At 38.0% G+C, this 72,089-nt stretch overlaps 2 protein-coding genes across 3 annotated transcripts; both read left to right on the top strand.

The window, feature by feature from the left end:
- The first annotated feature begins 50,104 nt into the window (after window positions 1-50,104).
- LOC108987280 (vesicle-associated protein 4-2-like) lies at window positions 50,105-53,396 on the top strand. Its single transcript, XM_018960172.2, has 7 exons — window positions 50,105-50,662; window positions 51,423-51,493; window positions 51,711-51,792; window positions 51,937-52,049; window positions 52,696-52,773; window positions 52,879-52,998; window positions 53,094-53,396. Exons 1-7 carry the CDS (start codon window positions 50,362-50,364, stop codon window positions 53,151-53,153), a joined length of 825 nt encoding a protein of 274 aa, XP_018815717.1. The 5' UTR covers window positions 50,105-50,361; the 3' UTR covers window positions 53,154-53,396.
- Window positions 53,397-54,284: 888 nt separating this feature from the next.
- LOC108987277 lies at window positions 54,285-56,359 on the top strand. 2 transcript variants are annotated; one of them, XM_018960169.2, is made up of 2 exons: window positions 54,285-55,538; window positions 55,979-56,359. In XM_018960169.2, the coding sequence occupies exons 1-2, from the start codon at window positions 55,106-55,108 to the stop codon at window positions 56,020-56,022; spliced, it is 477 nt and encodes a 158-aa protein (XP_018815714.1). In that variant the 5' UTR covers window positions 54,285-55,105; the 3' UTR covers window positions 56,023-56,359. The 2 variants fall into 2 exon arrangements, with proteins under 2 accessions (XP_018815714.1, XP_018815713.1); XM_018960168.2 differs by having other exon boundaries at window positions 54,285-55,826; window positions 55,988-56,359.
- The last annotated feature ends 15,730 nt before the right edge of the window (window positions 56,360-72,089 follow it).

Below are 72,089 nucleotides of genomic sequence, written 5' to 3'. Positions count from 1 at the left end.
AGGAGAACCGAGAATCGACCAACTGGAAACGGCCAACTAAGCGAAGGTGCGACGTTGATGGTATTACAATAGTTACCTCAGATTACTACTTGTATTGGTGGAGTTCAATCTCCAGCACTCTTTTGATCACAACCTTATGAACTATTATTGTGATCTTAGTTGTTTAGTATATCGTTAAGTATGGAGCATGTTTTAAATATTTGGGATATTTTAGTTTGGTGCACAGTATTGCTAAAGAAAAAAATTATCCGCTGCGAATATTGCATAATGCTAGATTCATGTTAGGAATATTGCATCTTATATGTCATGAATGGGGGCAGGTAACCTTGTGTTGCATGTCGCGACACTTCAAATGTCCGTCCAATCCCAAGCGGAATTTGGGGGCGTCACAAATTTCCTCAATATAATTAACCTCCATAAATACCAAGTCATCATAACACAACAAGATTTTTCAACAAAAATGTCAATACTCAAAGAAACCTTCTGTGCTTAATCCACTATGATTAAAAATCATCTCACTTATGCTCCATAATATTGATCCTCAGCTGAAATATCCAAATCACCTGAAAAATATTAGTTATCAATAACTTAGTAAGCAGATGACATATACTAGCGTGCAAACATGATCATTTATAAAGTATAGTATACAGAACAAAATTTTTTCCAGAGTTATCATGCAAAATAAAATATGTTTTCAAACATAACAGAGCAATGGTTTTAAGACACATAAAACCCAGAGTACTTTGGCATAACATAACTTAAGCATCATCATCACATCAAAACAGAGTATCTCACAGAGCAGAGACCATGTTTTACCCTCGTGGTAGGGTTGTGCTATCCCCAGTGGCCAAATCAGGCCAAATCAGGCAAAGATAGAGGTGAAATATTTCTCTTATTCTTCTCGGAGCCCTGAGTGGGTGCACTCAGAGACAGAAAAGTTGGTACCAACCCAAACAGAGCAGAGCAGAGCATAACAGAGCATAGTAGATACAAATTCAGATATAAAATCAGTACACCATGCCAAAGGTTTTCAGATGCCATATCAAAACAAAACAGAGTATCGAAACATATTCAAATCGTTCACACATACTAAAAACAAAAGTTAGATCATCTTTCTAATCAATGCACAAATTTCCAGATTTTCAATATCACTCTTTTTCACATTTCAAAGTCGGCATGAAAAAATAAAACTCATGTCTACACAATGCATATCAAAAAATATTTTCCCGTTTTCATATAGATTTCATGAGTTATGCAAATAAGCGATCAATGTTGTTTTCCCAAGTTCTCATTTCATAACAAAACATGCAAAATTTTCAGAAAGTCAATATCAGTCTAAAAAATTCGTATAAAGCCTAGTATAGAAACTCCGCTTACTTGGACTTTTTAGCTTTTCAGAAATTCTCCACAACAGTATTGAACAAAAATTGATCTTCACCGATAAAAATAATCACGTAATTTCCATAAATATCCGAAATTAACACATTTTTCAATACTTAAACCTGAGACGCTAAGTAACCTATTTTCTTAAAAATCTAAATTCCTCAAAAACCTAAAATATCATAAATTCTCAAATACCTCAATATTCACTTAATGTAATAATATAGCCAAATCGATTAAAGTAATCAAAAAAAATTATGTTTACTAAAAATAAAACTTAACCAAATTTAAGTACTCAAAAATAAAATTGCGTACTTATTATTTATTTTTAAAATTAAACTTTAAAAATAATTTAATACTAAATAATACAATTTAAATCTCATTTAATTTATTTATGAAAACATGTATTTAAAATAAAGTCCATACAACAGTTTAATATTTAAAGGAAAGACATGCTACGTAAAATCAGTGATATTTCTGGAAATTTTTCAAAGCATGTGCTCTAAAAGAAATATAAATAGATAAATAAAACAAACAAACAAACTTATGAAGCTACCTCTAGCCAACTTGTGGGCAAAAGGTAGGGTTGTTTCATACCAACAAGAAGGAGGCGCGTGACGGAGGTAAGGTGTTAACACGGCGGCAAGGATACGGCAGTCAGCAACACGGAGGGCACTAAGAGAGAGAGAGAGAGAGAGAGAGAGAGAAACCAGAGAGAGGAAACATGGTGAGAGGAATACCATGCGAGATACTTACCGAGGTAGGAAGAGACGGCGACAGGGTGGTTGGGGAGGCAGTAGATCAAGAAGTGGTTGGGGCGGCATTAGCCTCAGATGGTGGTTGTCATGGGGGTTGGCATGGTGCCGAGAGAAGTAAGTGTTGTCCACTTCGTGTTGCACGTCTGTGGAGGAGAGGAGCACAACAACCGAGCGGTGGGGGCTGCAGTCCAAACGTCAACTAGTCTTGCTTTCCAGCATCTTCTGTTGCCGATGAAGGTGCATGAGGGTGGTGGATGATCATGCGGAAAGTATCAGGGCTTAGAGCACTTGAATTGCTCTTTTTTCTTGCTTAAAATAGAGGCTTTGCTTTAGTTGGATCACAGTGTCACCGTGCGGGCTGGTGGTGCAGAGGTAGCTGTGCACGAAAGGGCTGGGTAGAGGCTCATGGTGTTGCAACGGGGCTAGTGGTCTACCGGCATGCATGGAGGCTTACTGGTTGATGGTAACCATGGGAGGTGAGGCTGGGTTTGCGTGGTTTTTTGTAAGTTGGTGGTTCTTCTGGGTGGTTCCCTCTTGCGACTGAGCAAAGGGTGATGGTGTTTTCCTGGACGATGAGGCTTTGTGGTTGTACTGATGGCTTCCATCGAGAAGGTTGGTGGGTATCTTGGGTTCATGTCGGCAACAACTAGTTCATGGTGGTTGGATGGTGGCGTTTCCAGGTGCCTTACGACTTGGTGTAGAGAAGATAGATAAATAGAGAGAGATAGCATGAAGTGTATTGAGAAACCGAAATGCCTGGCATCGAAGGAGCACATGGAAAAGAAAAAAAATAAAAGAAAGGTGGTTACGTGCATGGGGGCAGCGGCTACCATGCAGTTGCCATGCTTGATGCGGGGAACTTCTTGTACGTGGGGAGGAACGGATGAGGTGGAAAGAGAAACAATTGGGAGAAAAAAAAAATATATATATATATATATTGAATACAAGCTTCGTGCTGGGACCGAGTGTTACATCCTCCCCCTCTTAGAAAAATTTTGTCCTAGAAATTTGTTACGCCTAGCGTAAACTATTTCCACACCTAATTTAATCCTAAAAATTTATGTCGAAACAACATCGCTTAAAAATTATGCACATCCTTTGAACCTAAACCTCAAGAATGTAATTAAAAACCTAATAATAAATATCAAGTGCTCCACATAATATAATACCTTCATACTAAATTAAAACATTAAACTCCCAAACCATCATATTACCAAAAATCCCTCTTCCGCTGCGCACTCTGATAACTTATAGTCCTAAACACATTGTATTTCAAACAATTACATGTAAAAAGAACTAACCTCCACAATTAACACGTCCGTACATTTTTAAAACACCAGATCTAATTTCACAAATTCTAACAACATGTTTGCAGCCTTTAACACATCAATGTCACAAGTATAAACTTCAAATTCCTAACACCCAATGGAAGGCCCAAACCACATGGCCTATACTCTAAAGTGACTAGTCAATGATACAATTGGAGCCTCATTGGAACCTTATAAAGAGCAAGAACTTCTCCTTCCCAAACAATGTGAGATCTCATACACCACCTACCCTTATCTTTATCATATGGGCCTTCCATTGGGGCGTTACAAAAGTCGTTCTCTTCTATACATTGTTGGGTGTTGGTTGAGTAATATGTGTAAATGACGTGTTTCACACCATCAACCATACGGATGACCTGCAACGAACAAAGGGGCGGCACTGGTTACCCTGTGGAGTCTCTGATGCTTAAGTCAGTAACACAATATGAGAATAAATGTATGTAATGTCCAATTTGTAAGCTATTTATAGAGGTTATTTCCTTGGAGTGAAAGAGTCCAATTTGTCTTGTGAAGCCTTTTCCTTTTAGGAGTCTAAGTCTGAGTCATCATTAGGAGTCTGAGTCATCTCCCTCTTAGGAGTCTGAGTCCCTTATTGACTTTATCTCTTAGGTAAAATTGTGAGGGCTCAAATATCCCATCCAGTTACTCCGCTAATTTTCTTTGTGCTAGCACATGGAAAATTAAATATTTTGCATTCCCTGTACCTGCCTTTTACCCCGCTGGCTCATGGGCGCCTGCTTGCTTTTGTTTTCCCCTATCCGGCTGAGGGTCCATACTAGTTAGTGTATGGGTGTCTCCATGCCCTTACGAAGCCTTGGAATGCATTGAGAATCTTCAAGTCAATAATCTGCAAAATAAATTTATAAATATGGTCACTAGTTTCCCATTCGGTCCTTGGTTTTATATTTATTTCGCGCTAAGCAGTGAGGGGCTTAGCTTGGAGAGATAGGCGGGAAATGTGCTCGACCACATTAGGTATGAGAGCGGAGCTCGATTTTGAGTTTGTTTATTTTTGCGAATGTTTTCCAGAGAGATTTTTTTATTGTTGACGAAGAGTGAATATTTCCATGATTGGTTTCTTGTGTGTATTTTGTGATAATTTTTTCTTTGGTTGGTAGTGGTGGATTTTCTGCCCCTTGGTGTAAATTGTTGTTGGTGTTCTCGTTTTGTTGTTTGTTTGTTTGTAGTAACCCGTGCTTAAGTGGTCAGGATGTCCGTCAACCCCCTGGATCCATCTTAGGCAGTTGTTGTGCTCGTCGACCCATTCTCGAAGGTAACCCGATCGAGGAGATTGTAGAGCCTGGTGGCTCCTAGTGTAAATTTATGTTAGTGTTCTCGTTTTCGAAGGTAACTAGCTCGAGGCGATTGTGATGCAAAATATAAACACTCGGCGTTTGCTAGAGAATATGATGTGCTTGTACTGCTGTCCAAGAGAGAGGTCTGGCCGTCTAGAGAGTTGCCCGCCTGTTAGGCGCTTGGGAGGTCGGGCTGTCCTTGACCTTTCTTGCATGTTGACTTGCACTGCGAGTGTGTCACTCGGCTTTTGGTGACAAACTTTGGAAAGTGTCGTGTGGTTTTTCTGACCTCCACACTTGTTCATTTGCACCACGAGTATGTCACTCGGCTTTTGGTGGCTAGCTTTGGAGAGGGTTGTATGGTCTTCTGACCTCCACGCCTGTTCAATGGCGATATTTGGAAAAGGTCATGTGGTCTTCTGACCACCACGCCCGTTCCTTGGCGAACTTTGGAGTTATGGCTTCGATCTGTTGGATGCAGTGGATCTCCCGAAAGTCCATGGGTACACAGCTCCAATGTGTAACTGTTACCAACTTTGTGCATTCCATGCAGATTGCAGGTTTTACGTGGGACATGCATGTACATGCATTTTGGCCGGTAGGGCATGCATGTACGTGTAGTGTACTTCATGTATCTGCTCAACTCTTCTCATATTTCTCCATTATTTCACATTTGTTAGTAAAATAAGTATAAAAGGTAAGAAGTAGAAAAATTTATCTAAACTTTAGTAGATGATCCAATGAGTCAGAGAATATCTTTCTCCCCATTCCAGTGTACCGATCTGTGGCGGGAACGTTTTAAGTAGGTGGAGTTTCCGTGGGCTAGTACTGGCGAGGAGTTGTATCTTTAGTGGCGAGCATTGGTGGCTAGCACTGGTGGCGAGGAAGTTTAGTGTTGAGCGCTTGCACTTGGGTAGCTAAGGATCTTCACGCCGACAACAGAAACATCTGGCGAGCTGGGGTGGTTGAGTTTGTTCCCTTAGGATGCTCACCATCGGGCTCCCCGTGTTTGCGCAGTGCACAACCTTTAGGGTGTGCTGCGAAGACGAGGGTCATGGTGACTGCGACAGAGGCATTGGGTGGCCCCACGAGCTCACAGTTGGGTGCACAAATGAACATATTGTGGTACTGGCTTCGAGCGACTTTGCGTGGTGTGTACTGGCGAGAATGGTCGAGAGGGATGGTGGTGAGGAGTGCGACGGTAGTGGTGGACAGCGCCGCCTGATATTTATAAGCACCTTGCCGGTGGTGGATCTAAACCTTCGATGTCACCGTTGCATTTGCCAGGGGCTGGCAGTGAGGAAGCTTTACGGTCGAACTCGTAGCAGGTACAATCGCCGGTGTTGGGTAGGAGTTTACCGCTAGTTTTGCCCAGATATTCGGCCGTCGTGACAAGGATGTGGTGTGGCCGCACCGCCCGTCACGAGGGTCACCGAGTGCATGGTGGCATGCGCTCGTGGTCTATGTGCCCACTATGCACCTACATGGGCGTGCCTTGCGTGCATGGTATTTGCCTCCTTTCGTCGAATCCGAGTGTGCCAATGGCAGGGAGCCACCTCTATGGCAACAGAGCATGCCGATGAGCTAGGAGCATGGCGAGGAGCTCCAGGGGGTCGGGAACCACCACGCTAACGACAGTCAATGCTAGCGAGCAAGGTGGTGGTTTGCGATGGGCAGCGCCGTGCACAACAATGGCAATGGGCAGCAACCCATGCACATGGAAGAACTGGGTGCACCACCAATGTAAAGGGCCCAAGCAGCTTCTGTGATGGAGGAACTACCCTGTTGGTGGTTCTGGTAGCGACTAGTGTTCATGCACCTCTTACATCTGCAGTGCACAATGAGACTGTTACATTGCGGGCATCCTCTGTCTGCTCCATGCCTAACGCAAGAGGCTTATGTGATGGAGGAACTGCCCTGCCGGCGACATAAAGCGTCGGCGGTTCTGGTGGCTGTAGCGTTGGACCATGCAACTCACAGGCGCTTGTGTTGGGCCTACGAAAGCTTATTTCTTCTCTAAGGCCACACTGTGCACAGTGCTCGTATCTGGTCAGTTACCAGTGGAAGTCTCTGTCGTCGTCGTATCTCCACCGTCTCTGTACCATCGGTTGGTCACCAGTGGCTACAGCTTTCACATGGTGGAGGAAGTGGGTGCACGCCGTGCACCACTTCCTACGTACGCTGTGCATGGTGCACGTGCGCAATGCGTCCGTTTCTTGTGTTTTTCCTCCATGTATATATTTTTTATTCGCTGCAATGTTAGTTTGTAAAAAAGAGAAATAACGAAATTGAAGAGATCTTATCTAGTTTTTTGAAGATGTTCTCATGAGTTGGAGAATATGCTTCTCTCAATTATGGTGTTCAGAAATTGCGATTTACACGTGATCGCATAGTAGTTGGCATGTGAAAATCACATTGAAGTCTGTAAAGATCCCACATGCGGCACCACTGTAAAAGGACGTGTTTCACACCACCAACCATACAGATGACCTGTAATGAACAAAGGGGTGGAATTTGTTGCCCAATGGAGTATCCGATGCTTAAGTCAGTAACACACTATGAGAATAAATGTATGTAAAGAAAAAGTGAATCAAGTTCCATTTTTGTTACCTATTATAGGCTATTTATAGAGGTTATTTCCATGGAGTGATAGAGTCTAATTTTCCTTCTGAAACCTTTTTCCTTTTAGGAGTCTGAGTCTATCTCCCATTAGGAGTCTAAGTCATCATTACGAGTCTCTGAGTCATCTCCCTCTTAGGAGTCTGAGTCTCATCTTGACTTAATCTCTTAGCTAAAATTGTGGGGGCTCAAATCTCCCTTCCAATATGCATGTTGAAGCAATTTCTAATGATGTCTGCAATGTACTCAGAGCCAACTTGTAATTAACAATATCGGGGAGTCCGATGGGGATGCATCTGATAGTTAAGTCAGAGAGGGATTAACTTCTCTTAAGAGGAAGGAATTTCAGAGAGTCATCTTTATAGAAATTGAGGAGCTCAGCATGTCATGACCCCTCCGGGGACGCTTTAGGGGGGTCCGGTATAGGTTCATCTAGGAGTACAATTACGATGTCGTTAGCGCCCTTCGGTTGCGAGCATCTTGTCCGAATTTTTCTTTGCAAATCCTAGGCTTCATCCATGGCACCGTACGATGCGTTTTATTAAATTTTATCCTTTAGTTGCCTTACCTCACATCGATTCCTTGTGACTACGTCTTTGGCCACCTGTTATCTTTTCCTCACTTGCTATGTACTCACTACTCAAGTCTTATCATTAGTTGCATGCAATTCTTTTCCTGCCTATGGCATGTATTTAGACCCAACAATAATGCACATACCTCTCATACCATTGTCTATGTTAGGTATGTTTGGATGTTGGGTTGATCAGTGAATAATAATGTTTTGTAAGTCCTATTGAGATGTGCTTGAATGTAAATATGTTGATATATGTATTTAAATGTAAGAAGTAGGTTGAGAGATGTTTAAGTTTTTTATATGAAGCTGAAAAAGTAGTGGGTGCCATCAATGATTGGTTTAAGATGGATTGAGATTACTTTAACAACTAAACATAACCTAAATGCACAAAGATTGCCAATTCTGATGCAATTAAGGGCATTAAAGAGTAACTTAGGCCTAAGAAGATCTACTACTTTAAGGTCCTTATAAGGCTCAAAAACTGCAACAAGTGTATGTAAAAATACCTGATAGATGATGATGGCAGTGGGTTTCACATGGACAATCAATATCTTCATACAGAACCCACTGTCTATTTGATAAATGGCAATCAATATTCAAGACACTTAAATATTAAATTAGTTAATGATTTCAATTCTATTTCTGCACATATTTTTCACTCTAGCAGTTTAATTATTAGATCACTTTTCTTACCTTATATGTGATGTAGGAAATTGTCAAATGCACAACGGACTTACCTCAATCACACATTCAAGATAAAGAGGATCCTCTCGCAAGTCAAGATGGAATGGGGGTGGAGAAGTTGTTCAATAACCCAGAGTGGGAATGATGTTTTCTTTTGAAGAAGAAGTCTGGGATTACTATATCAAGTATGCGAAGCAAATGAATTTTGTGATCTCGAAAAGCTCACGTGTTGGGACATTGAGAAGTTAAGATACTTTACCTTGGCATATGTCAGAGAAGGTAAATCTAAAAGTAAGCATCCTATATTCTCAAGTCAAGAGTATTGATGGAGAAAATGTGCCGCAAGACAAAGATAATTGTATCCTTAATTCTTGATTGAAGTATTCATTGCTTGCAGTCATACTTGAACACACACATTTCCTAGGTCTTGGGAAAGCTCAATTCTAGATGCCATAAGAAAATGGATTCAGTTACAAAAAGAAAACTTCAAGTTCGCGACAAGGCTAGAATTAGCGTGGCCAAGAATTTCAAATCAATTATCGTAGATGCTGGGGGATATGAGAATCTGGAGTTTGGTGAGAGGGATTTTCGTAACTACGTAGATAAGGCAAGACAACTTCGATTGGGGGTAGTAGTTGTTGAAGCCCTACGAAATCATTTTGTCAAAATGAATAAGAGAAATGATTGATTCTTCTATGTAATAGATATGGATGATGAATGCCGACTTCGAAATGTCTTTCGGGTGGATGCTCATAGCAGAGCTGCATACGAATATGTCGAGGATGTCATAACATTTGATACGACATATCTAACCAATGCATATAAGATGTCATTTGCACCATTTGTGAGTGTTAATCATTATAGTCAGTCAATTTTGTTTGGATGAGGTTTGATATCAAACGAAGACACCGATACCTTTGTATGGTTGTTTGAGTCCTGGCTACAATATATGAATGAAAAAGCCCCAAATAGCACAATCACGGACCAAGATAGGGCCATGCAAAATGCCATTTATATAGTTTTCCCAACATCACGCCACAGGTTTTGTTTGTGGCACATAATAAAACAACTACTTGAAATAATTGGATCAAGCATTGAATATCAGGCCATTAAGCATGGTATATAGAGTTGTATATATAAGTCTCTAAGTTATGAAGACTGATAAAAAAATGGGGACTTCTCTTTGACGACTACAATCTACATGAAAATGAATGGTTGACATGGATGTACATAGAGCGGCGTCATTTGGTACTAATTTATGTCAAAAACTCATTTGGGGTTGGGACGTCCACTACTCTGTGTAGTAAAAGTATGAATGTTTTCTTCAACGATTAAGTCAACTCAAAGACCACGCTGAAACAGTTTGTGGAGCAGTATGATAATGCCTTCAGAAGGAAAGTGGAGAATAAAAATGCAACTAACTTTAGTTCCTTCAATGCTAAGTTCCCATGTATCAATGCCAAGTTTAAAGAAGTGCAACATGAGCTTAGAGGATTCATGTATTGTGATGCTACACTCATTACTTTTGATGCTATCACATACAGGTATGATGTCTTGAATGAGGTGAAGATTTGAGATGTTTTTATCAAGCAGGCAAAGTTTTGTCTGATTTTTAACGAGAAGACATCTTATGTGAGCTGCAATTGTATGTTATTTGATTTTAGGGGAATGCTATTCAGACATACCCTACGTGTGCTTACCCTCCTAGGGAAGGAAGAAGTGCCACCAAAATTCATTTTGGGCAAGCAGCATAAGGACTTGAAAGATTATAAACTTCTCAAAAGTAGTTATGATGATTTAAGTGGCAATCATGTGGCCCAAAGACTTGATACATTGATTCTATTTTTCTGATATAGCATCTCAATTAGTAGATAGTATGGACATGTGCAGAGTTAATGACTTGCCTACAATTGTTTAATAGATAATTCTAACAAAATGGGAAAATGGATAGCTTCATCAAATTGCCTCGACTAGTGCAATAAAGGAACAAGTAAACCTAATTTGTATTCCACCGGTTATGAAAAGTGAGGGCAGACCACCGAGTCACCATTGAGAAGGTTGTAAAGAGATTCAAAACCAAGAAAGCAGCAAAGAAGTGTGGCACACATGTATTGTTGTATTGTATTAGTTTAGAACTTATTGCATCTTTACGTACTTGGATTTTCTTTTATTTATTGTAGAAATGATAAGCATCACAATCTTCGAAAACATGTAGACAACTATCAGATGACTTCAATGCATCGCAACATGATATTCTCCTGACTCGGGTATGAGCATCTAAGACCCTCGACCATGTACATTAATTGTGATATTGAAGCTATGTATTTTTCTTACCATTAGGATGAGCCACCTCTTCTTTGGAGTCAAGGGATGACATATATCAGTACTCCCATTGAATCACAGTCAAGTAGGTATTGTGCATGACTTTTTTGTCATATTTGTGCTTCATGATCTCTATGCCTATCGTTCATGGCTTCGTCCAATGTGCATGATTTTTCTAATGGTATATATAGCTAGCATAACATTGGTGATATGATCAGTTCTTTATTTAACCATGTCTTCCATGGTACAGTAGCACATGATTATGAAATCAAGAAAATTCTTGATGACCCTTTCATGAAACAAGTTGTAACGCCCAGTTCCCGGAGGTCCGGAGAGTTAACTCTTGTAACCTAAATCCAACTTCCATAACATATTTAAATACTACAATATTCTCAAAAAGTACAAATCCATTTATTCAAACCAAAATTATATGTTCCTCTACTAGGACATCAAATAAATACCTCAATGAGATGATTTAAAAACTCCATAAACATTTAGAAATATCTAGGACTCCAACTATCAAATAATAAAATCATAAACATACTAAAAAAAATTCTCCAATAAACTTGTACCCTTAGGCACTTATTCCACTACAATCATTCCACCTTGCTAAAACTTCCTATTCTTGTTCTCCAGCTGAAACATCAAAATTATCTGAAAAATATTTGGAGATAAGGGGTGAGTTATCAACAACTCAGTAAGCAGAGAATATATACCAGTGTGTAAACATGAGCATTTACAGAGATCAGAATGCAGAACAAAACATTTTCATTTTCAGAATACAGAAGCAGAACATGTTATCAAAATATCAGAGCGAAGATTTAGAAATAATTTCAAAAAATATCCTTTGGCATAGCATAAATGATCATATCATCATCAGAACATCATATCAGAAAAGAAGCCACGTATAACCTCCGTGGTAAGGTTATGCATCTGCGGATAGCCAAGCAGAACATAAATCACTCTGTCACCAAGGTGTGCACTCAAAACAGAGATCACTACTATAACTCGTGGTAGGGCCGTATCCACTAATATAACCCGTGATTGGGCCGTATCCACTATTATTACCCGTGGTTGGGTCGTATCCACTATTATAACCCGTGGTTGGGCCGTATCTACTATTATCACCCGTGGTAGGGCCCTAACTGAACAGAGCAGAAACAGAATCAAATTCAGAATCAGAGAGTCATGCCAAAGGTTTTCAGAAATCACATCTTATCCAAACAGAGTACTAATCAAAATCATATCATCTTCGTAATCAAAGCAGATCCAAAGCATATTTACATAATTATGCACAAATTTTTATATTCGCTCTTTTTGCATAGGTCAAAAATAAAATGTAAAAAATAAGCTCATGTCTGTACCAGTCATGACAAAATGCTTTCTCTTTCATCAGAGTTCAATGAGTAATGACGAATAAATAACTGAGGTTATTTTCACATTTCTTTTCAAAACACATAATGCACATTTTCATAAATCAACCCCAGTTCATTTTATTTTATACAAAGTCTAGCATAAGAACACCGCTTACCTGGACTTCTTTTCAGAATTTTTCTCAAATCAATGTCGAGTCAACTATAAATCGTCATCTATAAAATAATCATGTAATTCCGTAAATTTTCAATCAATCACAAATTTACACCATTTAAGCCTAAGCTTCTACTATATCTATTTTAATCCTTCAATACCTAAAAATCTCATCACCTTAAAATATCCTCATTCTCTAAATTTCCTTGATATCAATCAACACTTAAGATAAGCACTAGTAAGAATTTCATTAAAAAATAAATAAAAAAATAGCTTTAATCATAATTTAAATGTTCAAAATAAAATTACACACTTACTATAAAAATAATTTGCTACAAATAGTACAAAATAAACATCATATTTATTTTCTGTAAAATTTCTTATACTTCCCACAAAGACCATGTAAAAACAGGTTTACTATAAACATAATACCAAATTGAAACCATCCAATAATAAGGGTAATATTGTAATTCCATATCCAAATAGTATGTAAAAGTAGTTTACGTAGACTCTAAAGAAAATGTTGAATGCATTTACGATGCAACAGTCGGCTAGGCAGGGGCGCGAGATACTCACCAAGAAGAGAACGAGAGACGCAATGACAGTGCTGGATGGAGGTCGAAGGTGGTCCGCGGTGGCATAGCACTGAGATTGAGAGAGACGGAGAGAGATGAGTGAGACGGAGAGGGACGGAGAGGAGAGTTGAGTTCGGGGGTAGCTTACCGAGAGGAGAGTGACGAACTTGGATGGCGTGCAAGGCCCAATGATACTCTATGTGCGGTGGCGATGACATGGAGAAGGTTGGCGGCGGCGTTGCTCGGCTAGGCTGCGTCGAATGGTGGCAAGCAGAAAAGAAATTTGCTCTGTTTTCGAGGACTAAAATAGAGGTATCTTCCGTGTTTGTTTGACCGTGGAGGAGGCAGGGTGGCTGGGCAGTGGGAGTTGTACCACGATGGCTGAGAAGGGGTGCAACAGTGGTGGTGTAGGGATGGCGCTAAGGGGGTGGTAACGCAAAGGCAGCAGCAGGGTGGAGCTGCAATCCGTGGAGATGCATTGCATGCACGGGTTGCATTGATTCTGTATGGAGAGGCGGCCTGAGTTTTGGATGGTGTAGCGGCACTCTAGTCTAGGTTAGAGATCACTTCTGTCTTCCACGTACGAGTTCTATCTATATATGGGGACGGTTGTCGTGAAAATAGAATGGAAACGTGCGTGAACTGAAGTTAACGTGTAAATACGTGGGTGATTGGAAACACAAAAAAAAAAATACAAAACCCTAAAGCTAAGGAGAGGAGAAGCGTACATCCATGGGAGTCCTAGAGATGTGTGTGTGAGAACTACTCATAAACTGATAGGTTTTATCCAAGGTTTAAACAAACGGCCAAAAGCTCAAATAAAAAATCACTACTTGATCCATAACATATACACTAAAGAAAAATAACCTAAATATCAAGCTCGAATAAATGAATAAAAAAATATCCATAGTCCAACCATACAATTTCTAGGTCCGGGTGTTACACAAGTAATGTTGGCTCCATCACAATGCTTTAAACCCAACTTCAAATTTATGAAAAGTTAGAAACATTGCAATGTCCGACATGCAGCTATTGATGGATTTTCAAGAAAATCCCCATGCAGCTCAAGAGCCAGGAAATCCCATGGTGATGATGAAGATACAAAACTTGTTAGTGCAAGATCGAGAGTAATATAATTCATATGAGGAAAGGAACAATTTCGAGGTCTATACGAAGTTGCCACGCATGAATCTTCAACCTCAACATGGGTAGAATAGCGGTCCCTCTCGCCTTGGAAGTGACCCTTATCCCCTCTTCCAATTTGGATGGCTGCTCACCATTGAGTTGACGCTCGGCATCCAACTCATCCTCCAGAAATAATGCCACTTGGGCGGCCTTCTACTTGTAGCCCAAAACCCTATCCAAGTCACCTTGGGTCTTCGCCCACGAAGACCTTTCTGTGGCCCAAGTGTGCCATAGGCTCCATAACTCAGCCTTTAGCATGCAATCTCCACCTCCTGCACATATATGGGAGTGGTCGCCCAAGCAGGAGTAAGCCTCCTCCCATAGTTTCCGCTCCTCAACTGCCTTGGACACAACCTTAAGGGCCCTTTACATGAATGAGCAAGAAGATTGCACTTCTTCTTCTATGCCACACAGATGGAGAGCGACCCATTGAACCAAAGAAAATAGACCCTACAAGGAATGACTTAGGCCTACTATAAAGCAAATGAAGGATTACAATAAGCTAGCAATAGAGTTACCATACTGGGCAAGGAACTAGTCAATCTCTTTGGCTATTCTGGCAACTAACGGCAGGTTTGGGGGGTGAGATGAGAATTTTGTGTTTTGTTTTAGTGTTTAAAATATTATGTTTTAGTATTATTATTGTTTTGGGATTTGAAAAAGGTGAATTGGGATTTGAAAAAATTGAATTGTTTATTATATTTTGTATGAGGATTTGAAAAAGATGTAATGATGAGATGAGATGAGATGAGAATTTTGTGTCTCATCCCACCCCCCAAACCTGCTCTTGGGGTTAGAAGACTCCCCATTTTTGGGATGCCAAAAGTAGGCAAAACCTGGAAAATTCGGAAGCCTCCGAATGAGGACTAGACCCCTAAGAAACAACCTCAAGGGAAATAGGGTCCACCTGGTTGATGGAGACCATCATCCCCACCAACCCTTGAGGCATTGGCCGAGTCAATAACTTTAGCAACCATGGGAACTTCCTCCATAAAGACAACGACAAGTGTGGGTGCACCCTCTAGGAAGGTCGCCACCTTGGCAATAGTCTCACCAACGGCAAAACTATGGCACCCCCAACCTTTGATTGGGATGGAACATAGACTTTAAGTATTGGGACATGCAACACATGATTACATACTCTTGTTCATGAAATATAATATGCAAAGCATCCTAATATGCAACTAGCAGTATGAAATAATCGCAGCGGAATAAGGGTGACTTATAAAAATTTCATGCCAGAATGAACTAAACATACCAATAGATCAAATTAACTATAAATAGATGCTGCCTTACTTAAAGAGGTTCACATAGTAAGGCATAAGTTCAGACATAAAGTAGGATATGGAATCTCCTTATTACAGATATACTGCATCAAAGTTTCATAACTAAATCAATTCAAATCAACTCTCTCATTCGCTCTATGGTGTACAGAGCCATCGCTATAATCATCAATATCAAATACAGTCTTCAATCATGGTCAAGCTAATTCGCAACCATCTGAAGCCAAGGGTTGGAGTTCATTACCATCTTGTTCGTCATAAGCCGATCCTGATACAACTTCTACCATTCTAGGGGAATGGTAGTGGATTTACCACAGTTATATTCGGTAAAATCTTAGTAAGTTAAAAAAGAAACTTGCACATAGATAAGATATGCATGATTAATGCTAAACATGTGATGCATGCTTGTTATGCGAAAATCCATATATGTCTCCCATCCAGATTCCTCAACATCTGTAAAAAAAAATTTTAATGTCACGTTTTCTTACAAAGAACATTTTTCACTTCATCTTTTAAAAAAGATAACATTTCTTAGTTATTATAGTCATCATTAACATAACATATCACATGATATCATCACAGATTTGCACTGTGAGTACCTGTTCGTGACCGTAGTACAACTCATGTTGAAACTACATCATTGTATCCAGCAGACTCATAGCTCAATACATTGGTATCATAACATTTCATCATCATTACATATCATCATAACATATGCAGCCACCAGCATTAGGTGTCATATACAACTTCACTCCGATATTCTTTAAAAATAATCCATTTGAAGCCCGTTGACGATTCTTTGTCAACCTAGGGGTTACCACTCAATTTTACTCACTCTAGAGTGGAAAAAAGAGTTCCATTAGGATAATTTCTCATCCTAACATTTGGGAACATGACAAAAATTATTTTCATGCTATGCTTGAAAAATGTATTTCATGACACGTGCATATGTAGTAAGTTTCATGTGAAAGTAACATTTACATATAATATGCTAAAACGGTGAGAACTTCACATGTCATGTAAGCTAGTAATCAAATGCTTAATGATGTATCATATGATGTTTCATGCTCAAAATAATATTTAATATGAATGTGGCGTTTATACAAGAATCATAAATAAATTATCTAAGAGTAAGTTAGAAGCTAACTTACAAACTTCTCGTGGCATGCATTTGTGGGCCTTTTTGTGATTTCAAGCCTATAGCCCATTTGGATGCATGAGTGACTAAATTTTATTAAGTAGCAAACAATACAATTGTTCCTAATGGACAAGCTAGCAACTTAGATTCATGTCACATGAGTTCTCATTATCGTCCATGCATCATTTTGCACCAAAATGTCATGAAACCTTCAAACTGGGGTATAAGCATGATGCTTTTAGTTTCTTTTAACATGTAAACCCTTAAGGCCTAAATAAATCATGTACTTCAACCCCTAACATTATGATAATAAATTTCTAAAGGTTTATGACACAAATTTTGGGAAATTAATTCATGATATGACAAGATCATCTTCATGCAAATGGAAACTAAATACTTTTTTTTTTTTTAAAAAAAAAAAAGAGCAGGAAGTCACATGTCCAATAGTGACCCCTCCCAAAGTTTATTAATAAAGCCCTCACTTATGGCAGAGGAATACCGTGGTTACAAGAAAGGACCATGGAAAAACAAGCCCATAATCAAGAAAAAATCTAGAACAAAAATAATAGACCACTATTTAAACAAAACCCACCACAACCCAAAACCAAGGCTTACAAATAGCCCCAACTTTCACAATCTAACATCTCAAAGAAGGAAAACCCAAAGAATCCAAACGGATCAGGCCTCTAAGAACCCGAGGCAAATTATAACTACTCGAAAAATCCCACTCCGATCCTAAGGCCCCTGCCTTTGCTAACCAATCCGCCACCCTATTACCTTCACGAAAAACATGCTGAAACCGACAATGAACCATGCAAGCTAACTCAACAATTTCCTCCCAAAAATCCTCAAAGTACCATACTCCACATCTCCCTCTACTCCACCAAGAAATAACTACCATAGAATCCATTTCAACTATCACATTTGACAGATTCAACGTTTTGTATCTTCTCAACCCATAAAGGAGAGCCATAAGCTCCGCCTTATTATTAGAACCAAACCCAATATAAGAAGCATAAGCCTGAACCATCCCACCAGAAGCATCCCGAATAACCCCACCAATACCACAAGAGCCCGGATTACCCATACTACTACCGCCCGTATTCAGTTTAAACCATCCCAGCGGCGGTTTATCCCACCTCACCACTTTACAACTTGAAACTTTCGGAACCACCGAAACTATCCGCAAAGCTTCCAGAATCATACCATCTCGACGAGACAGATTTTTATTTTGCTTAGCCGCCTGTGAGATGGACCCTAACCACACACATATAGAATGAACAACAGAATTATGCGATTCCAAAATACCTTCCATTCGAGCAAGACACCTCCTTCTCCATAGGCGCCAAGTAATAATAATGGGAATAATGCCAACAATAAAGCCCACCTGTGAGGAAGAGCTAGCCCTCCTAAACCAAATCTCAATATTCTGTTTCCAAGTTCTACCAAGAGGTATGCCAATAAGATTTCCAAAAAAAGACCACACTTTGAATGGAAATTCTCCCTCAAAAAGCACATGATTAATATCTTCAATATGACCATGATTACAGCAATTACATTTAGATACCAGAGGAATACCAATACGGCGTAATCTGTCATCCACACTCAAGGCCATAAACCATGTCCTCCAAAAATGGATAGACATTTTTAAAGGAAGATTCTTATGCCAAATCCATGCATGCCAAACCATAGAATTACCTCTAATACGAATACAATTCCATGCAGATTTTGTAGAGAAAATACCTGTATCCGTAGGAGTCCAAACTAGAACATCCTTTCCATTCTTTAGTCCAACTAAATCAGTTATTATCTCATCCACCTTATCATGCCCTACTAACTCCTCCAATAACTCCACATCCCAACTATTCGACAACCTACAATCTTTAACTTTCAAAAGAGGAGACCCATAATATTCATTTCATTAATCAATGGACCATTATCCCTCCATTTGTCATACCAGAAAAAAAGATCTCTCTAATTTTCCATTTTGAATTATTTAACAACAACGGAATACAATTAGCAACCATTCTCCAAAATCGAGATCCTTTATTATTATCTATAAGATACCACGGCCGGGTTCCAACATATTTGGTTTTGAAAAAATTTGCCCATAAAGAATTACCTTGAAAAGGTTCCAAGCGAAGCGCATATGCAAGGCTTTCTGAACATCCTCAAGGCTTCGTAACCCAATTCCTCCTTCTTCCACCGGCTTACACATCTTATTCCAAGCCAACCATTTCTTTTTGTTCCGTCCATCAGCTTCTCCCCAAAAAAAAGAACTCATCAATCTATGAATCTTGGCAATAGTAACATGAGGTACCTGTAAAACAGCAAGTAGATGGATATTCATACTAGATAGGACATGCCTCAAAAGAACAAGTTTTCCTCCCCAAGAAAGAAGCCTCATCTTCCATCCACTAATCTTTTGCCTCACTTTATTCACCATTTCTTCTAAATGAGCCTGTTTCAAATGCCCTCAAATTATTGGCACACCTAGATATTTGAAAGGGAAGGTTCCTTCCATAAAGCCCGTCTGCCTTAAAATCCATTGCTTACGCCGGATTGAAATTTTATTAGAACAATACAAAGCAGATTTCTGAACATTAATAGTTTGTCCTGACCACCTCTCATATTGAATCAAAATTTTTTGAAGAACCTGCACCGATCTTTGACTTCCATTAGAAAAAACCATAACATCATCAGCATACATCAAATGAGAGATAATAGGAGTACCTCGGGTCTGAGAGAATAGTCCAAACTGATTCTCTTGCACACTCCTATGAATCAAACGGGAAAGAACCTCTTGTTGGATGATGAACAAATAAGGAGATAGAGGATCACCTTGACGGAGCCCTCGACCACCCGGAAAAAAACCCTTAACCGTTCCATTCATCATGACTGAATACCAAGGGCTAGAGATACATGAATAAATCAACTCACAAAATTGAGAAGAGAAACCAAACCTTCTCAAAACCATTATCAAGAATCCCCAATCCACCCGATCATAAGCTTTCGCCATATCCACTTTTAACAAGATATTCCCCCCATGTATTTTTTTATTAATAGACTGCACCAACTCCTGAGTGAGGCTAATGTTCTCAAAAATACTCCTTCCAGGAATAAAGGCTCCTTGCTCCAAAGAAATCAAGCGAGGTAAAATACCAGTTAAACGAGAAACAATAATCTTGGAGCAAATTTTATAAAATACAGAATAAAGACTAATAGGGCGGAACTTATCAAAACCTGTGGGTGACTCCATCTTTGGTATAAGAACCAAATATGAGGCCGTGAAAAATCTTGGAAGATCCTTGATCATAAAAAATTCCACTACTGCCTTCCAAACATCAACCTTAACCACTTCCCAACAATTTTTATAAAAACCCGCTCCAAACCCATCAGGACCCGGAGTGCTTTGATTTGGGATGGATGATACTGTCTCAAACACTTCCTCTAAAGTAGCCGGCCTAATCAAAGAAGCATTTTCCTCCTCTAGTATGACTGTCTCAATAAGGCCTTCCAGTTTAGATTGCTCTGTAGGCAGTTCTGCTCGAAGTGCATCTTGAAAAAATTCCACCGCCCCTTGATGAATACTCTCCGGGCTCTCATAAGTTATTCCATTCGATATCATCTCCAGCACTCTCTTCCTTCTTTTATTGATAAGACAAGCATGAAAAAATTTTGAATTACTATCTCCCTCCAACTTCCATTTAAGCTTAGCCATTTGTGCCAATCTCATCTCTTCCCGATGCCTCCAACCAGCTAGATTTGAGACTGCCTCATGTAGCTCTCTCTCCAAATTTACCTCCCAATTTGATTGAAGCTGTATCTCAATCTCCTCAATCTGTTTTTCAAGGGCATCAATACGCCCTATTGTGTGACCAAATACTCTTTTATTCCATTCCCGAAGCACTACCTTCGTATGTTTTAATTTCATACTTAAACACAGGATCGGAGAACCTACCATCTGTAAATTCCAAGCAGTTCTAACACAATCCAGGAAACCAGGATGATCCACCCACATTTGTTGAAACCGAAATGAAGACGGCCCATAGGAGAAAGGATCTTTCTTGAACTCAATGATCATGGGGGCATGGTCTGGAGTAGATCTAGACAAGTAAGAACAAATAGTATTAGGAAACAAATTACTGAATGAATTATCCATTAGAGCACGATCAAGCCGAGCCCACGAACGGGCCAATCCTGACTGCCCATTACACCATGAGAAACAACTCCCTTTCGTAGCCATTTCCATAAGACCCCTTTGATGAATCCAATCATTAAAATCATCCATAGCCACATTTGGCCGAGGTCTTCCTCTTCTCCTTTCCGAATCATTCATGATAATATTAAAATCCCCCACAAAAACACAAGGATCTACACCCACATGATTACTACTGAGCTCTTGCCATAGATAGCGCCTCTCCACCCAGGAACATTTAGCATAAATCACATGAATCAAAATTTTATCCGCACCATTCTCTACAACAACGGAAATAAATTGCATACCCAACTTATCAACTTGCACCTTATAAAAACTATCCCACAAAAGCCATATTTTTCCCCCTTCCACCTCATTAGAAATAACCATATCAAAATTTAGACTTCTAGCCAATTTACGAGCACCCTCTAAATTTTGAAACGGTTCTAAAAGTGCAACAATTTTCGGTTTATATCTTCCCACCAATGTCTTTAGTCTGGTTCTAGATGTTCCCACCCCTCTAATATTCCATACCAAGATGGAATCAATCATTAAGCAATGTTATTTCGGGCAAGAACCCGAGAAGAACTACGCATTTTAATAAACTTTTTTTTATTATACCTCTTTTTACCATCATTCAACTCAGATTCAGTAAAGTAGTCTTCAGTTTGTGAAAAAACCTCTGGATGCTGTTCCGGTTCTGGTTCTGAAGAACAGTTCTCTTCCATCATGATTTCTTCATCAACTTCTTCATCAACGTCCTCATCTATTTCCTCTTCCACCACTGGTTGCGTCTGCTCCATAATCGGACCATTATCTTCCGCACGCAAACTCTGATTTACGTCCATATTAGACACCACATAACCCGCATCCGTGACAATCCCTACACCATCTGCGTCCCCAACGTGTAACATTAAATCTGTTTCATCCTCTGTTTCAACAAGAGGCGTCAACTGCACCACCTTATTAATCACAGGAGGAATTACTTCGCCCATCTGCTCCGGTTGTTCATCATTCTCAGAACCCAACTGCACCATTTGGTCTGCCACCTGCACTGGCAATTCTTCCTTCTCGGCATCCAACTGCACATGAACTGCAACTGCTACTTCCGTCGCCTTCTCCACCCCAGCCTCCTCTGTTTCTTTATCCATCCGCATAGAATGTTCACCCACAGCATTATTTTCCACAAGAAACAGCAGAGGAGTTTCAACCTTATCATCATTCTGCTCTACACCTTGATCATCCGAAAGGCCTTTCCTACTCCCTTTTCTCCCCCCTTTCTTACCAGCTTTACCAGGATTACAAGTACGTGCATTATGACCCTGCATCTTACATGACGAACAGAAAGCCGGGAGCGTTTCATAAAATATTTCTTGCTTTCGGCTAGAAGACAGTCTAGGCGCTCCAATCCAGAAATGAGACAATGGCGGTTTTGCAGCATCCACTTCCACACAGAGCCGTGCACCATCCGTTCTTGTTGCGCACCGTGTCGGATTATCACGGCGAATGAAAGTTCCAATCGGTGCCATCAAAATCTTCAAGAAAGATTCTTGATAAAAGTTTGGAGGAAGACCCGGCAAAGAAACCCATACCGGGACCCTTGATGGCTCGGCATCCTCATTGAATTCTGGTGACCATCTGAAAGCACGGTAGAATATCCCATTTATTTCACAAACCTCCCGTGATAATGCTTTGGTGAAATCAACTTCATTAGCCATGCGAACGAAGACATTACGCGGTCTCCTCATGGCAGAAACTACTGGACTGGCCGTAAGGCCCCATCGACTGTGAATGAAAGCCCTCATAGCATCCAACGACGGACGGTTCTTCAAGAACTTGAGGACTACAGAGTAGCGGAAAGGTTCCGCTGATCTTGCTATTTCTTCTTTAGTAAACTGAAAATATACCTCACCTTCCAACATCTTTGGAAGCTTGGGTGCAAGAAGCATCTCCGGTATAGGTTGAGGGACTGCACCCACTAGATCGGCAAAGGAAGGCCGATCGGTGCCACCCTCTATGGCTGCCATGTAGCCTCACATAAAGCCCAGACCCCGTGCAGCAGCAAGAACCCTATTCTTTAGAGAGAAAAAGGGTATAAACGGAAACGAGTCCAAGAGAGACGCCTATCAATAATAAAAATGAGTACTTGTATGTTGGAAACTAAATACTTAGATGATCAACACAAGATACAAACTTATAAAACTATCATGACATGCTTTTTTCCTCAAATCTGAATAAAAAACAAATTATTCAAGAAAGACTCCAAATTTAAACCGAAAATGCATGTCTCAAGTTAAACCTCACATAACTCAATCAAATCTTCATTCTCATGTCATAATTCAAAGCCTAACATGTAAATTTAACACCCAAAAAAAGATAGGGTAGGATTACTCACCAAACTGTGGCTTTTGATGCTCTAAAAACAACTCACTCCAAGAACTCACTCTCACACTACTCGGTTTTATCCTTCTCTCTCACTAAGAGTATTTTGCACTCAAGAACACTAAGAGAAAGCTTGAGGAAGTTGTGTGATGAAGTGAGGGGTGAAGGGGGGTATTTATATGACTCAATGGAGGGGTGGGGTGATGGAGTGACAACTTGGCTGCAAGGTGAGGGTTGTGAGTGGTGGATGTGGGCGGTGGAGGTGTTAAGTGTATTTTCATATGTGTCATTGCATTGGTTAGTTGAATAGTGACCTTAAATACTTGATTACCTCATGTTCAAGTGCTAGAGGAAGGCCATAGGTGTAGGGGTGAATGGTTTTAGAAGTTTGAACAAAAATGACAAGGGAAAACAAGTTGATGGTTGATAGTTTTGGGGTTTCAAGGCTGTCCAGTTTTTTATCATCTTTTGTCTCCATTCCTTTGGTCTATTTTGTTGGCATAATTACTACTATTGAGTGGACTTCCCAGGTGGAAAATGAGGTATGAGTGATGGCCATGTGATTTGATTTGAGAAGAAAATGAAGGAAAGGTTTGAGTGCATAGGTTTCAGCCGAGTGATCCATCTTCACCATCCCACTTGCCAATCGGTTTTGATGCTCATGGAAGGAAATTGGCCAAGCATGTAATGGAGTGCTTTGAAGCACTTCCTTAGGGTGATTTGGCTGAGTTGGTGGCATGTGGAGGTGGTTAATTTTGGTGCAGAAAAAATGTGAAGAGGCAAAGGTGGTTTGGTCAGATTTTCGTTTCCTAAGTGAATAGTTGTGTTTTTGGCTTTGTCTTTGGAACTGTTTTTGGCCACCTCTTAGGTCTGATTTTAGGTGACATAATGGGGTTTGAGTGGTGCAGAAAAGCTTCATGAAAGCTTGTGGAAGGGGCGTGGTTTTAGTGGCTTGTTTAAGGGGTTGCTCGATTTTGTACAAAAGGTGCCGATTGGTGGATTTTTGTGGCATTGACATGCATTTTCTTCAAGTGACATGGGTTGGGTTTGTTCTAACATTTCAAGGGTTGCTCGGTTTTGCACCAAAGGTGCTGATTAGTGAGTTTTTGTGGCATTGGCATGCCTTTTGTTTAAGTGACATGGGTTGGATTTGTTCTAACATTCAAGAGTTGTCTAAGAGTGATGCAAAACAAGGGTAAAAGATAAAAAAGTTCATATCTAAAATTATGAGAAAAAGAACTTGAAGAAAACTATGCAAAGCATGATGCTTGGGTTATTATTCATGGTTATGATCAGGGTTTTGAAATGGTAACCTTAACTCAAGTTAGAGGTCTTACTATTGTTGAAAAGAATCTGTAGGTGCGTGTGGGATGGGCTTGGGAACAAATGAAACTAATGATATGGTGTATGTGAGTCTCATTTGGAAGTGTGATATGAAATACTAAGCTTGAGTTTTAAATGTTGAGTTCTCATTGGGCCATATGATCAAGCCTTTTGTGTGGGCATAGAAGTAGACTTATCCATGGCCCCCATGTCCAGATTTTATTGGGCATTTCCTTGGTCTCAAAAGTTCACTAACTTAGGTCCTAGTCTTGGATTTCACCAAGTTGGGCTTATAGCCTTGGGTCTTACTAAATTGGGCCCATAGTCTTATGTCTATTAAGTTAGGTCTAATTTCTTGTGTCCATCAAGTTGGGCTTAATAGTCTTATATCTACTAAGTTGGGCCTAAGGTCTTGATATATACCATTAGCCCTCTCATCTTAGTAAGCTAGGGCCCTTATTAAACCACTCTTTGACCTTCTTTAAATTCATCTAGTATTTTAACTAAGTCACTTAGCCCACCAAGGTGACAAGTCTTCCATGTGCTATGTGTCATCTAAAATGATCCGCGGCTCGAGGACGTTCTTGTTGTGAAGCTTCATGTAGAATCCATGGCACTTTATGAGCCACAATACGAAGATTCTATGGCCCTCAGATCGCCCGAGGTAAGCCAACAATAGAGCGTTTACAGGCAAGCCCAGAGGCTATGGAGAATTGTTTCCCTTTGATCTTTTTGGAAAAGCTCGAGTAAACCGTCAGCAAGCAAACCCATAGGCCATGGAGAATCTAGAAGCCGATGCGGGGCTCAACGGTGACCCCACCGTGGAGCTTTGTGAATAATACGAAATGCCCGAGCATGGAGAATCTGTTACTCTTTATGAAGAAACAATGGTACTGCTTTATGGAGAGATTCACATGAGTCCAAGTTTGGTAGTGTAAATAGTAGATCGCATGATCCACACTTTAGAGTGACGATGGCTATGCTTGTGGTAAACATCCACAGCTTGAATAGTGAAATATATATAGAAAATGAATAATGCTACTGTAACACCTCATTTTAACACTTCATATATTTTAATTTTTTTTTAATTTTTTTATTTACTTAATAGTTAAAAAAGTGACTATTAGTATATTGATATTTTTTTAAAAGAAAAAACTTTTTCAAATGATAAAAAAAATATAAATAAAAAAATTAAAAGCTAATGTTGGCTTAGCGGTAACTTGTAGTAGTCAGATATGAGCAGCAGAGTAGCACCGCTCGTAGAAAATAAAGATAAAAATAGAAATAAGATCTTAATTCAAATAATCTAATTATTAGAACTTTCTCAAATTTTTACACAAAATAAAATCAACAATTCAATTTTTTCAAATATCAAAATAATAATAATATTAAAAAATAATATTTTATTAAATTTTCAATTTTCATCTCAATTCAACATCCATATATACTTTAGTCATTTCTTTCATGTGATGTCTGTCTTATACCCTTAACCCAACACAAGTTATGGGCCTCTTTTCCTCTATCGTAGTAGGGTCCGCAGTCCGGCTAACTTTATCAATTATCCCTAGCAACTTTCAGATAAGAACACATTTTATCCGAAATTTATTATTTAAAAGTGGGAGGAAGATAGACTTCAGTGAATATTTCGAACAACAGTAATGAATGCTCAGTAAATATGGGGAATTTGACTTTATCTTTAAAAATATATTAGTTTATGAATAGAATTTAATGTTCAGAGCTTAGTAAAAAAGCGTAAGTTTCTGTTTTAGTTGAGATAATCAATAGTGATCAAGGGAGTTAGAGGAAAGAGATAGCCATGGTATGCATCTTGGATAAATATTAATCCCTTTTCAGTAAAATATAAAAAAAAATGATATTAATTTGTTTTTAAAAAGAAAATAATGATATGGTCAAGGGAAAAAGACGAGGTAACTTAGGGCAGGTTTGGAGGTGAGATGAGAATTTTATGTTTTGTTTTAAAGTTTAAAATATTATATTTTAATATTATTATTGCTTTAGGATTTGAAAAAAATGTATTGGAATTTAAAAAAGTTGAATTATTTATTATATTTTGTATGAAGATTTGAAAAATGTGTAATGATGAAATGAGATGAGATGAAAATTTTGTGTTTTGTTATGATTACCAAACCTGCCCTTAGTAAACAAAAATAAAGATATTTTTTTCTAACTCTATATTCCAATTGATTTTATTTTAAAGCAAGATGTTGAGTAAATGATAATTTTATACCTTTTAATTAAAAGTTGATATATCAACTTTTTTATGATGAATAAAATAGACTCATCAACACTGAATCAAATTAAAAAAAAAAAAAAAAAAAAGAAGAAGGTTAAACTAAAAAGACATAGGGGTGGTTGCCCATTCAAGTGGTGATTCAGCCACCAAAGAAAAGATGGTGGTCGGCCGAGTAACTTGGGAATGGTGGTGGTTGAGCACCTCAAGAGTGGTTCTCACCTTCCCAAAATTGCTAGAACCACCTAAGTTCTACCACCAACCAATAGTGTGCTAGATCTAGCAGCTCTAGTATTGAGTGGTTTGGAGTGGCAAGATCTATCAAGGTTGATGTCAAGTCGCCATCATCAGGGTGGCTAGACCCACCTGAGATGGGTGGATCGACGTTATGCAGGAATATACTTTGGTTGTCATTAAGAGGGACGACCAAAGTGGTGGCTCTTGGCGATCCTTAAATGAGTTAGGGATTGGGTTTAGGGGATTTGGATTTAGGGTTTAGATTTTAAGGGTTAAGTTTAGATTTTAGGGATTATGATTTAGAATTTTAGGAGTAGGGATTTTAAATATAGGTAAAATGTGAGAAATAATCCTATGTGGTGTGGCTTTTCTAAAATCAGGGAGACCCATACGTGGCAACTTAGGATTACATGATGTAAAACTTGATTTTAGACCAGATCAGATCAGAAAGAACGCCGAATCAAATTTGAACTTGAGAAGTGCTCAATTTTTCAAAGAAGCATTTGATTGCTGGCGGCAGTTCAGTTTCCACGCTTACCAAACCGACCAGCCACTTGTCATTCAGTTGAAAGCTTGTTAGATAATATGTCTTTCTAAGTTGATTTGGACTTTGGACTGAATTTAAAAAAAAAAAAAAAAAGTTACAACCACCAACTCAATTGTCATGCAGTTTGATTAAGAAAAAATTGTCATGATAAAGGAAAAAAATATCTATTTATAGGTTTTTTTTTTTTTTTAACATTCTAACACATCAATAACATATCTAAAATGAAGCTTTTATTTGGATATAAAAAATATTTCATCTCATATTATTCTATTATTATAATTTTTTTAAATTTTTAAATAAAATATAATATATAATTCAATTTTTTCAAATCACAAAATAATAATAATATTAAAAAAATAATATTCTAATAATATTTTATTTAAGTTTGACTAGAATTTTGTATTTTTTTTTTTGGTAAAAGATTTTTGGGTGTTTGATGAAGATAGGAATGGTATGTTTGGAAAGATCAAAATTTTACAAGTTTTCGTATTTTGTGAAGGTGGTTTTGATCATTTTAGTTTTTTCTCCAAAGCTATTGATTAGAAGATTTTGGTGTTTAAAAACACGTCTGGAATGAAAATAAATAAATAAATAAATAAATCTTGAAATCACATTTTCTTTTTTGTATTTTACCCGAATCCAAATATTTATGCGTCTAATAGTTATCTTTTGTAAACCCAGTCAAGCCCTATTTATTATTAAATCTTGTTTTCTTGAATAGTTAATTTTGTTATGTAATTTGTAGTTGATTTATATAAACTAATATACAAAGTTCGAGCTCGATAATGAAACTTGAATTATTTGTAATAATTTTAAAAATTAATTTTATTCGCGTGCAAATTTGCTCAACTTGTTTAATAATTACGCTTAGTTCAAACAAGATTTCTAATATGGAGTTGAATTTATAGTCAAGCTCGAATAATTATAGGATAGTGATAGGCTAACAACTCATTCATAATTTATAGATAATATTAAATATAATAATATTTTTATTATATTTAAACACATAAAATCAAAAGTAAAAGTCAAAATCAAATTTAAAATAATATTATTTTATTATATAGTTGTATACAAATTGTAACTTTATCATTTTCCAACAATCATACATATTAGTCAAGTCAAGCTCAAATATCCGATACATAGTTCAGCTTTATTATATTTCTGACCATCTAGTTATGCTAAATAAAGGCTTCAACAATTTATAGTTCTTTTTCTCGCATGTCATATATATATATATATATATATATATATATAATTTTGGAAAAAGAAGGGGTGAAAGAGTTCTAACAACTGTGAAATCAGCATTTGTCTTAAAAGTTTAAACTATTAAGAAGAGGTAGATTTCATCATATATTTTATATCTTACCATTCCCCTTCACGTGTGGGCCAGACTTTCCGTCAATAAGTGAGTTCAACACGTGAAATATGTAATTGAATGAGATAGGGGGTAGAGTCAAAGTTTGAACTCAAGACATCTACTCTGATATCATGTGAAATCATCACTTATACCAAAATGTTAAGCTGATGGGAAGAAGTAGATTTTATTATTTATTTTATATCTTAACACTCTCCCTCATGTATGAGCCAAATTCCCTCTCAATGGATAGTCTAACATGTCAAATATTTAATTAAATAGTGTAGAGTATAGACTCAGGGCTCGAACTCAGGGCCTTTGCTCTGATACCATGTGAAATCATCACTTATCCTAAAATTTTAAGCTGATAGGAAGATGTAAATTTTATCATACATTTTATATCTTAACACTTCATCTACGTATGGTCTAGATTTTCTCTCAATGAGTGAATTCAACACGTGAAATATTTAACTAAATGAGATAGAGTTATAAATATAATTTATAGGCTAGGATTAGAAGAGCTGCATTTAAATTCGAATTATGGATGAATGTAATTTTAAATATGACTCTAGGACTGCATCCGAGTCTACATCCGATAAGGATGAGTATTTGAATAGAAGTTATCCAATAAGGATAAGTGTTTGAATTGTAACTCGTATCAAATCTTGTTTATATTATAATATAAGAGTTTACAATAGTCATATGTATGCTTGGAGTTTAAGAGTCAGTTGAAGAGATAAATATGCAAGCTTTATTGAAGAAACTGAAGCTGATTTGAACTTGATGCAATCTAGAAGAAATGATCTAGTCCGAGATGTTCGCAAATAGTTAGCAACATATATGACTGAGATCCAAGATAAACCTGTCAGCAGTGTCATTCTCCAAATCAATCACAACATTGCCTATTTATAGAGGAGTCAACTGAGGGTTTTAAATAACACTTGAACAACACATATTCACAAGTATTAAGAGCTTGAAGATCTAGGTAGAACTTCAAAAGATCGTGCAAGAGAAATTTCTTCAGAGAAGAATTTTCCAATAAGCTCAATCCATGGGTGTAACACCCCGCTCTCCTTCTTTCTAACATAAGCAAATTCCAAGGACAAAACTTATTACAAGGAGGAGAGGATGTAACAGTTCGCCCTTTCTCTCTAGCGACGCCACCACAAGCTCCACCGCACCTCCCTCAGCTTCTCCATGGCCAGCCAAGCGCCCCCTCCATTTCCATGCCTTGAGACCTACGGATTCCCCGTGAAAACCCACAGCTCTACCTTGTTCCGCCACCCTAGCCACTATGAGACCACCCTCAGCCTCCCTTGACCTCCCCTAGCCTAGCCCTAAGCCCAAACTACCACTTTACATGGTGCACAACCATTGTACATGGCTACGGGCTCCCCACCATGTCGACCACCCTCGCACAACCTAGATCCAATAGCCAAAATCCTAGATCCAATCCTCAAGATAGTCTTGTTGTAAGGTCACGGTGGTGACCGCTACTGCCCAAGCTAGTAGCTTCCGACGCCATTGGCCATGCCAGCAATGAGCAACGAATGGGTTAACCCTGACGATGGTATAACCCTCTCTCCCTCATTATTTATGTTATATGTTAATTGGTTGGTTAGGTTGTAGACTGTGCTATTAGTAATTGTGGAGTTTGCTGTGTAGTGAAGTGTAGGGCGTATATGTGTAGTGTGTTGTGTAGTGTTGTGGAGTGTTGTGGACTGTGTTGTTAGTAATTGTGGAGTGTGTGTTGTAGTGGTGGCATGGCGTTGCGTGGATGGGGAGAGTACAAGTGGAGTGTAGTCTGTGTGGCGTAGCATAATGTGAATGGAGTACACGTGGAGTGTACTCCATGTGGTGGGGTGATGCACTATATGGCATGTATGCTGTAGTTGTGATGTGGCATAACGTGTGTGAAGGGAGTACATGTGAAATGTACTCTATGAGGTGAACCGATACACTGTGTGGCGTGTTGCAAGGATAAGGATGGTTGCTTAGTTTATGAGCATAGAGCATGATGAGTAGTGTAGAGAACTGTGGAACAGTATCTCAAAGTAGTTGTGATGTGGCCTGTAGTCTGAGGTGACAAGTGTCACCGTGTAGTTGACTTGTGGCTGACAGTATGTGTGTAGTGACAGAATAGTGTAAGAGTTGCGTAGGGGAAGCATGACGGGGGAATGTCATGAAGTGACATGGTTAAACAAGAAGTCGTGCTTGTGATGGGTGATTAGTTAGTATAAGAATGATGCAGCGGGAATGCAATGAGATGTCACGATGTGACAGGAGTACGTGAGGGACCGTACTCATGATGAGTTAGGAGTTAGCGTAAAAATAATGTAACGGGATGTCAGATGAAGTGGCAAGGTCACGATGCAGTTTGGAAGTAGTCACGAGCTATATGATGTGACGGAAAATGTAGTTATGAATGGAGTCTTGTCATGTTAAGTGTTGGGATGAACTATCAAAAGGGACGGGTAGCATGAAGAGTCATGCTAGCCGGGTTAAGAGAAAGTTGGTATCGAATTATGGGCTTGTCTGTACAAACAAGTGATCAACGTGTTATATGTTGATCTTAGGTGCTAAAGGGGTAAGGTACGTGTGTAATCTGGTTAGACACATGTGCTGAACGGATTTACCATATGTAATGGGTAATCTGTCATAAGCATGGTTACACGGTAGTTAAGCCTTAGAGTTGGCTTAAAGCCGTATGGCGTGTATGGATGTGAATGAGGACTTAGTGTGAGCTAAGATGCATGAAAGTAGTGACCGGTGTATTGCCCAAGATTGGGATGCATAACTTCATGGGTCGGAATCATGGGTCGGAATGTTGTCAGTAGGAAGAGTAAGATAAAGGTCTTGGTGTCTTAACCCTAAGGTGAATCGAGGAGGTTCACTTTAGTGGATGAGCACTCAAGGTAAGACCTTGAGTTTGGAAGAGGTAGTGACCGTAAATAGATCCCGAAAGTTTTAATATAGTAAGGGAAACGTAAGAGCACGGGATAGAATGAGAGTATTTCCAAGTGAAGTGTAGTTCTACTTCTAGTTTAGTTGCCATGCATTATATAAAAAATGATGCTAAGATTATGTGTATGCATGTAGGTTTCCATTTGACACACACATGAATGGATTGCATGAAATGAGTTTGGCATGGAGTCCAAGTAAGTATTATGTTCATACTCTTCTAAAGTTTTCTAAACGATATGAAAATGAAGAAAATAAAAAGTTTTTCCTCTTTACGATGCTTTACGAAACAAAATGAAACGATGTTTTATGAAAGCATGCTAAGTATAAATGTTCAAAGGTATATGTATGTATGGCCCTTCTTGCCAGGCCCTTTTTATGCAACCAAAGTATTAATTCTATCAATGTGAATGGATGACTATACGCAGTATGTATTGTTTGTATTTTCATGAAAAAGATGTGAGGTTTACGCCTCGTACTTTAAGCGATACTTTAAACGACGCGAAGAAAGTGTTTTAAAATGTCTCTATGAATTGATGTTTTATGGATGCCATGAAAGATGATGTTTAACCTCATGTTTTTAAATGACATTTTTTCATGACTGAACTGTGAGAATGAAAGGATTGAAATGAAAGGACTAAAAGGAAATGAACGTTTCAATGCATGAAAATACGTAATGACCATGACTGAATGAATGATGGTACCAAAGAATTAGGCAGATTGTCATGCCAGGTAAGTAGTACTAGTAGTGCACCTAGTGCTACCCCTGATAGTGCACCTAGTGCTACCCCTGACTGAAAGGGATTCCCTACCTCTAGCCACGAGCAGAATCCAAGTCCAAAGGAAGACCGCTAACCCCAACACACGAGGCGTAACAGTATGTACCATCCAAAGAAAGTGATAAGAAAGAATGTATGAATGCATCAAACTCTTTGAGAAATGAAGGCACTGATGGGAGAAACGTTTTATGAAAAGAAAACTCATTTTCGAAGAAAAATCCGGCGTAGTGATGTTTTCAAAACGAATGCATGTCTCATGTACGTATAGTATGTGTGGAATGATGAATGCACGAATGAAAACTTATGTTAATATATTTTAATTGTATGAAATAATGCTTACGAGTTATCGACTCATTTTAGTTTTTATGTATGCCCCTCCCCCCCACAAGAACTAAATGAGCAGTACGCGTCAGGATGGACACGGCCCAAGGGAAAGCGCACGGAAGTCTAGGCATGAGAGTTTTAAATATATGAGAGACCTTTTATTCTATGATTGATGTTTTCCGTTGTAAACCTCTTTTATTCTCAAACTACATTTTATTTTATAACGTAGAGTCTTGTACTCTAGGTATTGAAGTAAAAAGTTTTAAAACGAACTATAATTCATGTCGTCTTTTCTAAAATACTATAAAAAGTCCCACCACAAGGATGGGATCAGTGGGACTGAGTGAGAGCATACCCCAAGGGGGAGTTGTCGTGTTTGAGTTCAACCACTGGAGGTTCTTGTAGGAAAGACACAAATTGGAGAGTGTCAGAGGTTCTGACTACCTACTGCGGTAACAGACAAGCGAATCGTGTGTCTTGGGTAAACGTGTCTAGTTACAAAGGTTTTGTAAATGTTTTACTTGTAATACTCTGAATCGATAAAATTGACTTTCTTGAGTTTGGTTGCCCTGTCAAGTTTTACCTTTGAGGAGTTCATCAAATGGTTTCCCTTCGTAACAAAAATTATTATGTTAATACTTTCAATATTTTATATTGGTTACTAACCCATGCTAGTAGCTTTTGTTTAGCATTAACATGCATAATCAGGGGTACTTGGATAATTTCAATTGGTATTAGAGTATGGTTCACTCAATTTGAGTGTGGTCCATTCCCCTAGAAGATCATGACAACATTATTATCACCACCACATTTCGATGGTGATAACTATGCCTACTAGAAGGTAACGATGAGAGCGTTTCTAAAGTCGCTTGATGAGAAAGTCTGGCTAACCGTGGAGTCAGGATGGACAAGGCCCACAACACTTATAGAAGAGTGGACCAAAGAACAATCAAGTAGTTGTAATTGGAACAACAAAGGTCTAAATGTCATTTTCATGGCAGTTTCTCGTGATGAATTCAAAAGAATTTCCATGTGTGAGACATCCAAGGATGCTTGGTATATTTTGGAAATCACATTTGAAGGGTCTAAAATGGTGAAAAATTCCAAATTACAAATGTTGACCTCAAAGTTTGAGGAGATAAAAATGCTGGAAGATGCGACTTTTAATGAGTTTTATGCTAAACTAAATGACATTATTAATTCTAGGTACAATCTTAGTGAGAAGGTGGAGGAGGCATGAGTTCTGAGAAAAATCTTGAGATCCCTTCCTGAAAGGTTTTAACCAAAGGTGACAGCCATAGAAAAGAGCAAGGATTTAGACACAATTTGGGTAGAAGAACTGATAGATTCTTTGCAAACTTATGAATCTACTCTTCCACAACAAAAGAAAGGTAAGTCCATTGCATTCAAAACTATTAAAGAAGAAAATCAGTCTGATGATGAAAATTTGTGTAATGATGACTTAGCTCTTGTGGCCATAAAATTAAGAAAATTCATGTTTAATAAAAAGAAATTAGATGAAAAAATGTAAGAATTTTACTAAAAAGAATGAATCTAAAAAGTGGAATAAAGACAAAACTTAGTTTAATGATAAAGTTCAATGCCATGAATACTATGGTTTTGGTCACATAAGAATGGAATGTCCAAATTTTAAAAGAAATGCAAAAGTTTTGAATACTACTCTGAGTGATGATTTTGACTCTGAAAGTTCATATACATCCTTTAATAATGAAACTGCATTTATTGCTTTCTTTGTCTCTGTTACTGATTGTGCTGACATGAGCAAACAATGTGCTGACAACAGCCTGGTTGTTTGTGATACTGATTATGATGTTTCCATAGAAGTTGTTGATCATGAATTAAGTGTATACGAAGCATATGAGAACTTATGTGAAGAGTTTGTGAAAATCTAGAAGGTAAATAAAAAGCTGTACAAAAACCTAACCACTATAGAGAATGAAAAGAACAATTTGGTGGAGGCATTGAAAATGACAAAAGTAGAAGTAACAAAGCTACGCGCATAGAAAGAGGTGCTGGAAAATAAGTTGGCAGCTTGTCAGCAAGTCAAAGAAAAGACTCTCACTCAAAACCGCAATGAACTACTGAAAGTTCAAAGAGATAGTTTCAATCGAATTGGGTTGGGATACAATACTTTCAAATATTCACATCATAAAGTATCCGCTGCCTCTACATCCAAAGGTATCACCTTTGTAAAAGGAATTAATGTAGAAAATGTCTCAAAGAAACCTATGAACAAAGGCAAGTCAACAATAACTTCTCCAGGTAAGTCCAAAGGTATGTTTGCCCCTACTTGTCATTATTGTAGGATAATTGGACACACTAGAATAAATTGCTTTAGTCTTAGAAAAGAGAAAGAAAAAAGAAATAGAAATCAGTTTTCGAGCAAGGATATAAACCTAGAAATTAAGGTGGACAAATTGAGCAATCAAATAAACACCCTAGGTAAGAAACTTGGTGAACTATCCAAATTGTGTTTCCCTAAAAACATGAATAAAATGAATATCAAGACTAAGTGGGTAGTGTCGTATGTCTAGTAGCACAGACAGCACTCAAAACTATGAACACTAGCATATGGTACCTAGATAGTACTTGTTCTAGACATATGACAGGAGACAAATGGTTGTTTAAGAAGATTGAGTCCATCAGTGGAGGATCTGTAACTTTCGATGATGGAAGTACAACAATAGTGGAAGGAAAGGGAAGTGTAGATGTTATTGGTTTACCTACTCTTCATAATATTCTTTTTGTTAATGGCCTCAAGGCCAATCTGTTAAGTATTAGTCTGTTTTATGATGATCATCTTTCTGTACAGTTCTCAAAGAATGAATGCAAAGTCTACAATAGTGATGGAAAATGGATCTTGAAGGGCACCAGGATTGCTAACAACTGCTATGGAGTTTCTCATATGAATACGATGCATTGTCACAAAGTAGAAATGGATGAAACTGAGTTGTGGCACTACCGTCTAGGCCATATCAACTATAGGGACATGTAGAAAATCTCTAAGAATGAAACTGTGCATGGACTGTCCCAAATTTTGAAAAACAAGAAGATGGTGTGCGAAGCCTGTTAGGAAGAGAAGCAGACCAAGGCATAGCACAAGAATATAGTTGATATTTTGACCTCAAGACCACTTAAGCTGTTACACAAGGATTTGATGGGTCCTACTCAGACTGAGAGCCTCGGCGGAAAGATGTATATAATGGTCATCATGGATGACTACTCAAGATATACATGGGTCATTCTGTTGAAAGACAAAATAGAAACGTTCGATTGTGCAAAGAAACTGTTTAGACGACTACAAACAGAGAAGAATTACTCTATCTCTCGTATTTGCAGTGATCATGGGAGATAATTTAAAAATACTAATTTCTCCTCTTTTTGTGATGAACAGGGGATACATCAAGAGTTTTCAACCCCAATCCCACAACAAAATGAAATTGTGGAGAGGAAAAATAAGGCAATACAAGAGATGGTCCGCACTATGCTGAGTAACAAAAAGTTGGCATTATACTTTTGGGGAGAAGCTATCAACACTGCTAGACGCATCTTGAACCTTGTAGTCGTTCGTCCAGGCACTAAACTCACTCCCTATGAGTTATGGAATGGAAAGAAACTCACAGTAAAGTACTTTAAGGTGTTCAAGAGTACTTGCTACATTCTAAGATACAGAGATAATGCCCACAAATTCAATAGCAAGAGTGATAAAAGAATATTTCTTGGATATTCAAGAAATTGCAAAGCCACAGACTAAAATAGTGATGGTGTCAGTCAACATAGTTGTGGACGACAACTCTAAGGAGATGACCAAGATGGAACTTGACAAACCTTATCGGGAAGGTTGAAGAAAACTAAACCGATCAAGAGGACATAGATCTAGTGGAATGGGCTACACCATGCTCAATTTCACACCATGAAAAAGATTCCTCTACAAGAATCAGTCACAATCATCCAAAGGAGAACATCCTTGGAGAATTGGATGAAGGTATGAGATTAAGAAAACGTGCTTTAAATCAAGTCTTATACGTTTGCTATTTGTCTCAAGTTGAATCTTAAAAGGTGGAAGAAGCCTTACAAGATGAAAGGTCAACGCCATGCATGAGGAATTGCACCAGTTCACTCGAAATCAAGTATGGGAGCTAGTTACAAGACCTAATGATCACAACATCATTGGAACAAAGTGGATCTTCAAAAACAAATCAGATGAACACGGAACCATTGTTCGAAATAAGGCCAGACTGGTAGCACAAGGATACACCCAAATTGACGGAACTGACTTTGACCAGACCTTCGCACCAGTAGCTCGTTTGGAATCTATTCGCATATTGCTAGCAATTGCAAGCCATTTAAATTTTAAGTTTTATCAAATGGATGTTAGAGGTGCCTTTTTAAATGGCATACTCAATGAAGAAGTATATGTAGAATAACCAAAGAGATTTTCTAATCACTTGTTTCTTGACCTTGTTTTCAAGTTGAAGAAAGCTCTTTATGGATTGAAGCAAGCACCTCGAGTATGGTATGAGAGACTAAAGAAATACTTGCTTGAAAATAACTTCGTAAGAGGTTAACCTGATCGAACACTTTTTAAAAAAAAATCTGGTAAGCAACTACTTATTACTCAAATTTATGTAGATGACATTGTGTTCGGTTCTACTATTGACAAACTCTCACATGACTTTTCCAAAGAAATGAAAAATGAGTTTGAAATGAATTGGGGAATTAAATTTCTTCCTTGGGATTCAAATTAAACAAGCTGAAGGAGAGATTTTTATTTCACAATCTAAATATGCTAAAGATCTTGTTAAGAGATTTGGCATGGAAGGGAAGATACATGCTCGCACTCCGATGAGCACCTCGGTTAAAATATATTCAGATTCTACAGGTAAAAGCGTTGATCCTACTCTATATAGAAGCATGATAAGAAGTCTTCTTTACATTACTACTAGCAAACCTGACACTGCTTTTAGTGTAGGTGTTTGTGCATGATTTCAGGCTAATCCTAAGGAAACACACCTCATAGCAGTAAAAAGAATCTTGAAATACCCAAGTGCTATTTTAACTACGGCATATGGTATTCAAAAGATTCAAATTTGGATCTGGTTGGCTATTCTGATGCTGACTGGGCTGGTAATGCTGACATAACAAAAAGCACAACAGGTGGTTGTTTTTATGTTGGTAGCAATATGGTAGCATGGATGAGCAAGAAGCAAAACTTCATCTCCTTGTCCACTGCTGAAGCCGAATACATTGTGGCTGACAGTTGTTGCACTCAACTTCTTTGGATGAAAAATATGCTTGAGGACTATGGGTTCTCTCAAGATATTATGACTGTCTATTGTGACAATTCAAGTGCAATTAATATCTCGAAGAACCCTGTGCAATACTCAAGATCCAAGCACATAGATATAAGACATCAGTTTGTAAAAGACTTGGTTGAAACAAAGGTAGTGTCTCTGGAACACGTTAATACCGAACACCAACTGACCGATTTATTCACTAAACCTTTAGATGGTTTAAGGTTTGAATTTCTAAGGAGTTCCATTGGTGTGTGTGACATTCCCTAATTTTTGTTTTGTTTTTAGAATAATAATAAAAAGAAAGAAAGGTGTTTGCTTTGCTTGTTTCTTCAAAAATTTTATGTTGCTATCATTCTGCAAGGTACAAGCTTTATGAGAGTACTAGGTCTTTGAGTTTTGTGACTCCACCAATTCATTTTGCTAGCATAGAGGTAGATCTTGTTTGATATGTGTTTTTCACTTGTCATGCACAACTCTTAAGGAAGACCACACAAAGATTCTATTATCTGTACTGTGAGGAACTTAAATCTGACATCCTAACAATTTGGTGACAACATGCGTATACTCATGCAATGCCCAAAGAAAGGGGGAGTCTAGGCCTTGAATAGACTAAAACGAGTTGAACCTAGTACCAAATCGAAAAAGGTCTCCACTTGCCATGCATTAAGGTCGATCTTTATAGAAAAAGTAGGGTGTTCAAAAGTCATTGTGGGAAAAGACGAAAACTCATACATGGATCTAAACTCTAAAAGTCCTTGTAGAAAAAATCGTTGGCTCAATCATTGTGGAAAAAGATGAGCAATACAAAATGGACAAATAGTGTAACGTCCGTCCTTGTGGTGGGACTTTTCATAAAATAATTTTAAGAAAGGACGACGGGAATTATAATTCGTTGTAAAACTTTTTACTTCCATACCTAGGGTGCAAGACTCTACGTTATAAAATAAAATGTGCATTGAGAATAAAAGAGGTTTAAGGCGAAAAACATTGATCTTAAAATAAAAACGTCTCTCTTACAATTAAAACTCTCATGTCTAAACTTTTGTGCTCTTCCACATGGGTCGTGTCTATCCTGACATGTATTGCTCATTTAGTTCCTATGGGGGGAAGGGCGCACATAAAAACTAAAATAAGTCGAATACTCAGTAAGTATTACTTCATACAGTTAAGATATGCTAACATAGGTTTTCAGTCATGCATTCATCACTCCATACATACTATACGTATATGAGACATGTATTCCTTTTGAAAACATCACTAGGCGGGGTTTTTCTTTAAAAAATATTTTCTTTTCGTAAAATATTTCCCGTTAGTGCCTTCATTTCTTGAAGAATTCGATGGATTCATACATTATTTCTTATCACTTTCTTTGGCCGGTACACACTGTTACGCCCCGGTATTGGGGTTAGCAGTTGTCCTTTGGACTTGTATTCATCCCGTGGCCATGGATTGGGAATCCCTTTCAGTCAGGGAGCAGTATTGGGTCCACTGCTAGTACTACTTACCAGGCACTACAATCTGCCCAGTCCTTTGGTACCATTTTCATTCAGTCATGGTCGTTACATATTTTCATACATTGAAACGTTCATTTCCTTTCAGTTCTTTCCTTTCATTCATTCAGTCCTTTCCTTTTCGGTCATTTCGTTTAACAGTTCATTCATGGAAAGAAAGCATCATTTAAAAGCATGAGCTTAAACATCATCTTTCATGTCATCCTTTAAAGCATTAGTTCATAGGGACATTTTAAAACACTTTCTTTGCGTCATTTAAAGCATCGCTTAAAGCACAAGGCCTAAGCCTCACATCTCATTTCATGAAAATACATACAATAGATATTGCGTATAATCATCCATTCACATGCATACAATTAATACTTTGGTTGCATAAAAAGGGACTGCCAAGAAGGGCCTTATATACATATACCTTTGAACACTACGTACGTTTTTCATAAAGCATGGTTTCCTTTCGTTTCGTAAAATATCGTGAAGAGAAACATTTCATTTTCCATTTCATATCATTTAGAAAACTCTAGAAGAGTATGAACATAGTACTTACCTGGACTCCATGCTACTTTCATATCATGTAATCCATTCATGTGTGTGTCAGATGACAACCTACATGCATTCACATAACCTTGACGTCATTTTCTATCTAGTGCATAAGCAACTAAACTTAGAAGACATAAACTACACTTCACTTGAAACACTCTCATTCTATCTCGTGCTCTTACATATCCTTTTGTTAAAACCTTCGGGATCCATTTACAGTCACTACTTCTTCCAAACTCAACGTTCTATTTCGAGTGCTTATCCACTAGAGTGAACCAATGATTCACCTTAGGATTTAGACATTGAGACATTCATCTTATTCTTCTTATTGACCACATTTCAATGCATGATTCTAACTGACGGAGTCATGCATCCCAATCCTAGACAATACACTCGTCATTACCTTCATGCATCTTATCTCACATTAAATCCTCATTCCCATCCATACACGCCACACAGCTTTAAGCCAACTCTAAAAGCTAAGATGCATGAAGGTAGTGACGGGTGTTCCACAGTTCCGAAATCCTCATTCCCATCCATATACACCACATCACAGCTACTTCGGGATATTGTTCCACAGTTCCAAATACAATTCATCACACTCTACGCTCATCAACTATGCCACCATCCTTATCTTCGCGACACGCCACACGATGTATCGCTTCACCTCATGGAGTGTACTCCTTTCACACATACTATGCCACGTCACCACTATGTTATACACGCCATATGGTGCATCACTCCATCACAAGGAGTACATTCCACGTGTACTCCCTTCACACACTATGCCATATCACTGCTATAGCACACACTTCACACCCACACTTCACATCACAATCCACAACACTTCACAACACACTACAAAGATATGCCCAACACTTCACTACACATCGAACTCCACAATTACTAACAGCATAGTCCACAACTTAACCAACCAACTAACATAATAACGAGGATAAAGGAAAAGATTATACCATCGACGGGATAACCCATATGTTGCTCGTTGTCTGGCATGGCCACTAGCTTGGGCGGTAGTGGTCACTATCGTGACCTTACAACGAGACTATCTCGGGGTCCAGATCTAGGATTTTGGCTACTAGATCTAGGTTGTGCTAGGGTGGCCAACATGGTAGGGAGTCTGTGGGTGGCAGCTAAGGCCGTGTACAATGGCGGTTAGCCACGTACAATGGCTGACCACCATGTATGGTGGTTGTTCACCACGTAAAGTAGCGGTTTGGGCTTAGGGTTAGGCTAGGGGAGGTCAAGGGAGGCTGAGGGTGGTCTCATTGTAACACCCCGTATTTTAGTGTATTTTTATTGAAAGATTATTTTTATTTTATTCAAAATTTATTCTCTTATTTTAAAATTATTGGATTTTTAATTGGGTTATTTTTAGGATTTTTAATTTGGTAAAAATTAATTTTTATGTGCTTTCTTAATATTTATTTATTGTTGTGCATTTAAATTATTTTTCATATTTAATTAATTACTGTGGGATTTAATTATTTTAATTTGACTTTACCATTACGTTTAAATTATTTTATTTAACTTGAGATTTTGAAATCGTTTCCGTTGGATAATTTTTGTGACCTAAGTTATGAGGATTGGACCTCATTTCTTTTCCCTCCATTTTTCTTTCCTCTCCTTTTCTTTTGTCTTTCTTTTCTTTTTCCCCTTATTTCTCCTTCGGCCTTCTCTCCCGCACTGGAAGCCCAGCCCCCCTCCCTCTTTCTCTCCCGTGCATCCATCGCCCATATCCAACCCGCCGCCGTCGCGCCACCGTGACCGTCACCGCCCACCCCATTTGGTTCCCCAGCCGCCGGCGACGTTACCCCACCAACCTCACCTCCATTCGCGCCGCCGTTAACCACCAATAGCCCTTCAAAGCCGCTGCGTCACTTTCGCTCTAGCGCCGCCGTCGCACCACCATTGACCACCATCTTCACACCACTTCATCCCCGACCTCTTGGCAACCCATTGGACCCAACCCCACCTCCGATCCGCCACCGGTGAAGCTCCACCATCCACATTTCCGATTTGGGTATTTTGGTCTTCTACCGCACATTGCGCCGCCACCCACGGCCAACCTTCACCACCACTAGCTTCACCGACCTCCCTAGGTCCTACCTTACCATTTTTTGGTCTTCGTTTGTCTCCGTTGAAAAGTGGGTATCTGTGACCCACGGCCACAGTGTATTTTACACTGTCCTGCAGCTGTTTTTCCACTTGTGGCAGCTTCGTGATCGTTCGAAAATTGTTATATAGCATTATAAGTATTTCTCCAAAGAATTCTTGTGAATTTAATGTATTTTTGCACTAACATATTATATTGTATTTGAACTGTTAATTGGTTTTGCCGGACTGAGTCCGAGGAGTACGAGGGTCGGATGGATTGGTGATTGGAGTTGTTTGGTTGGATTTGATTGGATTGGTTGTTGATGGTTGTGGATTAGAGTTGGTACATGTAAAGGAAACTGGATTTTCGTGTATTGCATTCATGTTCATGTGTTCATTGAAAACTGAGTTTTCATGTGAAGTGATTTATTGGGTGCGTGTGTATCACGAACCCCAAGCCGAGATGGGGTATTATCTCGGTGGAGCTCTTCTGGTCACTCGGGAGCGTAATATACTGAGTGACATTCCCTGGATTGTCGCTGGGCGACAATGGGATCGGACGAGAGATTCGTGCCGACTCCGTGGTCCTTCTGCTGGCGGGGACTAGAGGATGCTTGGCTACGTACGCGCTGGGCGCGGAACTGGGCATTGCTCGTTGTGTAGTGGATGTTTTCCCATGTACGTGTTAGGCGCGGAAGTGGGCATCGCTACGAAGCCAGGGTGTGCGGATGACCCATAGGGGAGATCATGGTGCATACATTAAAAATGGATTGTTTTCTGGGAAAATAGCGTGTGTTGGATTTTGTGTAAACCATTTTCTGGGAAAATATTTTACGGATTATTTTTTGGCCAAATGAGATTTTGGCGTGTGTTGGAAAATTATCATTTTCGGGAAAAATGATGTTTTGAGGAAAAATGCATATTTCTTCATATGCATACATGTTGGCTGCATTAAATGCATTTTATTTCTGAGGATTATTTGGGTTATACTTACCTGCGGTACCATTCTGTGGTAACGCAAATTTTGATGCAGATGAGGAGGAGGTGGGCGAGCCTGAGGAGACGGCTCCGCCCAAGGAGTGATCTGGGATCACTGGCTTTGTTATTTTATTTTACTCATTTGTATTTTGGGACATGTGTTAAACTTTATTCGGGATGACTGTATAACTATTTAAACCCTTTTACTAATGTTTACTTGTATTTAAATTCTGGTACTTAGTAGACTTAATTATCCGCTGCGTTGTTATTGTACACTGTCACTTGTACACACACTTGGCACTTTCGTTGGGATGTGTGACCGTGTTGTCATCGTCCTGGCGTCTCGATTCCCGTGTTTCCTTACATAGGGGTCGGGGGCGCCACACTCATGGTGGCTGAGGTGGCGGAGCACAGCGGAGTCGTGGGTTTCCAAGGGGAATCCGTGTGTCTAAAATAGGGGAAATGGATGGGGAGCTCGACTGGTCATTGGCTAGCCAAGAAGGGGCTGAGAGAGGTGTGATGGAGCTTGTGGTGGCGTTGGGGTGGTGCCACAGTGGCTGGAGGCTACAAAAATTAGGCCATGAGGTGGAGGAACACCCCTGAGAGAGTGAGAGAGTGTAGAAGAGCTAGGTGGCTCAGTTAGGCTTGGGGATGGCTAGGGAGGTCGTCGATGAGGGATGAGGCATCTGGTGGTGGTGTGGTGGTCATGGGAGGCGGAGCTCAGTCATGGGTATGGTTTGCCTGTGCGTTGTGGCTGCATGTGTGCGATCTAGGAAGGAGTTAAGGCGGTTGGGTTCAATAGAGGGTGGCCAGGGAAGACTCGTGGTGGTGCTCGGTGGCGGCCCTGGCTAACGGCGGTAGCACTAGGAGGGAGAGAAATGAGTGAAACTTATTTCGGTTCGGTTACCATAAGAGGTTAGAGATAGCTGCATGTGGGAGAGCTCGGTGGTGGTTGACTTGGCAGCCGGCATGAGGGGAAGTCGCTGGTGGTGGCGGTGAGGCTGGGTGGTGTATGGAGGTGCCGGGCTAAGCTGAAGGAGATTTTGGCTAGGGGGATGGGGGGTGCGTGCGGCGTAAGCTGAGGGAGAACGGGAGAGGAGAGAGAGAGAGTGGGAAGGGAGGAAATGAAAGAAAAATGCTAGGGACATGGGTATTTAATTCAAACCCTTCGTCTTTGGGTCTTCAAATCGATCTAATGGTGAGAAATTAAAACACTAATTTAACTTAAAACACTAAGGGGAATTAAGATAGAATATTATTTAAACTAAACTTTAGTTTATAAAATAATATTATTTCATCATTAATAAAATGATGAAGTTTTGCTAATTACTTTTAAGAGAATAAAACTATTTAATTAATTTAGAGTTTTCAACATAATTTAAATCTCATAATATTTTAAATAACTAAAATCACATTAATAAAATGATTTTCTAAAATTATAATATTTTTGGAGCTCTTCAAAAACATTATAATTGTCTTATTTAAAATCAGATTTGGTTTGAATAACACTGGAAATACCCTTATAAATATTTCCAAGACATTTAAAATATTCGAGGGTTTTAAAATACTAGGCTTACTTTAAAAACCAACTGCTAACATTAAAAACACACCTTTGAGGTTTGGCACGCATAATGAGGCTTGCAGTCGCCAGAGAGATGGGGTGGATTGTTACATCCTCTCCTCGTAATAAATTCTATCCTCGAAATTTACTTATGTCAGGAAGAAGGAGCGGGGTGTTACATATAGGGCAAATATGACTTTGTGCTTAGAGGGAGTTGCTTTTTCAGGTATCTAGACCTTAACATAAAGTTTGATTTTCAAGAAAAAGTTCACTCTCATTGGAGCAAACCTGAAAAAATTATAAAAGAAAGGGGGACTACAGAAAATAAAGAGAAATAATAAAATAAAGTTTTTTTTCGGAAAGATTTTTCCTCCCTCACTCACACACACACGAATTCTTGGCAGGTCATCATTTAATAAAAATGCTCAACTGTGAAGACTAGCCAATAAGGAATACTTCTCCTAAATAAATGGAATAGTGTTGAGTGTAACAAAACTTGGGCAAGGAAATTACTCAAAAAGACCCCAACTTTGTGAATGAAAAATACATGAGTTTTTTACTTTTTTGGTTCTTTAAAATTATTTTCTTTTACAAAAATTTGAAAACAAAAAAAAAGGGGTATGAGTAACTGGAATTGGAGTGGGGTGTTACCTCTAAGACATGCTCTACGTGTTGGAAAAAGGGGGGCCCGCATGCATGGCAAGTTCCAAGCTTTGGGCGGGAAATGAAAAAGCTGATCTGCAGCATTAAATGCACGTCAGTCACCCTTAATCACCATTAAGCCTCGATTCTCTCTTCCATTCACTTTGTTTATTTTCTATGATACACTCTTAGAAAGAAACGCATCTCAAGAAATTTGTGTTTATCTTCTGCACAAAATCAAGGTAAGTCTTCTCTTCGGAATGTATTTCTTAAGTTTTCATTGCTTTAGGACTCTTTTCAGGATTCTCTCAGTTGCCAATTCCTTAAAAATCTTTGAAATCCTTAAAGTTTCGAAAATCTAGTTAGTTTAGGACTTGAAAATATTTTTAGGGGGTTAAATAAGGCTTTGAAAAGCTTTTGTGGTGGGCTCTTGTTGTAGAAGGTAATGAACAAAGGCTGCATGTGGGTCTGTTTGGCTATTTTCTCAATGTCGTCGTCGTCCACCTTGTGCTGCATTGGTCCTGTTCTTAGGTCTAGATATTTTCCTTATCTATTAAAAATTGCTGAAATTTTACATGATTTCTGGATAATTTCCTAGAAACACGCGTGTGATTGGATTAATTTTTTAGGAATTATTTTCACATTCTTGGCCCTGTTACGTTGATATTTTGGGAGAAAAGTGAATTTGGTTACTTTGTTATATTGCGTATTTATCATGTTTAGAAATGATTTTTTTTTTTTTTTGCAGATGAAATACAAGTCGATTGCAAAGAAAATGAAGTTTGATAGCAAAGTACCTCCAGTACATACCAAAATGAACACTGAGTTGAAGACCTCGAAGTATGGCTAATAATTCCACTTCAATGGCATCATTAACCTCATTCTCTCTTTTACTAGCAGTCATTATAACTGATCCTTTATCATCTCTGATAATGATCCTTACGCTAGCACTATGTTGCTTAGCAAACATGGCACCATCCACATTAAGTTTCAAAATTCCTTGAGGTGGAGGTTCCCAACTGTAGCAACTTTTCATCCCCTTTTGAGGCATTCCTCTGTGCTCCTTTTGACTCTTCTGTTGTGCAAGTGCCTGGCTGATTACTTGGCCAGGGGTCAAAATCTTGTTCTCATAAATCAGTTGATTTCTTCTATACTAGAAACTCCAAGCTAACAGAAAGAAAAGCTCCACATCCTTCCTTTGGCCTTGCTCCTTGACTTGATTTGCAATCTCCGCAAATTCATGGTGAGACTCAGAGATATGTAGTACAAGCAGATGTTGTTTCCAGCTCTGTGTAAGTGTAGAACAATTCCAAAGTGCATGTGTCGTGTTTTCCACTACATTTTGGCAAAATTGGCACTTGTCATCACTAATCACATTCCCCCTTCAGCAGATTGTGTCTTGTGGGAAGTCCCTCCTTACATGCTCTCTAAGCAAAAACTTTGATTTTATTTAGAATCTACAGTTTCCGGATTTCTTTCCATATTGCCTTTTGTCTTCCAGCATTAGAGCTCTCCCCTAGTGTACTCTCATATTTTCTATTTTTGAAAAGTCTATAAGCACTCTTCACACTAAAATTACCATTATGCTCAGGTGCCCATATGATGGTATTCGAGCAGCTCTTCAAAACCTCATTTGCAGCAGTTGGAGGTAGCATAGTCCTCACATTTTCCACATCCCACCAATTAGTATGCTCATCAATGAGACTATCCACAGTTTCATTTAAATCTCTACCATCCCCCTCTTGTAGACAATGTTGTAGGCTCATAAAATCTAGAATTCAGTTTTCTGTCCATATCTTGACGTTTCTCCTAGTGCCTACTCTCCATCTACAACCACAACCAAGAGTCAGGTCTTTTCTAACAGCCCAAATGCCCCTCCACACATAAGATGGATTGTGCCTCAAACTGGATCTTATAAAATCCCCATTAGGAAAATATTTAGCTTTGAATTCACTTTGAAGTAAAATATCATTTTCTTTTAGAATTCTCCATCCTTGTTTAGCCAAAAGAGCATCATTAAAATATCTCAGATCTTTAAAATCCATGCCACCTTCATGTTTAGGCTTGCACATGTACTTCCAGCTAACCTAGTGAATTTTATGTTCCTGATATTTTTGCCCCCACCAGAATTTGGTCATCATTTGCTCTAACTCATTGCAAAGGATGCCATGTAGCTTGAAGCAACTTATAGAATATGTGGGTATAGAAAGAGTAATAGCCTTTATTAAAACCTCTCTACCTTCCATAGATAATAAATTCTCTTTCCAACTTTGAAGTCTCCGCCATACACGATGTTTAATATTAGAGAAGACCTTTGATTTATCTCTACCCACCAGAGTGGGAATCCCAAGTACTTATCATACCACATGAAGTTTTGAACACCCCAAAATGATAACAGCTCCTCTTGAGTCTCCATGCCTACATTCCTACTAAACACCATAGCTATCTTCTCTTTGTTAATTCTTTCTCCCGAAGCTTGTTCATACATTTCAAGCAGTTCCTTTATTCTCTCATTCTTCTATTGGCTAGCCTTGCAAAATAAAATACTGTCATCTGCAAAAAGAAGATGAGTGATTTTAGGAGCACCTCTAAATATCTTTATACCCAAGATTTGTTTTTTGGCTTCAACTTATTGTAGTATTGAGATTAAGCCTTCTGTGCATAACAAAAATAGATATGAAAATAAAGGATCCTCTTGTCTAGTGCCTCTGGTAGGAGTAAGTGGACCTTTTGGTTCGTCATTAATTAAGACAAAAAGATACATTCTTCACACAAAAGCATCACAATCTAAATCCACTTTGCTAAATCCACTTTGCTGCAAAACCCATCTTAACCATCACTTCCTCTAAGTAATCCCACTCCAATCGGTCATAAGTCTTGCTAATATTCAGTTTGAGGGATATGTAACCCTTCTTTCCATTTTGGTGTCTTAAAAAATGCATCTATAGATATTAGAGGCATGTGAATGAGGCTCACACACCTATTAAATCGAGCCGAACCTAGTCCTATCACGTAGGTAGATGGTTTTTTAATTTGAATAGACTTATGTAAGGTTGTGTTTGGATGTTGAAGTGAGTTGAGTTGAGATGATAAAATATTGTTAGAATATTATTTTTTAATATTATTATTATTTTAAAATTTGAAAAAGTTGAATTATTTATTATATTTTGTATTGGAATTTGAAAAAGTTGTAATAATGAATTGAGATGAGTTTGGTAACCAAACTCACCCTAAGCCACAGAAGTTTCAAACATAATTGATCAAAATTCAAACTCTAAAAAAAAAAAAAAAAAAAAAAGAAAAGAATATTTGTCTCTACCTCATTCATCTTTGGTTTTATTTTAATATAAAAAAGTATAATTAATTACCTTATATCATTGACAAAAAGCATACCTCCAGTTTAGGCGTGATTGACTGGGCAAAGAGAAATTGACCCTTTCAAGTGCTTAGCGTGTGGTTTATCAACGACGCTCCAAACTCCAAAATCTTGCAACAGTCTGATCGCGAAAAAGTATTTGTCAAGAGTGGCTAATGTCCCTATCTCATTTATATCATTTATTTAGTTAAAAGACATTTATATCATTTATTTATTTGTATCATAATTTAAAAATATAGTAATATAGTGCCACGTAATTTATTACAAAAATTTTAAAAATTTAAAATAAAATAACTTTTGAAAACATAAAAAGATAAAACTTAAAATCTTAAATTCTCTCTACTTTTTATATTTGTGTTTTAATTTTTTAAACTTTTTAATAAGAACCACAATGTAGTGTTATATCAAAGACCAAAACGTGTCCTATAAATTAGAGGCATAACAGAAAAAAATATAAATGAAGGAAAATGATACTTTTTTAATATTATTTTTATTTTTAAATTTGAAAAAATTAAATTATTTATTTTATTTTATATAAAAATTTAAAAAAATTATAATGATTAAATGAGATTAGTTAATATGAATTGTGAAAACAAAAGAGGCCTTAACCTCATGTTTTTGCCCTCTCAAAGTTATTGTTAGTATATTTTAATAATTAAAAAAGTGAATATTAGTAAATTTGTAATTTTTTTAATGATTAAAGATGGTTAAAAATATTTGAAAAAAAAATATGATTTACATTAGAAAAAGTCTATTGATTATTTTTTTTCTTATTATTCTTTTAATATCTTATGATATAATATTAGATTATAGGTTTATAAATAAAATATAATAAATAATTTATAATTATTTAATATTATATTATAAAATAATGACAATTAAAACTATGAACAACGTTACTATTTACATTAATGATATATTTGAGGGAGAAAAAAACACGGAACTGGCTGAGTAGTACCATCTTCCGAGATGAAACAGCAAAAAAAAATGATCTTCGACGCCCCTTTCGGTCTGTCCAGTCGGTTTCAACTGGGTCTACTGACGTCCTTGAAAACGAGTATTGACGCGTCCCGAGTCAACGGTCGTCCTTTGTCCGTAGGAGTCGACGTCGTTTCGAACCGTATTGTCATTTCGACGAAATTTCCCAACAAAGAGAATCGGACGTCAGCCCAACCCCACTCAAATACACTTGAAGAATCAAACCCACCCTTTAAAATCCGACGACTCCACCTCTTCCCCCTCCGACTTCCATTATCGCCGACGCAAAGTCCGAGTCAGCCTGCCCGCCGATTCTCCGCCATGGCCATAGATGCTGAGCACAAGTCTCCGTCTGACGGAAAATCCTGGAACTTCTTCAAGCTACCGTTTCTTCACTCTGCCTCTGGGAATAATAGCACCAATACGACGTCTTCGTACAACGCTCATCACCAGAATAATCACAGACATGATGATAATAGTAATGACATCCATAATAATCATCCATTGGTGGAGGGATCGAACCCTCCTCACGCCTCAAACTCGGTATCTTCTGTTGCGAGGTCGCTCCTCCCGGCCCGGCGTCGGCTCAAGCTCGATCCGTCTAATAAGCTCTACTTTCCCTGTACGTATTTCGTTTCTTTTGCTTACGTCCCCGTTTCGTATCTCTCTCGTGTCTGAGTTTTGTTCGATCTCGATCTGACTTCGGGTGGTTTATTCTTTTCTACTTCATGAATTGACAATTCTATTCGATCGCAAAAATATTCTCATTATATAAATCGATTTGTGGCTCAAACTGTTTGCGAAATTCGCTTTGGTGCCCATTTTTTTGGTATCTCTATAGGGGGTAAAAAGGAGCAAGATAAAGCTCACCTGTTTGGATTTTATTCTCTGTAAGAAAGTTAAGGGTGTTTGTGTTTGTCTTGTTGGTGCGGAACTGCGAAGTTGATAATTCAGAAGAAATTTCAAAATATGTCATGGTCTTATTGTTGGAATATGTTTGGTTTCTGAAAAGTACAAGTGAAACGAGAGAACTCGACATTGTTAGAGTGGGTAGTTCATTAGTGCTGGAGAACCATATTATCGAAGTCCTACTAGAAAATATCCCTAGATGCTTCCAATTCAAAACTTATTGGGATTTTGAATGTACAAGGTTTGAACTTGTATGATCCTCGTTCCCTCCGTCATTTGGTCCCGAAGCTAGGTTTTGTTCTTTATTTCGCATCGCTGTTGTAATATTACTACATGCTTGCTTGATTCCCTTATTCTTGCCCGATGAAGATGATTTAATTATTCAGCTTATTTCGTTCTTAATTTTGTATCTTTTGCTGGCTTAACTTATTTTTTCCTGGTGATTGAGTTATTCATCTGTTTTCCTTTTGAAGATGAACCTGGCAAACAGGTAAGGAGTGCTGTTAGGATTAAAAACACGAGCAAATCCCATGTAGCTTTTAAGGTAAATACAAATTTTTTCTTATGTTTTCTTTTTTCAGTGGTCATTTGTCATTGAGTATTGGTTATTATATTATTCCTGGAAATAAGGAGATATATCCCAGAAATAAAATTTACTGTTACATATAAGGCTATTTCTCAGAGGAATATGTGATAGTTGATCTTGTCATCATAAGGAGCAGTTTATCAAACCTTCTAATGTTTTTTCTCCCTTGCTTTAGTTCCAAACTACTGCACCAAAAAGCTGTTTCATGCGTCCTCCCGGGGCTATTCTCTCTCCTGGAGAGAGTATCATAGCAACTGGTAATAAGCGTTGTATGCGTTTGGGCATTTCTTTTATTTTTAGTGAGATGCATTCATCAGAGATGATGGATATCAATCTTGGTACCTTTCTGTTTAATTAATATATTAACAAGTTTACCCTTTTCATTTGGATGGATATGCTAGTGTTCAAGTTTGTGGAGGTGCCAGAGAACAATGAAAAACCAGATAAGAGCAAGCTTAAGTTCAAAATAATGAGCCTCAAGGTCAAAGGAGTAACAGACTACGTACCTGAGCTGGTAAGTTTCTCACTTTTCTAATTTCCATTGTATTATCATCTAAAATGTGATGAACATTCACGGTTATATCTCCTATTCATTGTGGGCTTGAACATATATGTACTTGGTGTATATACCATGTCTGGATTAAGCTGATGCAAATTTCTGCAAGTCTTATTCCTTTCTATAGATGAGATATGTGCAATCCATTATCAGATCAATAACTAGGGAAACAGGATGTTATAGATGAGCTTCATACGGCCGACTAGTTTTCCTGGACGATTACTTATACCAATGATTTGGTAAAAGCTTTCTTTTTGATAAGTCAATAAATTGGGAAAAGCTATAGTTAATAATACTTCTTAAATGTACTTATTAATTTATTCTAGATGATCCTGCTGCTGCCTACAGAATTGATGTTCTATTTAATCACGATTTAAGTTTTTCTATGGCCATGAGCAATACTATTATTCAGCCATGATAATATTCTGTGTTGCTTCCTACCTCTATTGGATGCTTACTTTAGCTGCTTGTTTTATTTCATTCCTTTCTCATGCGCCTCTCTGTAGATAAATTGTGAAGTGAATATAACCTCAATTGAATTGTTCTTGGTGAAGTGGTACTTTATTATATAAATTTATTTTCCCTTTGCTTCCTCTTCCTCCAGTTTGATGAGCAGAAGGACCAAGTGGCAGTGGAGCAGATATTGCGAGTTGTTTTTCTAGATCCTGAGCGTCCTAACCCTGTAAATACTACTGGCGTTTAATTGCCAGGGCGATTTAATTTTTATTATTTTCTTATTATATGGAGGACGCCTGTTTATGAGGCTTAATTTGTTGTTTTATTCAAGGCCATGGAAAAGTTGAAGAGGCAATTGGCTGAAGCCGAGGCTGCACTTGAGGCTCGTAAGAAAATTCCAGAAGATACCGGTCCAAGGATTATTGGGGAAGGTCTTGTCATTGATGAATGGGTAAGTCAATTTTCTCAGTAGTTATGAAATTTTTCTCATGAAATTTAGTTTATATGATGGATGATTTCATGTATATTTCTCCATTGTTCTCTCAGAAAGAGCGGAGGGAAAGATACCTTGCCCGACAGCAGGTTGAAGCGGTTGACTCTGTATAGAGTGGTGCTTGCATGTTGTTTGGAGTCTACTTAGTTTAGAAATGAGTTTTCTGTGAAGTATTGTTTTTCAACCCCACTAAAGGTATCGTGTAATGAGAAGGGTCTTTGTATTCATAGAATGATTAGTAAACTCCAACTTCTTTTGGTGAAAGAAAGACTCGAGAGGTGAATCTCCTACACTTTTGAGGGATTCAGTGGTTCAGCCAGATGCCACCTGACTCTGGATAGTATGATTTTTGTTTTTGTTTTGTTGTTTCTCTTCCTCCCCCAGTAAACAAAATAGTCTTTCTTTTTTAATTATTGGAAAACTTCCAACCTTTTATCAATCAATCAACAAATAAAAGATTAAACACACTGTCTATTCTTCATCACCTTTTGGTAATCCTACGGTCCTTCTCTTTCCTTTCTGAACTCTACATTTTTGGGTCAATGAAAAAACTACCCTCTGAATCAGTGAATTCCTTCTGGGTTAGTTTGGGTAGTGGAGTTTAGAATACTCCACTATTATTTATTATTTTATTATTATTTATTATTTATTATTTTATTATTATTCATTACTATTTAATATTCTATTGTTTTTTTTCACTGTTATTTACAGAATATTTGAGATTATCTCACTTCTCAAACAGAAACCTTAGTCATTAGTTTCAAGCTACCACAGCCATCTCCTTAAACTCATCCTGTTCCAGATTGAGTTTAACTTTTCCATTAACATATTAGCATCATCCACGCCTCCCCTTCTTTTTCTGCATTTTCCTCACGAGCTTCCTGTGCATTTTTTGCAGCTTCACAGTTCCATAACATAGGACTTACAAATTGGACATAGTTGATCTGTGTTCATTTTTCCTCTTTGCCAAATTGTGTTTAGTTGTCAAGCCATTGTTACACGCCTTCATAAACACAACTTCACTACACTTGGAACACTCATACCCCCATATTTGTTTCCAATACATCATTTACGAAGAAAAATGACAATTGCAACTGTGAATGTGTAAATATTGTTTAATTATTTTAAAAAAATAAATAAATAAGAAATTTATATAATAAAAAAATTATTTTTTTAATAATAAATTTTATTATTTTTTTAAATAATTACATAATATTTATATATTTCATGACTATGCATAACATTATTCTTAATATAAAAATTGGTTGTAGAAAATTCATTATGCTGTGGCGCAGCATCATTTGATACTAAAAAGACCGACAAAAAAAGAAAAAGGAAGAAAAAAAAATAATAATCAAATTTTCTAAATCAAAGACTACATTACCTTGGACGTGCACACTGGTTAACAAGCTATCCTGTCCTTCGGCGCCCAACTGGCACTGACGGCCGTATCAAGATCTCTATTATTACTCTGCATTAGCCTTGTCTCCCTTTTTTGTCGTGGTCCTTACCACAGATTTCTTGAAGAACATTTTAGAATAAGCACCGTATAAAAATCAGTTATTTCTCCTCTCAAGTTACTGTAACAAACCGGCATTATTCTTTATTCATTTCTCGTGTATAAATACCACTCAACGTACATAAGAAAAATAGAGAAGTTTCTTCCATTATCTTCTATTTTATTAATATGGTATCAGAACAAATAAATGACTAACATCACTCTGAATCCATGGCTACCTCATCTGCGTCCTCTACCCTTTATTCATTCTCTCATATTGTTATAACCAAATTAATAAATGACAATTACCTTTTCTGGAAGATGCAAATCGCAACCCATTTGCACGGAGAAGAGCTTTATGCTCATATCGGTGGCTCACTTCCTCCTCTCCCGAAATTTATTCCAGAACCCACAACTCCCACACCTACATTCAACCCAGATTTTTTATTGTGACAGCGTACAGACCAGTTGGTTCTGAGTGTCATTTTCTCTTCCCTCTCCGAGTCCATACTTGGTCATGTACTCTCCTCAACAACTTCTCATTCCCTCTGGACCTCTCTAGCGTCTATGTTTACCTCTCACTCTCAAGCCAAAGAGTTTCAAATCAGATTTCAACTCACCAATCTCTCCAAAGGTGACCAAACAATTTTAGACTATTTTGGGAATGTACGCTCCCTCGTGGACTCCTTGACTGCTACTGGCAATATTCCTCCTAACAAGGAAGTTGTCACTTACCTTCTTAATGGATTGGGTCTCTCATATGAAGCTTTTATCACCTCTGTAACTACACGGGTTGATTCTCTCTCCTCTAATGAATTATACCAATTGCTTCTTATTCATGAAAGTCGATTTTCTCACCAAACTAGGAGTTCTATCTCCTCTTTTGAGCCCTCTGTGAATTTCAGTACATTTGGAAATAGGGATCAACATGGCCGTGCAAATTTTCGTGGAGGCAGACAAGGACGTGGATGGGGACGCTCCTTCAGCAACAATCGAGGAGGTAGATTTGGTTCGCAAGCAAATTCATCACAGCAATATAACACTCAACGCCTCACCTGTCAAGTTTGCAGTAAATATGGACATGTTGCTTTACAATATCGTTATATATTTGATCACTCATATCAGTTTGAAGCTCCAAAATCTTTCTCTACTAATTATACTGCTCCTAGCTCTCTATCTGAAGCCTATCCAAATGAGCTTAGTAACTTGAATATTTCTTCAGAACAATATAATGGTAGTGACTCAATCCGCGTTGGAGATGGCTCGGGCTTACCTATCCAAAATCTCGGTGACTCTTGTTTCTCATCTAACACCTCTTCCTTCTATCTTAGAAACTTATTGCATGTCCCTGCCATAACAAAAAATCTTGTGTCTGTTCTACGGTTTTGCATAGATAATTCTTATTATTTTGAATTTCACTCATCTCATTTTTCTGTGAAGGACAAACAGATGGGGAAAGTGCTCCTCACAGGGCCCACGCATAATGGACTCTATGTTTTTCCCTCACTTTCTCCTCCAGATTCAAGCCCCTCCACACATCTTGGTGAAAGAACAAATACAGCACAATGGCATCAAAGGCTTGGGCACCCTTCCTTGACTCTTGTTTCCAGCGTTCTACGCAAATATGGTCTACCTACTATCTCTAGTTATTCTACTTTTTTTTGTACTGAGTGTCCAGTTGCAAAAGTTCATCAATTACCTTTTTATTGTAATCACACTACTTATACCAAGCCGCTTGGATTATTATGCTCTGATGTTTGGGGCCCAGCTCCTCATATTTCTAGACTTGGTTTTAAGTATTATCTCTCATTTGTAGATCAATTTACACGTTATACATGGTTCTTTCCTCTCAAGTTAAAATCTGATGTTGCTCAAATTTTTTCAACCTTTTTACCTTATCTTGAACGATTATTTAATACCAAACTTTTAACACTTCAAATTGATGGTGGTGGGGAGTTCAAATCCATTTTCCCAATTTGTCAAAATTTTGGTATTATACATCGCTTCTCGTGCCCTCACACTCATCAACAAAATGGACTTGTTGAACGCAAACATCGACATATAGTCGAAACTGGGCTAGCTCTCTTAGCCCATTCTTCTTTGCCTTTCTCGTACTGGGTTGATGCTTTTGAAACATCTGTTTACTTAATTAATCTTCTTCCTTCTCCAGTTATTAAAAATAAATCACCTCATTTCCTTGTTCAGCATTGTGATCCAGATTATAATTTTTTAAAAGTTTTTGGATGTGAGTGTTGGCCTAATCTTAGACTTTACCTTTCAAACAATTTAAATTTTAGATCTATCTCTTGTTTATTTTTGGGCTACAGCACATCACACAAGGGATAGAAATGTCTTGATTTACAAAAAAATCGGCTTTATGTTTCAAGGGACGTCATCTTCAATGAGAATTCTTTTCCACTTTCTAAGTCTCGGCCCCGGTCCAATACACTCCTCCAATTCACAAATAGTGTCTTTACCGTTACTTTCCCCTTCTATTCTTGGACTTGGCCCACCTACAATTCCTTTTAGTCCAGCCCATAATTCTCAATCGTCTTCAACCTCTTGCCCACGCCCATCTTCTGCAACAAATAATTCTTTGTCCACCACGGTCAACTCACCAAATCTTCACCCCTGCCACCACCTCCTCTCTAGTCTCTTGCACTACCCCGCTCACCCATCATCACACAAGCCCAAACTAACTCTTCTAGGCCTCGAGTCTTCACCGATGGCACCATCCCCGTATTCTCCTCGGGATTGTTTTACTACTATTTTAATTGTTCCTGATGAACCTTCGAGTTTTTCTACAGCTTCTAAATATCCAGAATGGTGGGATGCCATGAATCAAGAATTTCAAGCTCTTCAATAGAACTGGACCGGGAGCTTAGTTCCCCCTCCTCCCATGGTTAACATTCTCAGCTGTCGATGGGTCTACCGTACCAAAACAAATGCTGATGGCTCATTGTGGGAAAGGAGAAAAGCACGTCTGGTAGCAAAAGGCTACCATCAATTACACGGCTTGGACTACATTGAGACTTTCAGTCCAGTGGTGAAGCCGTCCACGATCCGTTTGATACTCTCAATTGCAGTGACTCGTGCCTGGCCTTTGAAGCAACTTGACATTCATAATGCCTTTTTGCACGGATTATTAACTGACAATTTCTATATGCAGCAGCCTCAAGGATTTGTTGATAAACCTCATCCAAATTATATCTGCAAGTTATACAAAGCTATATATGTTTTGAAGCAGGCTCCAAGAGCATGGTTTGCTCAACTTAGCTCTTGGTTACTTGATTTTGGTTTTAACTCTTCCAAAGCTGACCCTTCTCTTTTCATCTTAAATCAATATGATGTGAAAATTTATTTTCTAGTCTATGTGGATGACATTGTCATCACATCTTTACATCAGTCTGCTATTGATCAACTAATTACAGCCTTGGGTCGTGATTTTCCAGTAAAGGATCTTGATGATCTTTCTTTTTTTCTTGGCATAGAAGTGGACAGAACCATGAATGGCTTACTCCTATCTCAATGAAAGTACATCAAGCAACTCCTTACCTGAACCAACATGCTTCTGGCTAAGCCCATATCTTCTCCTATGGCTGCCAATCTCAAGCTTTCCAAGTTTGATTCACCAGATTTTGAAGATGCTACTCTCTATCGCATCATTGTCGGGGGTCTTCAATATTTATCTTTAACCATACCTGACATCTCGTTCTCATTCAACAAAGTGTGCCAATTCATGTATTCACCAAAAAAATTCACATTGGAGTGCTGTCAAGCATATACTGCGGTATCTCAAGGCTACCATCAATTATGGCTTGTTTTTCAAATCTCAAAATTCCTTTAATCTTCAAGCATATTCTGATGCGATTGGATGTTCGGATGATCGAAGATCAACTGGAGGATTTTGCATTTACTTGGAAAATCACTTAATTTCATGGAGTTCAAAGAAGCAAAGCACTGTGGCTCGCTCCTCCACTGAGGCCGAATACAAGTCTCTCGCATCCTCGGCAGCAGACCTTATTTGGCTACAAACAGTCCTTCGAGAATTGGGTATCTTCCTTCCTAAAGCTCCAAATCTGTGGTGTGATAACATTGAGGCTACGTATTTATCAATTAATTCTGTCTATCACTCAAAAACCAAATAGATGGACATAGATTTTCATTTTGTTAGGGACAGAGTTGCTGCCAAAACATTGCAAGTTTCATTTTGCAGTTCTCAAGACCAGATAGCTGATTTACTCACCAAACCCATAGTTGTAGATCGGTTTTATCACTTAAGGTCGAGTCTCAATGTGGTCGATACCCCATTGGACTCGAGCAGGCGTATCAAGCTTAGTGACTCTGTTGCGCATTTGATCAAACAAGAGGAAGGCATCACGGGCGTATCACTGCCAGCTTGAAAATAGAGCACTGCCATCAGCCATGCTTTACAACAGAAACGCACCAACGTTACAACAGATTTCTTGAAGAATATTCTAGAATAAGCATTGTAGAGAAATCAGTTATTTCTTCTCTCAAGTTACTGTAACAAACCGACATTATTCTTTATTCCTTTCTCATGTATAAATACCACTCAACGTACATAATGAAAAATAGAGAAAGTTTCTTCCATTATCTTCTATTTTATTAACAGTCCTCGTGGACGCCAGCAACCTTCCATGAGAATATTGTTACGCAGGTTGAATCAATTTCACTCAAATAACGGCTTCAAATAGAGATATTTCATGTAGATAACACATATTAACAAGCGTGAAGTGCATTGCAGAGGAATTTTTTTTTTCATCCCTCGCTCCCTTCCACGAGAAACGAAACCGACGCTCCCTCCCCCGGGAAATTTTTTACTTATCCTCGTCGTTGATTTGTGGAATATATATAAGATCTGAGAATATCTTCTAGCCCCGATTTCATGGCCAGGACTTTTGGTGCTTAATAATCTACTCATTGCCTTTTTTTTTTCTTTTTTTAATATGATATGGCGTCTTCTCCATCCCACGCCGAATTGATGTTCTTCCAAAAAGTAAACACAAGTTTTTAAGCTATATTTCTAACCTCAATTTCATGCCCAGGTTTTTTGGTGCTTGATAATCTTCTCATTTGGTTTTTTTTTAATCTGATTTGTGTTTGTTTAGTGTTGGGTTAGTGTCATCGAAGCTCCTGCGCCGGTATGAGTGCGGAGGTGTGGGTAGAGTGGTTTGTGTTTTAACTTTTAACTCTAATGAGTTTTGTTATGAACAAACAAGTTTACGTACCAATCTGCGTACTAATATTGTTACTTTTATATTCTAAATTTAAATTAGCATTGTTTTCAATAAAATATATTTTCTGACCAATCATATTGAATGAGTGCACGTATTAGTACGCAGAATTGCTTACAATTAATTTTTTCTTTTAGGATAATAGTTGTTTCTCTCGATGGCTCACACACGTTTTCTCTAATTTTTCTTTTATTATTATGTAATGCACTCACGTAACTTTTGTGTTGGTTGGTGATGTGTCAGCATCTTATTTGTAGCCGTTAATTGCATGAGAACGGAATTGCCGTTTCAAAGAGTTTCTGTTCGATGATTGTTTAACTTTATATATCGTGCGACAATAGATGGATATTTTCATGCTTATAGAAGTACCCAAAAGACATGACAGAAGATTATTGGTCGGTTAAAAACATTAGCCATTTTCTTTGTGAGACAGAGTTTTCGGTTAGAGGAAGTTTCTCCCAAATTCTCTATAAATATGATAAGTATCTGTTAAGCATCTGACAAATACATATATTTTTTCAATTCTAACGAAAATTGACATACGCCCATTTATTAAAAAATTATGTTTTCGAAGTTTAAAGTCTCTATTTTTTAAAAGGATTTATTATATATCAGTTATTATTTATTTTCACACTTTATATTTTATAATTTTTTTATCGTAAGAGGTAATATGTGGAGGTGAATAGTAACTTATGAGAATAATTATTCTTTTTTAAATGAGGCGGAAAAACTTCTGTCCTTTTGTTCTGTATAAACAAGATTAGCCACATCGATCGGCCACAAGATGCAATATGTCCCAATTCAGCCACTCGATCGGTGATCACGTCATTACAAGCCAAGACAACAACGTTTTTCGTGCTTTTCTTGCTATGTTTTGGATAGCTTTATGAGAAATCGCCAAGAACCTCCCTTTCATCACTTTATCCAAACAAAAGATACGCCAATTGTAAAACTGGAAACCACGGTTGCCACCTCTGGTTTTGATATCAGTTTCAGATACCCAAAACCGCTCTCCACGCAAACTGATTATATAATGTTCCATTGTTCCCTATAAATATGCAATTTGCGATCATCTTCTTTGACAATTAGCTAGGCAAGTCCCAAGATAAGATACGTTGTTCTGATAGAACTTCACTGAGAAGCAAAAAGCTAAAGGAAAGATGAGCTATTTGAGCAGAGCTTGCATGGCAGCCAGCGTAGTTGTGGTTAAAGAAAGCAAATGTCACAGCTCTCAGAGGAACTCCGGCCTTCGACCTCTCGATGCAGGTAAGCGGAGATGCTTTTCCTTCACTTGTTTACAGGAAGACGGGCTTGATGATTTCCATGCTGTTAATAACGAAAATAGTAGACAACGTGAGGCTGAAGGATCGTTTGAGAAAGTAATGTACTTAAATTGTTGGATACCAAGCTAGCTTGCCGGGGGGAAAAGACACAAAGCCAGAATTTCAACAGAGGAATTGACAAACTTCCCGACGTTGGCTGTTGCATTTGCATACGCAAAATAGAAAGAAGCCGAGCAGCACAGCACGAAATGGGCAGTCAAGATGTAAAAGCCACGATAATGCAGCAATGAGAGCACAAACATATCTATCTAGTGGGTAGTGGGATAGTGGTAGGGGTTTCATTTGCTTCTTGTATTTGACATTGTGATATTTAACAATATCTATACCTTTTTATGGGGCGTCCAAAATTCTCATCTCATCATTACAATTTTTTTAAATTTTCACACAAAATATAATAAACAATTTAATTTTTTAAAATCTCAATTCAACTTTTTCAAATTTCAAAACAATTATAATATTAAAAAATAATATTTTAAACTTTCATCTAAAACTCAAAATTTTTATCTCACTCTACAAACTATAATATTAGTAATGATTTGTACAATTCCTCTTATACAAGTTTTGTGCAGTCCGTTTATAAAATATTGGATTTTATAGTAAAAAGTATAAAAAATATATATATTTTTAATGGGACTCAGATTTTAACAAAAGGTGTGTGAGGCAAATCAAGAGGGGGATATTTCATAATTCCATAATCAATGGAACTGTTACGATATGCAGAGGAGTTTTAGAAAGTCTACTTATTAGTTGCAATTCTGTTTATATTTTGAATAGATTCTGTTTATTTCTTTTCGAGTTTGCTGCTTTCCTAGTTTACTTCTTCCTAGTTTTTTTGCTTTCCTAGTTGGAGTTAGAGATTGTAATATTGGTTTTGTAACGCCCCAAACCCGGTTGGCCTGGAGAATTATTACCTATCACTTAAGAACACTTAGTTGGCCTCTCCACATTATCTGAAAAATATTATGAAGATAGGGGGTGAGTTATCAACAACTCAGTAAGCAGAGGACATATGCTAGCGTGCAAACATGAGCATTTACAAAGTATAGCATGCAGAACAAAACATTTTCCAGAATTATCATGCAGAGCAGAACATATTTTCAAAAGTAACTGAGCGATGGTTTTAAGACACTTAAAACCCATAATACTTTGGCATAACATAAATTAAGTATCATCATCAGATCAAAACAGAGCATCACACAGAGCAGAGACTATGTTTCATCCCCGTGGTAGGGTTGTGCTAACCCCGGTGGCCAAACCAGGCAGAGACAGAGGTGAAATCTTTCCTTTATTCTTCTTGGAGTCCCGAGTGTGCACACAGGAAAGATCACAATAAAACCACTTTGTTTCCAAAGTGGGTGCACTCAGAGACAGAGAAGTTGGTATCAACCCAAACAGAGCAGAGCATAACAGAGCAGAGCAGAGACATGGTCAGATACAAATACCAGTACACCATGCCAAAGTTTTTCAGATGTTATATCAAAATAATACAGAGTACCAAAACAGAATCAGACAGTTTACACACACTGACAACAAAAGCCAGAACATCTTTCTAAATAAATGCACAATTTTTCATATTCTCAATATCGCTCCCTTTTTCAGATTTTAGAAAACACATGATAGAATTTAGCTCATGTCTACACAATGCATGTCAGAACATGTTTTTCCTTTTTCACACAGATTTCATGAATAATGCAGATAAGAGACCGAGGTTGATCTTTGTTTTCACGTTTTCACAAGTTCCCATCATATCACAAAATATGCAAGTTTTCATAAAATCAACATCAGTCTTATTAACTTGTATAAAACCTAGCATAGGAACCCTGCTTACCTGGACAACTTAGCTTTTCAGAATTTTCTTCAAAAATGTCGAGTCGAATATAAATCGTCACCTATAAAAATAATAACATAATTTCCGTAGGTTTTCAATCAATCACGGATTTCGATATTTAAGCCTAAGCTTCTAAAATAACCCATTTTAATATTTCAACACTTAAAACCCTCATAATCCCAAAATATATCATCACTTCCTAAAAATCACCAATATCCACCATGACCAACGTCAAACTCAAAATACCAATATTTAAACCCGAAACAGCCAACAAATTTCATAGCATAAACCAATCTCACACAAACAACTTCATCATCCAATCCAACCGACCCCCTTACTCCTCGGACTCAGTCCTGCACAACCAACCAATTCACAATAAATATGAATTAGTGCAGAAATATATTTAAATCTCAAAAGTTCTTTGGAAAAAATACTTACAATGCTATAATATAATTTTTGAAAGATCACGGAGGTGCTAGAAGTGGCAATGCAGCAACAAAACAGTGCCAAATGCACTGTGGCCGTGGGTCTCAAAAACTCACTTTTGAACGGGTGTAAACGAAAACCCGAGATTGATAGGGTAGGGCTTAGGGATGTCAGTGAAGCTAGTGGTGGTGGTAGTTGGCCGTGGGTGGCGGTGCAATAGGCTGTTGAAGTGCAAAAATACCCAAAATGGAAATAGAGTTGGAAGTGCTTCACCGGTGACAGATCGGAGGTGGGGTTGAGTCCAATGGGTTGCTAGGAGGTCGAGGATGATGTGGTGAGAATATGGTGGCCGGAGGCAGCGCGACGGCGGCGCAAGGAGTGTCGCGGCTTGGTGTGGTGCGTGGGGGCTAACGGCGGCTCGAGGAGGGTTGAAATTACAGGGAGGTGGTCGCCGGTCGAAAGGGAGGTGAGAGAGAGGGGCGGTGTCGGTCACCGCCAGCGCATGGCGGCGGGCTGGGGGAGAAGAGAAACGGATGGAGAGAGGGAGGGGGGTTGCGGCACGCGGGAAGCAGGGGAAGAAAAAGAAAAAGAAAGAAAGGAAAAGAAGAAAAGAAGAAAAAGAAAAGAGGAAAAAGAAAATGTAGGGAAAGAAATGAGGTCCAATCCCCACATCTTAGGTCCTAAAAAATGATCAAACGGAAACGATTTTAAAACTACAAGTAAAATAAAATAATTCAAACGTAATGATTAAAATGAAAATAAATAATTAAACCCAACAATAAGTTAATTTAATATGAAAAACAATTTAAATGTATTACAATAATCAATTATAAGAAAGTACTTCAGAATAATTTTCACAAAATTAAAATAATAAAAATAAACTCACTAAAAATCCAACCAATTTTAAAATAAGAGAATAAATTTTTAAATTAATAACAAATAATCTTTCAATTAAAAATATACTAAAATACAGGATGTTACAGGTTTGATATTTAAGGAAAGAATGAAAATAACGAAGGTAGTTTTTGTTGCCCATTCAACGAGTTTGAATTTTCTTTGGAGTGATTCTGATGTCGTAGAGAGATTCTGCATTTGCCTTGCTCTTGGTTTTGATGTGAGGTTGGTCCAGGAGATTAGGCATCATTTTTGGCATTAGAGAAAGGTTCTTTCATTACGGAGTATTGCATCTCATGCCTGTAACCCGCAGTGGTACTTCATACGCCATGGCCACCAACCAAAATCCGAACAACCCAAATCCAAACGACCAAAATCCAAACAACCAAAACATAGTTGCAGCACCAAATCGATCAAATCGCCACAGTCTTGGAGCAATTCACTCATTGACTAGATGTTATGGATGAGCGTTACGTTTGAGAGGAGTATGGGCCCTTCAATTGGAGAGGGTGTGGAGCAATTCATGGGGGAAGGGTGGACGAAAGTGATGGAGATGCTGATGAAGATGGGGAAGAGGAAGAAAATCAGGAGTTTGAGAATCATGGGCCTCGAATCCAACGTCATAGGTGAAACTTTCGCCGAGGACATGTTGGACATGGTGCAAGTTATCAACCTCTTGATGAACTGACCAAGAGAATGAAGATCGATGTGTCGGATTTTTATGGGAAGTTAGAGCCCAATGCTTTTGAGGACTGGTTAACGGCTATCAAGGATTATTTCGATTGGTTTGCTGTATCGGAGGATAAAAAGGTTCGTTATGTTTGGATGAAATTCAAGGAGCATGCACGAGCATGGTGGGGAACTGTGGAAGAACAATTACGCCGTACCCGATGACAAGCAATTTCCAATTGAGAGGAGATGAAAGAGCGATTGAAAGAAAAATATTTGCCCATTGATTATGAGCAAATGATGTTCGAAGAGATGTTGCAACTCAGGCAAGGGTCATTGAGTGTCGATCAGTTTACGGACCGCTTCCATGAGTTGACGGGCTGTAGCAAGATTGTGGGAACTGAACAACAAACCTTAGCTCGATACCGCACCGGACTATGGAGTGAGCTACGCAGAGAAATGTGGACTGCTCGTTTAATCAACGTGGAGGAGGCGTATTACTTGGCACTCCGTATTGAGAAACAAACGGGACCTACGATTGGGAGGAAAATGACGTCGATGGATGCAAGACTAGAACGTGTCACCACGCCTTCATTCCAAAGAGCCCCATTGCTGAAAGATCAATTTAGAGGCATGGTGAGTGGAGACCTGAAAGGAAAAATAAAAGTTACTAGCGAAGGGCCCCAATGTTATAAATGTGAAGGCTTTGGACACTAGGGTTTCACTAGGGTTGAAACCCTATTTTGGTTGACCAAATAGTATTTTGGTTGGTCGGAATAATGTTTGACATAGGTGATATGATCACATGTCTTGATTTACCCTCCATTCCACCAAGCTTCATTCTCCATGTGACAAATGTCCTATTACTATTCCAATGAATGACTAGGATTGTGCCATGTGTCCAACCAAAAAGCAATCCTAGTGATTCTAAGTGGATTTGGAGATTTTACATGGCAATTAGGTTGTCACGCGGCGCTTTCCTGGGTCTTACCATTCACTTGAAAAATTGTAAAATTTTTTATTGCACTATAAAATTCTAAATAATCATATGAGTCTAGTGATTAAATTCATTTTGCGAAATTTGACTCATAAGTACCTTAATTAAATCGAAAGGTACTCCTACTACTATTCATCTGGAAAGTGAGAAACGTATTATTGCATCGTAAAATCTTAAATATTTATCCGAGGCTAATGATATAATTCGTTTTGCCAACTTGTACTCCTAAATGCCTTAAATAAATAAAAAGGCGACTCTGTCACCATAGTGGGTTGAAATTCAACTATACTAACAAACTAATTAAAATCTAATCAGTCGCTTGATTCATGAAATCTTTTAAGGATTCCACAACATTCTCTAAGGTCTAAAGAGATTTATTTATTAAACTTCTTTTGGGTCGGAATTTAATTTCCTATAACAAGATCCTTCTCCAAGTTTATTAACCCAAAATCCACCCATTTAATTATATAGATGCATTAAAATTTATCCTTACCAGTAAGGTCAAATGTGCCATTTTCTTGTAATCTAGTCGCTTCACCATCACTATTCATTTCAACAAACAGTGCTCGTGTGGAGTCGATCCTCGTCCGGCTTAGAAGATGACGGATTAGATATATTTCTAGTAGCAAATGGTCTCATAGGGTGCGAATTAATATGTAGCTTTGCTTTGTGGCCTGTGTTATCCTCACCTGACCTAGACCGCTCTTCATAGATAGTCCTCCACGACGGACAACCATCTCGGGTTCAATTCTATGTTTTTTTCTTCACCGTTGAATACATTAGCCATTATAAAACAAAATTTCATCCCAGTAGTTAACCACATCCCAATTGCATGGCTTTTCAAATCTCATCAATCAGAATGATTATATAAGCTTACAAGTTTATAAACGTGCATGAACTATGTATGAACTATTCTTGGCATCCGTTCTTGGCATCCGCCCCTGTGCACATCAGCCTGTTTGCACACTTTACGTGTCACTCATCGCGCTCTCCCTATCACACAGTTCCTCTCATTTGAAATTTTATCTGAAATTTCTTCATTTCTTTTTCCGTAATAAAAAGTTCCCCACCTAGAGACTTCGTTTTCAACCTCACCCCGACCCCAAGCACGTCAGCTGCTCCAGTCCAAGCCCACAACCAGTGCACGTCGACTGCACTCGGCAAGAGAGAGAGCCGATGAGAGAGAGAGAGAGCTGAGGCGAGAGAGAGAGAGATGGCGAGAGAGAGAGAGATGGCGAGAGAGAGAGAGCTGATGAGAGAGAGAGAGAGCCGTTGATGAGAGAGAGAGAGCCATTCGCTAGAGAGAGATGATGAGAGAGAGTGGATGAGAGAAAGAGAGGTGCATTTTGCATAATAAAAAAAAATTAAAAAAAAAGGCAGGAGATTGCCACGTAGGGTGTGCAAAATTGCACACCACTACAGTGGCAGATCTCTATCAAAACTCAATATGTATTTGGAAAAATATTTACATCAGCCTACTATTCACATCAGCCTCAACACACTTAATGTATTGAGTGAAAAAAAAAAAAAAATGAAACCATGGTGTGTGGAGTGTGTAGGCTGATGTATAGCATATCCCTATGTATTTACACCCCATTTCCCACACAATCATAACAACTCATGAATACTTACCTAGTAATAGACCTCCATGGGTATATAAATAACATAATAATAATACAAATATCATCCGCATTTAGCCATATATGCTAACATAAAACAATTGCATCCATTGTTGTTTCATGTTGCTAGGTGGGTTACAAAAGATTTGTAAATTACAAATCCTAATCACAACCCACATGTAAGATATAATATTTGAACTCAATTTTGGTCATAAAGAGAATGCCGATCTGTGAATGAGTTGATGTCTTTAATATTTCGACGTCACAATGGTAGGTGTCACGAACACTTTTAGACATTTGAGACATTAGAGGAGTTGCGAATTTAGACGACTGTAATAAGTGCTGCGAATCCTTTTCAAGTCCTGATTATTAGGAAATTACATTTTTTTTAGATACATTATACCATTTAAATTATGTGATGAATTCATTGCGTATATTTAAATTTATTATGGGGAAGCTTCTCTTGAGTAAGAATACTTATGCCTTTTAAGTATTGAATTTTAGAATACTTATGCCTTTATGTATTGAATTTTTTCACTAATATTTCTAATTTACAAGCTTGAGTTATATAAATATTAAACATTTTAACTCCAATATGAGAGAGAGAGAGAGAGAGAGAGAGAGAGAAGAATAAAAAAGAAATAAAAATTAAAAAAAGAGATGCAATTTTTTAATCAGATTGGTTTAGGTCAGAAATCCCATCTCTTTTTGGTACTAAACTTCGAGTTAGAACTTCGGCCAAGAAGTCAAAATTCTGTCCCAACCCTAACAAATTGGGTTTGGGTGAACAGTCTTACTTATGTCCCACGGTCTCTTTTATTCTCGAAAGGAAAATACTTTAGGCTCAAAACGATTACACAAAAATAAATTTATAAATTGATATGTATTGATATTGTATATCAGATTGTAAAGTTACTTTTATTGTAAAGTAGATATAACAGATCTCATAAAACCATATCACTTTGTGTGTTTATTTTGTGTAATCTTTTTGTGTATGTAACAGTTCTCTTCTTGAAAAGTTTTATTTTGCTTGTATTTTGTAGCTCCACTTTATTGGAAGTGAACCGTATGGAGTATGGACTAGGGTTATCATATTTATTAGAGTTATATGATACAGTTCATACTGATTCCTTTTCACATACTACCATCCAAAAGTAATCTCCTGAAGGGTCGGTCGAGTTCAAATGATGTGCAGATTTTATCAATCAAGAGAGGTACAAATCGAAGATTTCCTCGATAATCCATTTCACATAGATCACTTACTAATCAAAATTCGCGAACTTAAAGGTTGTAACACCTCGAAACTTTCAGGCTTCTGTTTTAGGAAAATTAGGGTTTCTATTTTTAAAGTATATTAGAGTCAGATTTGAAATTGGGCCATAGACTCGAAAATTCATTAAAGGCCTGTTAATGATTATTGGACAAGTTGGGTATCATGTGATTGGATTTAGGCTCGACCCATGAAAAATTATTAAATTATACAAGACGGAGTTAGACATGCCGTAAGCCCATCAAAAGTTACACGCCATCCTAAACTTTCCCAATAGTTGTTAAACAAAGCCCAGCCTGGTAAGTGAGTGAGAGTATCTCAAGTACTCTTACTACTATTCTTTATTTTATTATTACTTTTTACCTACTTTTTTACTATTTATTACTTTTCACATACTTTTTACTACTATTCAATATTTTATTATTATTTTTTCATTACTATTCACAAACATTCTCAACACTTCTCAACATTTCTCACTACCCAAACGTACCCCTAAGGCCCCAAGCCCATCCTATTTTACGGGACACAAGTAAATGCATCTTGATAGGGTTTGATATGGTTTTAGATGGATATTACTTTTTGAGGAGAAAGATCAGTTATGTAGATGTTACGATCAGTTCTTAATTAGAGTTTTATTCCGTTTCTTAATTTCACACTAAAAAGAAAAGCTGCAAATGGCTTTTCACAGAGTATCCAAATAGCCAGTAATTGGAAAAGATAATAGAATTTTGATTTATACCCAACAATTCAAAGAATATGTACTTCAGCCGGCCATTTACTGTAGAAGCCCTTTAGTACAAAGCCATTGACCAGTGAAGATTGCGGTACAGTTGAGGTTGGGGTTGACTGAATTAAAGAACTCGTCAGTTAAGTTGAATTTCTGCTTGATGTTAAAGCAAATGTCACAAAATTATTTATTTATTATCAGTTAATTCTAACAAAATAATTATTTATAATTAATATTAATTATAAATAATCTTTTAATTATAATAAATTAATGATAAAAATCCGTTTTTGTCTCCGGTTTGAACACCGTAGATGGAATTACAAACAAGGTGGCATTTGGCTTCAGCAACCCTGCAGCGTATTTCAACATCGAAAGCAAAAAGATGTCAGCTTTCCATTGGACATGTTACAACAGATAAAAAATAGATGATAGTCTCAGAACAAAATTTACCACCAGGAAATTGACTTTCAGCAACAGAGAAGATACGGAGAAGAGAAAGTATCAAAACCATGTTAAGACTCGTTGCTGTTGAGTTGCTAGACTTGGTGTAACATCCCGTATTTTTAGTATATTTTTTAATTGAAGGTTTATTTGTTATTGATTTAAAATTTGATTATCTTGTTTTAAATTTTCAGATTTTAGTGGATTTATTTTTATGATTTTTAATTTGTAAAAATTAAATTTGACGTATTTCCTTAATATTATTTATTGTTATGCATTTAATTTTCTTTTCATATTAAATTAACTTCTTGTTGGATTTAATTATTTATTTTCATTTTAATCACTACGTTTGAATTATTTCATTTCACTTGTTGTTTTAAAATCGTTTCCGTTGGATCATTTTTGTGACTCAAGATGTAAGGATTGGACCTCATTTCTTTCCCTACATTTTCTCTTTCCTCTTTTCTCTTTCTTCCTTTTTTTTTTTCTTCTCTCTTCTTTCTCTTTTTCTTTCTTCTCCTTCTCCCGCGCGCGAACCGTCTCTCCCTCTCTCTTCCCGTGCGTCGTCCCTCTCCCCCAGCCCGCCGCCGTGCGCTGGCAGTGACCGACATCGCCCCTCTCTCTCACGTCCCCTTCGACCGGCGATCACCCCCTGTGATTTCGGCCCCTAACTCGCCGCCGATAGCCTCCACGCACCACACCAAGCCGCGGCACTCTTTGCGCCGCTGCGCTGCCGTCACGCCACCTCCGGCCACCATCTTCTCACTACATCATCCTCGACCTACTAGCAACCCATTGGACCCAACCCCACCTCCGATCTGTCACCGGTGAAGCACATCCATCCATATTTCCGTTTTGGGTATTTTAGCTTTCGATCGCCCTCTACGCCGCCACCCATGGCCAACCACCACCACCACCACTAGCTTTACCGATATCCCTAGACCCTACCCTATCAATATCGGGTCTTTGTTTGCACTCATTCAAAAGTGGGTCTTTGAGACCCATGGCCAAAGTGCATTTGGCACTGTTTTGTTGCTGCGTTGCCGCTTCTAGTACCTCCGTGATCTTTCAAAAATTATATTATAGCATTGTAAGTATTTTTTTTCAAAGAACTCTTGAGATTTAAATGTATTTTTGCGCTAATTCATATTTACTGTGAATTTGTTGGTTGTGCCAGACTAAGTCCGAGGAGTAAGGGGGTCGGTTGGATTGGATGATGGAATTGTTTGTGTGAGATTGGTTCATACTATGAAATTTGTTGGCTGTTTCGGGTTTAAATATTGGTGTTTTGAGTTTGACATTGGTCATGATGAATATTGGTGATTTTTAGGAAGTAATGATAGGATTATGAGGGTTTTAAGTTTTGAGATATTAAAATAGGTTATTTTAGAAGTTTAGGCTTAAATATTGAATTCCGTGTTTGATTGAAAACTTATAGAAATTATGTGATTATTTTTATAGGTGACGATTTATATTCGACTCGATGTTTTTGAGGAAAATTCTGAAAAGCTAAGTTGTCCAAGTAAGCGGGGTTCCTATGCTAGGTTTTATACAAGTTAATAAAACTGAGGTTGATTTAATGAAAACTTGCATATTTTGTGATATGATGGGAACTTGTGAAAACAAAGTTCAACCTCGGTTACTTATCTGCATTATTCATGAAATCTGTGTGAAAAAGGAAAATATGTTCTGACATGCATTGTGTAGACATAAGCTAAATTCTATCATATGTTTTCCTGAAATCTGAAAAAGGGAGCGATATTGAGAATATGGAAAATTGTGCATTTATTTAGAAAGATGTTCTGGCTTTTGTTGTCAGTGTGTGTAAACTGTCTGATTCTGTTTTGGTACTCTGTATTATTTTGATATAACATCTGAAAACCTTTGACATGGTGTACTGGTATTTGTATCTGACTCTGTCTCTGCTATGCTCTGCTCTGCTCTGTTATGCTCTGCTTTGTTTGGGTTAGTACCAACTTCTCTGTCTCTGAGTGCACCCACTTTTGGAAACAAAGTGGTTTTATTGTGGTCTTTCCTGTGTGCACACTCGGGGCTCCGAGAAGAATAAAGGAAATATTT

The sequence above is a fragment of the Juglans regia genome, chromosome 4 (assembly GCF_001411555.2).
Source record: "Juglans regia cultivar Chandler chromosome 4, Walnut 2.0, whole genome shotgun sequence".
Lineage (NCBI taxonomy): Eukaryota > Viridiplantae > Streptophyta > Magnoliopsida > Fagales > Juglandaceae > Juglans > Juglans regia.
The sequence above is the reverse complement of the archived record's forward strand: the minus strand, read 5'-3'. Positions and strand labels throughout refer to the sequence as shown.

Excerpts from the sequence above, each read along its gene's own strand:
- LOC108987280 (XM_018960172.2), top strand. The coding sequence starts at position 50,362 with ATGGCCATAGATGCTGAGCACAAGTCTCCGTCTGACGGAAAATCCTGG. Across the intron at positions 51,494-51,710 it reads AATCCCATGTAGCTTTTAAG|TTCCAAACTACTGCACCAAA; the intron begins GTAAATACAAAT and ends CCCTTGCTTTAG. Across the intron at positions 52,774-52,878 it reads ATCCTGAGCGTCCTAACCCT|GCCATGGAAAAGTTGAAGAG; the intron begins GTAAATACTACT and ends GTTTTATTCAAG.
- LOC108987277 (XM_018960168.2), top strand. The coding sequence starts at position 55,106 with ATGTTTACCTCTCACTCTCAAGCCAAAGAGTTTCAAATCAGATTTCAA. Across the intron at positions 55,827-55,987 it reads CTTACCTATCCAAAATCTCG|ATGGGGAAAGTGCTCCTCAC; the intron begins GTGACTCTTGTT and ends AAGGACAAACAG.